We start from the raw sequence: 69840 nt of genomic DNA on the forward strand, positions 1-69840 counted from the left end.
CAATCCTACACAAACTTTTTTAGAAAATTATAGAGGAGGGAATACTTCCAATTCATCCTATGAGGCCAACATTACTCTGATACCCAAACTAGACAAAGATACTACAAGAAAAGAAAGCCATAGATCAGTATCTCTCATGAGAATTGATGCAAAAATTCTCAACAAAATATTTGGAAATTGAATCTCACTCTTTCCTGCCTTCTATGATAATACATCATGACTAAGTGGGATTTATCCTAGGAATGCAAGGTTAGCGCCATTAAAAAAATCAAGCAATATAATTCATCATATTTAAAAAGAAAACAAATGATCATCTTAATAGATGGAGGAAAAACATTTAACAAAATTCAATACGCATTCCCTCATAAAAGAATTTCAGCAAGTCAGGAATAGAAAGGATCTTCCACAACCTGATAATGAACCTCTGCAAAAGAAAACCTATGATGGTGAAAGATTGAATGTTTCCCCTCTAAGATCAGTAATAAGACAGGGTTGTCCACTCTTACTATGTCTTTTCAACATTGTACCAGAAATTCTAACCAGTACAGTAAGGCAAGAAAAAGAAATACAAGGTATTCGTATAGGAAAGGAAGAAGTAATACTGTCATTATTTGCTGATGACATGACCAACTGTGTAGAAAATCTGATGGAATATACAATGAAGCTACTAAAACTAAGAAATGGATTTAGTAAGGTTACAAGATACAAGATAGATATACAAAAATCAATTGTGTTCATATTAGTAGTGAACAATTTGACGCTAAAATTAAAAAATACTTTATTATTATTATTATTTTATTTTTTTGAGAGAAAGAGAGAGAGGTGCAGAGGGAGAGAGAGAGAATCTTAAGCAGGCTCCATGCCCAGTGCAGAGCCTGATGCAGGGCTCAATCCCACCACAACCCAGTCATGACCTGAGCCAAAATCAAGAGTTGGATGCTCAACTGACTGAGTCATCCAGGTGTCCCTAAAAACAATACTTTTAAAAGCGATTATCCATTGCCCTTGGATCTCAGTTCTTCAGTTCTGGGAAATTTTCTTATATTATGTCATTAATGATATCTTTCCCTTAGTTTTTCTGTTTCTTCTACTATTTGGATATTATTGCCTGAACTGGTCCTCTCATTTTATTGTATATTCATTCATATTTTTATTTTTTATTTTTATTTTTTTTACTTCTTTAAATTTAATTTTTAAAAAATTTACATCCAAATTAGTTAGCATATAGTACACCAATATGCTGTATTGAGGTCTGAAAAGCTGGCTGGGAGCTCTAAGTGTGTGTGTGTGTGTGTGTGTGTGTGTGTGTGTGTGTGTGTTTAGTTTGTCATCTGTGAGCCTCACACTAGGGTGATCTGACTGCATATTTCATTTTGAAGCCTCTTATGTTCGTATCTTGGGTCTTTTCTTCCTTTCAGGTTAGTCAGATTCCACAGAAATGCACCCTCCGGTTTCCTGCCTGGAAGACAAAGGCCAGTTTTCTGGTATTCCAGGGGGCCTGGGTCCCAGCATCCACCATGTGAACATTTTCAGTAAGATATATCTGCTCTCAGTGTCCTGGGGTTCCTTGTCCAAACACCTTCCATTTCCCCCTCACCAGAGAATAAACCTAGAGCCCTTTGCCTGGCTGTGTGAGGTAGGGAAAGAATCTGAGGAAAGAATCTGACTGCTTTTAAAAACACTTTGGAACAGTCCTCTTTATTTACTCAATTCAACTCCCACTTCCAGAGGTAACTGCCATCGCTATTTCCTGAGCCTTCTAGAAATTCTAGGGTGTAGACTAGGTGGTTATGGTATTCCCCACCACCTGCTTTCTAGCTTCCAAAATTTTGTTGCTGTTATCTTCTCTCCCATTCTTCCCGTCCCTGTGGGTGTATGCCTTAAAAAGCAAAATCAAATGAAAAGAAAAATGTAGAGAGGCTTTAACTTTGCTTTAGTGGCATCTCAGGAAAGAGCGAAGTGGACACAAGTGTTCAGGAGGCTATCTTTTCCTGAAAGTCCCTTAATCCATTATTAGAGGCTTTAATTATTGCCAATTCCATGTAACATACTAAAAGAACAGACCAGGTGTGCTCTGGTCAGGTGCTAACCTATACTTTCCAAGAGGGCAGGAACCGTGTGAGTTTGCTTTACTGTGGCGTTTCGTTCCCTTGAGCAGGGCCTGGTATGTAAGAAGACACCAATAAATATTTACCAAATTTATGAATCAACAAATAAACAAATGAGCTGCCTTCAGAACCTTTATTGCACTGAAAAATTTCCTCAATGATGTCAAGACTTCATCTTGGGGAACGGAATAGTATGTGGAAATAACCAAAAGTTGTTTAGTGCCAAGATGTGTGAACTAGGGGAGTGAGCAAAGTAAGCAGGTAATAACAACACCTTTTTTTGGGTCCAAAACAGGGTGTGGCACCAAGTTATGAGATTGATTTCCTTGTTTGGTGTACAATGAAATCTGAGGTCAATTCACTAAAGGAAGTAAATGTTACATGATTTTAGGGCAAGCCATTTGAGCTGCCAAAGATTCTGCCTTCCCTTTCAGAAGAAATAAAGTTGAACCAGATGAGCTATTACTACCTTCTTGGCCATGGGGTTTGATGATTCTACGTCTCTGGGGGCTGAAGTATGATTGGAGGGGCAAGAGAGTGCAGAATTCTGATTCTCTGGGACGTGCATCCTGGTAGGCAAGAGGGAAGGGGTGTTGGGAGACGCTGCTTCTCTGAAGCCAAAGTGGGGTTCAGAATCTGGCCCCCTCTACCCAGCTTGAAATGACAACACTAACAGCTCCAAATGTGTATCATGCACTCACTCCATGCCAGCCATTGAGCCCTACACATGTTGCCTCATTAGGTCCTTGCCATAGTCCTATGGGGTTGGTGGTCTTATTAAATCCCCATTTTCGGGGCACCTGGGTGGCACAGTCGGTTAAGCGTCCAACTTCAGCTCAGGTCATGAACTCATGGTTCGTGAGTTTGAGCCCAACATCGGGCTCTGTGCTGACAGCTCAGAGCCTGGAGCCTGCTTTGGATTCTGTCTCTCTCTCTCTCTGCCCCTCCCCTGCTCTCACTCTTTCTCTAAAATAAATAAACATTGGGGCGCCTGGGTGGCGCAGTCGGTTAAGCATCTGACTTCAGCCAGGTCACGATCTCGCGGTCCGGGAGTTCGAGCCCCGCGTCAGGCTCTGGGCTGATGGCTCAGAGCCTGGAGCCTGTTTCCGATTCTGTGTCTCCCTCTCTCTCTGCCCTTCGCCCGTTCATGCTCTGTCTCTCTCTGTCCCAAAAATAAATAAACGTTGAAAAAAAAAATTAAAAAATAAATAAATAAATAAAATAAACATTAAAATAAAAAAAAACACAAAAAACTGGGGATTGATGAAGCATATGTGAAAATCAGCTGGTGGGTGGTCTTCTGGTGGTTACTCCATGTTATCTTTGCTGACTGACCTGCAAGTATTGGTAATTAAATGTTGTCCATTTAATTATCAAAAAGATGCTTAGTTGTTGACCAACGAAGAGAAAAACAATAAAAGTTTCTCCTATAGACAGTTGAAATAGAGCTAGGATCAACCGGAACATTCTGGTGATTGATCAATCAATCAAGGTAAGTGATTTTTCTGACTCACTCTGGGATGAATATTGTTTTAACCCTATTGGTACCTCTTCCTTTGATGACTGAGGCTCTCTGGCCTCACTCTGAACAATGTGTGATGGGACGTGACCCCAGGGGACTCTGATTTGAAATCCTGAAAGCATTCGACTGAAGTTCTAGTACCACCTTGTTTTATTGTTATTTCCATCTTTGATCACAAAAAGGAAATTCTGGCTTTTGGTTCCTTCTTCTCTTTAAACCACAGTGGTTTAGAGTGTGGGCTCTGGAACCAGATAGATCTGAGTTTAAATCCCAGCTTTCTTGCAGTGTGGAGGTTCCTCAGAAAATTAAAAATAGACCTACCCTATGACCCAGCAATAGCACTGCTAGGAATTTATCCAAGGGATACAGGAGTGCTGATGCATAGGGGCACTTGTACCCCAATGTTTATAGCAGCACTCTCAACAATAGCCAAATTATGGAAAGAGCCTAAATGTCCATCAACTGATGAATGGGTAAAGAAATTGTGGTTTATATACACAATGGAATACTACGTGGCAATGAGAAAAAATGAAATATGGCCTTTTGTAGCAACGTGGATGGAACTGGAGAGTGTGATGCTAAGTGAAATAAGCCATACAGAGAAAGACAGATACCATATGGTTTCACTCTTATGTGGATCCTGAGAAACTTAACAGAAACCCATGGGGGAGGGGAAGGAAAAAAAAAAAAAAAGACGTTAGAGTGGGAGAGAGCCAAAGCATAAGAGACTGTTAAAAACTGAGAACAAACTGAGGGTTGATGGGGGGTGGGAGGGAGGGGAGGGTGGGTGATGGGTATTGAGGAGGGCACCTTTTGGGATGAGCACTGGGTGTTGTATGGAAACCAATTAGACAATAAATTTCATATATTAAAAAACAAACAAACAAAAAAACAAAAAAATAAATCCCAGCTTTCTTGTTTATTTGCTGGATGATTTTAGGCGAGTTACTTAAATTCTAAGCTGTAATTTTACAAGGTTCACATGGGGATTCACGAGAAAAAATATAAGGCACGTAGTAGGAATGCAATCAAAGGCAGCATTTACCATTATTACCATCATCATTCAGGGACTCTACGTATGGATGTCTACGCCTCCAGGTCTGTATTAGTCCTTAGGCTGAGGTGTGGGATGTACAGATCATGGAAAAATATAGTTCTTCCTATGTAAGGGTGCTTGGAGACACACATGCGTGTGCGCACGCACACACACACACACGCACGACTCCCTCACAAAATTAAATGATCAGCATTGATCCACAACATGAAGCTTGCGAGGGCTAGACAGCTAATGCTGTAGGAGTTTTGGGGAGACTACTGAGTGGAAATGTTCCAGAAAATCTTATTTTAAGAGGTGAGATTTCATGGCTGGTGAGACCGGGATGAAGAAATAAGCAACGTGTGTTTGGGGCTGTCAGAAGACCTGTCTGACTAGAGTGGGATGTGTGTGTGTGTGTGTGTGTGTGTGTGTGTGTGTGTGTGTAGGCAATGGGGAGAAGGTTGTAAAGTAAACTGGGGCTACACACTATTATATTACTAATAACACTGGGAATAGCTAGCAGCATTTATTTAGTGCAGACCAGATGCTTATGCTACACCCTTTGCATATATGACCTCATTTGATGCTCACTCCGACCTCGTTAGGTATTATGATAGGTGTAGGTACTATTATCACAAGTTTTCTTTTTTATTTTTATTTTTTAAATTTTTTTTTTCAACGTTTTTTATTTATTTTTGGGACAGAGAGAGAGAGAGCATGAACGGGGGAGGGGCAGAGAGAGAGGGAGACACAGAATCAGAAACAGGCTCCAGGCTCTGAGCCATCAGCCCAGAGCCCGACGCGGGGCTCGAACTCACGGACCGCGAGATCGTGACCTGGCTGAAGTCGGACGCTCAACCGACTGCGCCACCCAGGCGCCCCTATCACAAGTTTTCAAGAAAACTGAGGTTCAGAGAGGTTGGCTAACTTGCCCAAGGACACATAGCTAGAAATTGGCAGACCCACATGGGATCTGAATGCACAAATACACACAGACACTGACACAGACAGACCCACACAGGGGCCCAGGCTCAGGCAACAGACAGTTGTCTCTCTTTTCATTCTTTGCTCCCCTCCCCTCTAGCTGAGTTAAGGGCTAGTTCTTTCCTTTGAGGGGTTCTGTGTGACAAAGTAACCCCTCTGCTCGACTCTGCTACCTCTGCCTCAAATATTCCTGTGGTTTTAGTCCCCAGGACAGGCCGCTCAGAGGGCAGGGCTGGGACTGAGATGAGGGCGCGAGGTGACAGGGTGAAGTATTTAAGAAGGTGCCTGCTGTCAGGGCCAACATTGAACTTTGTGTCCTAGTTGCCTCGCTAGCCTTACCCTAGTTTTGACACTGCAAGGGGGTGGGGGGCTTTGCAGCTTTGCTGTGTGGGCCAAGAAGCCCCTCCTTATTCCAAGGGCAGGTGGGAATTCCCAGGGCCCAGGCCACTGCTCTCCTTTCTGTCCCCAAATGAGCAGCGGGATAATCTCAGATTGGTCTCAGATAACCTTTCCACTGTTCAAACCCATCCTTGTTCAGCGTGCCCCAGGCCCAGCTGGTTTCTGCATCCTCTAAGCATCAGCCCTCTCAGGCCTGGCCCATACTCTCCAATGCCAGGTTGCAGTCTCCAGCGGGGCACCGCCTTCCCCTGGGGCAAGTGGGTGAGGGGGCAGATGGTTGGTCCCAGGGGTCTGTTCAGAGAGCCACCATGGGTATGCCCCAGGGGCCGGGAGTCCAGCACTGCTCTCCCGCGCCCTCTAGAGGCTTGGGGTGGCACTGGGTGAGGTACCTAGGAGGGGTCCTGGTTGAGGAGGGGGCCCTGGGCCTCTAAGAACGTCTGGAAGGTGTCCACAATCAGACGCAGCTTCATTTGAAGCCCACTGCTGGAAGATGCCCAGCAAGTTTGTGCTCTCAGCTCAGGAGAAAGAGGTTCAAGGCCTCCCACCTCTGTCTGTGTGTGGAGGGTCCTTCCTCCTACACGCCAGAGAAGGAGCTCTCTAGCCTGTACCCAGCCAGCCCAGCAGGATGACCCCTCTCCATTTTCACCTTCCCCTTGCGCAGCCTTAAAGAGGCGGGAGGCTTCCCCCTGCCATCCCTGGGGAGGCGTGGAGACAACTCCTCAGATAGCCAGGGGTCCCCTGAGGAGCATTAGGCCAGGAGGGGCAGAGGGGTGAGGAGTGTGTCCAAGGTGGCTTGGTGAGGACAGAGTGTGGGAAGATGGGGGGAGAAACCTTCAACTCCTGGTCTGGTAGGACGGACAGAGAAGGAAGAGAGTGGTGATGTGGGGAGAGCCAGCCTGGCTGGCCTTTCCAGCCTGGAAGACTGGGTGCTGGGGACCCGGGCCTCCAGAGGGGACTGGGCAGGGCCGACCCAGCTTCCTTGTAATACACAGGCATAAATCATCGGCAGCTCAGCACATCTCCTTACATCAAGGTACCCCGGCCTCACCTCAAATTGTCCATTATTTGGTTGAGGTATCCGGGGGGGGCTTGGCCCTACCCTCTTGCTCATCCTTCTCCTTCCCCAGTCCTCACTGCAGTAAAGAGGAAGGGCCTTCCTTCCTGGGTGGTTTCTCAGCATCTGTTCCCTGAGATTCCTGGGTGCAGGACAGAGGAGGAGGCATGAGTCACAGAATTGTCCGATCTGCCCAAGTAAAGAGCAAGGGAAGACACTTTCATGGTCTACCAGCTGCCCCCAGGTGAGAGGTGGGATGACACCCAGAGAAAAAGCAGGTCTGGCCTGAGCACCCCAGCACTCTCGGGGGAAGGAAGGGCCCTTGTCCTCACAGTCTGTCCTGTGGACACGCCCCCAGCCTTATCTCCCCAATACCTGGTCCAGGCTCAGTGGGTGTCATCTCTACTTCTCAAACTGTGGCTCTTTGCTCCTCTACCTAAGCTGATGTCACAGTGGCAGTGCAGGACCTGCCCCAATGAGGATGTGTTGTGCCCGGAGTGGGGCTGGGGGTGCCCAGGGCACGGAGTCCTGGGCTGAGGCTCCCTCTCATCCCCTCCCACCAGGAAGGGTCTTTCTCTCCATTTCCCACAAACACTTGCTTTGCCACTCGACAGCCTTCTCATTCCATTCCCTTGCTGCCCTGCTCTCGGCCCCACCACACCCCTGACAAATTCCTTCCCCCACTTCAGCTCTCAGATTGGAGGCATGGGTACCCCACCCATCTCGCAAAGGGGGTGCCTGGGAGCTGACACCCTGTCTCGCCCTCTCTTGCTTCCTCTCCCACTCCCTGACAGTTCATCCAGGCCAGGAATGGGCCTAGAAGTCTCTAGATAAACATACCACGGCTATCATGCCATACATCCCCCAGAGAAGATGAGTTTGGTGGGCCTCTGCTTATATAACTGAAATCCTTCTTGTTGCAATCCCAGCTGTTGTGGTTGATGGCGATAGGCAAACCTGGGCTGTTGGTCAGACAACGGACCGAAGAGTTTGTTCTCTGTCTCCCTGTTCACCTCTGTTCCAGTAATCTTTATAAACATCTCTAAAAGGTGGTCCCAGACAGTGCTCTCTGGTCCTCCCTGGTCCTCTCTCTATACCTTTCAGTCCCAGAGGCCACAGGCCGAGTCCACAGCTCTCACTCAGCCTTACTGCTTCCTCCCCATCCCCTATGGCCATGGGCTGGGAGCCCGACAAGGGCTTCAGAAATCAGTCACCCCTTCACTCTAAAGAGAGGACTCTGAGGCCAGAGATGGGCAGTGCCTTCCTTCAGGTCACACGGCACGGCAGTGACACTTCCTGGTTTTGAACTCAGGTGCTGCGACCCCTGGCCACAGCCCCGAGCATGGATATATATCCAAGGAGATGCTCAAGGAGCAGCGGTGTTTAATGACAGGGCTTCAGAGACGCGATTTGTTATGAGGGGCTCTCAAGGTGACTCTTGTGGTGGTTTTGGGAGAGAGTTTTCAGGGGGCGCCCAGCCTCTGTAGCTCTGGGTGGGGAGGGCGCCATGACCCAGGTCAGCTTGCCTGGAACAGCTGGGTTTCTGGGAACTCTCCTCTCTTCTCTGTGGGGCCCTGTCTCGGGTGGTAGTAGCAGTAGTGGGGGTGGAGTTGGGGGTGGAGTTGGGGGTGGGGGTGGTGTGTGTGTGTGCGCGTGCGTGTGTGTGTGCGCGCATATGTGTGTGGTTTATTAGTTCTTGTGGCCTTCAGCTTGGAGAACTGAGGAGCTACAGAAAGGAAGAGGTTTTGGTGGATAAGTGGTGGGGACAAGGGTCACACAGTGGGGGAGGAGCAGCTTCCCCCTCCCCCCAAAGTAAGATTCACTGTACTTACCTCTGTCCTCTTTCAAGCCGCAGGTCATGCCCGGGGTGGGGGTGGGGGGGGGGGGCTTAGGGGAAGGGGTTTGGCGCCCCTCACTGTACTTGTGGCTCTCTCAAGTTGCTGCACCAGCTCCGCTGGCACCCGTGCCACCCAGATGGGTGTCCCATCTCCTCAGAAATCTCCCTTTTGCAGGCTCTCCCTTAGTCCCTGGAGGCCCAGTGGGAATTGGGGAGATGTGAAGACTGCCTATCTTCCTACCTTGTCCCCCATTGCCCAACCTGCCCCCCTCCCCCAGCAGTGGATGGGGGCTAGGGAGCAGTAACCTCGCAGGGGCCTCTGAGAAGCTGAGGCTTTAGACAGGCATACAGGAACACTCAACCAACAGGATGGTCCGGGATGTTCCGTGGGACAGTGGGGACAGGCAGAAAGGATGGAGGGAGGACAGGAGAGGAATGGAGATATCCAAAGAAAGAGAGGAAGAGGAAGAAAAGGAAAATGTTCTGAGTAATTATAGCTGTCGGTGATCTGGGCACTTGGGGTTGGGATTCCAGCCGAGGGCTAGGGGTGGCTGTGTCTGCCATTTTTTCAACAGTGGCTGGAACCCACGAGCGGTGACATCCCTGCTATGTTGGGTGTGGACTATATTTATGTACAGAAAGGTGGGGAGCCCTGGCCTGGTCTTCCCAGGAGCGGAGGAGACATGGAGGCAGGTAGACCAGGGCCCCAGACAGGCCTCGTGCTCGGCTGGGAACGGTACATTCCAGCCTAGAGTGGAGAGTGGACTGGGGCAGGACATTCGGCTGGTGTGCCCCAGTAAGGCCGTCTGGTCTAAATAGCTGCTGTTCCAGCAGCTGGTCCCCCCTACTCCCCACCTTCTGTGTGCCTCTCCGGTTACCCCAGTCCCTTCCCGGGTCCCCTGGACCTCCCCACAATCTAGAACCCTGGGGTGTTACATGTGGCCCGGCCTCTGCACCCAGCTTTATGTGAACTAGTGCCTGAGCCATAAATGGTGGTGACATATTTTGGCCACCACTCTCAGCTGGGGTGTGGGGACTGGTCCTCGTGGAGTTGAGCAGGGCCAGGTCCTGGGACTTGGGGAAGCTAGCAGCAGACACAGCAGCCTGGAGCGTGCCCTACCTCACCTCTGCTGACACTTCCAGCTGTGTTTCAGAAGGATATGGGTCTGAGTGGGTTGACATCCAGGGCGATGTAGGCAGGACCATCCCTCCAGGGGCCCCCCAGGGGAGCATGGTTCACACAAGCTGTGCCCTCTGCAGGGCGCTGCCTGGAATGAGGGAGCCCCTTCATGTGGGAAAGAGAAGCAAACAACCAAACCCTGGGCCGAGCAGCTGACCTGCTCCACACGCATAGGACCCCTCCCTGGCACTGCCTGGCTCCCCATTTAGCCGGTCAGCTCTTGGGGGGCTGAAGCCCCACTTCTCCTAGAGGTGCCTGGCTCAGGGCTTTGCCCTGATGAAGTGAGTGAGTAGCCCTTGGAGAAATAAAAAGCCCTTGACTCACCAAGCTGTGAGTCAAGAATTCCGAGCTCAGGTCTTGCCTCTCTGTAGCTGTATGGCTTTGGACCACTCTGGACCTCATTGTGCTCATCTGGTCGGCGAAGGGATTTTCAAACTTCTTCAGTAGTGGAGCCTTTTCTTCCAATGAAATCTCAAGTGAAACTCCAATAAATAAGGCAGATAAAACTGGGTGTGCTGTGTCTGCCCATTCCCGCAGCCTTCCCCCCCGCCCCGTCTCTTAGGACCTCCCGAGGCTCCCAGGAACCTGGTCTGATGTTCTCCTGACATGGATACCTCTTGACCAATTGTCTGCCTCACCGGTTATCTTGAGGATATTAGGCCAGGCTGCTACTGGAAGCTGAGGGGAGGTCTCCCCCACTCTCTGTGGCCTGCCCTGCACTTCTGGGTCTGGGAAGGCAGGCAGGAGGGTGGGAGTGCCTTCTCTCATGGGGCCAATCATTAACTGACTTTATCTTTGTGAACCATCCTGGGGGTGGCCTGGGTCATGGGCCAAGCTTCTGGCCCAGGCCCAAGGGGTCACTGGGAGAGGAGGGAAGGGACCCTTCCTGTTAAGAGGCGGGATACCTGCCTCTTTCCCCACCCCCCCTAGGATTTTCCTGAGGAACCCACAGTGTAGCCAATTCAGTGACAACCTGGTGACACAGTTGCTCTGAAGAGGTTGTGACACAGTTGCTCTGAAGAAAGGCTAAAGAAGGAACGAAGCCGACATATCCCTCACCCCTAGTCATCTCTGGCATCTTCCTTCCTGCCTTCCTTCCTTCCTCCTGTTCCTTCTTTCTTTCTTTCTTTCTTTCTTTCTTTCTTTCTTTCTTTCTTTCTTTCTCTTTTCCTTCCTTTTCTTCCTTCCTTCCTTTCTCTTTGTTCTTTTCCTTCTTTCTTTCTTTTCCTTCATTTCCTTCCTTCTTACCTTCCTTCCTTCCTTTTCTTTTCCTTCCTTCCTTCCTTCCTTCCTTCCTTCCTTCCTTCCTTCCTTCCTTCTTTCCTTCTCTCTCTGCCTCCTACTCCTCATTCTCCTCCTCCTTCTTTTTTTTTTTTTTAAGTTTATTTATTTATTTTTTTGAGACAGAGAAAGAGAGCACAAAGAGGAGTGGTAGAAAGAATCCCAAGCAGGCTCCACACTGTCAGCACAGAGCCCGATGCAGGACTTGAACCCATGAACCGTGAGATCATGATCGGAGCTGAAATCAAGAGTCAGATGCTTAACTGACTGAGCCACCCAGGCGCCCTTTCTTCTTTACAGGGAGATGGGATAAACCCATTTCCCTAACTTTTTCTGTTTGACTTTAGTCAGATGATAGTGAGTTTGTGTTCTCTGAGTTTGCTCACTCATGGGGGTAGGGACAGAGAAAGGGAAGGGAAGTAACATATATGTGATACTTGCTTTAGACCAGGAGCTTTGCTTATATTCACAGTCTCCATTTATTTTCTTACTACCCTGGGAGGTACAGCACCACAACTCCCATTTCACAGATGAGGAAACCAAGGCTCAGGCAGATGATGTGACTTGTTCAAAGTCTCCAGGCTTGGATGGGTGAACCAAGATTGAGTCCAGCCTGTGTGGCTTTTTCCATTACATGCCATGGGGGTGTAGGGGTGGGGCAGGGTAGCTGGTGGGGGCTTTTCACAGTGAGGATTCACCAAGCCAGTGTCTTTTAAGAAAGGACAGAGATTCTAGTGTCCCAGGTAGGAGAGGAAGCAGTTCCCTACCTGCTGGGATTGGAGACGTTCCCTGGAACCACATCTCCTCTCCACCACTTGGTACTGTGCCCCAGATTTCACCCATCTTTGAATTAAGCATTGTCCTCTCCAAGGGGAGCCTTTCAAAATACACAGCCCCCTGGAAGATGTGACATTTTATATAAGTGAGCTCAGTTGGAGTGTTTGATGGAGCTGTAACAGAGCCTTAAAGCTTAGGGAGTATAACCTCATGCTTTTACCTAGGAGGATCTTGAGGTCCAAAAAGGGACTGACTTGGCCAAGGTCACATGGCATGCAGCAGACTTGACTTCTCCTGGTGCTGTTTCCAGGTCTCTGCATGTCTGTGACAGGCAGACAGGAGACCTCTGGGCACCTGTTGGGGGGTAGGGAGGGGACAAAGCTGGAGAAAACCTCTTTCTGCTTTGTGCCCTGCCCCAGCTGAGTGGCCCTGTGCTTGTCATGGGCTGGTGTCCTCTGCCCTCTTCCTCTCACTCCTGGGCAAACAACAACAGTGCTAAATGTGCAAGCTGGACCTACCTCTAGTGTCTCCTTGTTTGTTTAAATTCTCTGGCAGAGACATCCTGTCCCAGAGGGCGGGGAAATCAGTGTGGGGCTCACCCCCTGAGGGAGCTGCATTGTCCCTGTGGGCTTTGGCTGGGAATGTTTCTGAAGAAACCCTAATCCCCTGCCCTACCTAGCCTCAAAGTCTCTATCACCCCCAGAGGAGTACTGGGAGAGCCTTGTGAGCCATCAGAATCCTCCAGACCTCACTTCCCCTGCCTGCTCTTTATCCCTGTCCACTCAGCGGGCCAAACGCTGCTCTTCTATCTACACTCAAGTGTCCCCTCCTCCAGGAAGCCTTCTCCTACTCCCAGCAGTTACAGTGGCCCCCTCAGAGAGTTTTTATTTTCAGTTTACCCTGTGGTTCTTCCAGACAGAAAGCCCCTTCCACGTTGTTGTAGCCCCAGGGCCCAGCCAACTCTGCCTTCATAGCACCTTGTGCCTCTCTCTTAGGGCCTCTTTCCTAATCCACCTGCCAGTGTAGCTGTGTGGATACCTGTGCGCATACAGCGACTCTCCAAGGCAGGCATTTGCCCTCCTGTCTTACAGACCAGGGGAACTGTGGGTCAGAGAGGCTGAGTAACTCGCCTAAGGTCACTCAGCTAAAGAATGGCAGCCAGGAGTGCCACTTGTGTCCATTTGGATCCAAAGGCCCTGCACTTTCCACTGCCTACTCCGGTGTCCCTGTATCTCCTATAGTCAGCGCGGTGTCTGATGCCTGGTCGGCCTTGGGAAAGAGCCACGATGGGACAAGGCTCCGCTCCCAGGCAGGGCCCAGGTCTCAAGGGAGAGTACAGCTTTAGGACCTTAGTGGCCACCTCTTGCCACCACTCTTCCCAGCAGAGGGGCCCCCTCCAAGACTGAGTGGGGGTGTATGAACAGGAGCTGCAATGGGCAGGATGGGGGCCAGATTTTGAGGGGTAGCAAAGATTGGGTGTCAGGAAGTGAACATGTCTGGGGCTGGCAGGGAGAAGCCATCCAGGGGCTGTGAAACTGAGGCCTGTAAAGGACAGGCATAGACTTGGCTGATAGGGACGAGGACTGGCGTGGGCCGGCGTGCTCCCCCCCCCCTCCCCCGGTGACCCTGCCCCGCGCCTCTGCCCCTTCTCCTGCTTGCTCGCCATCCCTCTTCCCTCCCCCTTTTCAGACTGACTTCTCTGGGGGAGTTACCCTCTTGGGCTTTCTCCGCTCCAATCTCGTTACCAGTCAGCATCCTTGCCTATCATGACCCCACGTCAAACCTCCAGCTCCAGATTGGGGTGCGAAGTTGGGAGAGAAAGGGGCCCTTCTTCCTTGCTTTTGCTTTGTCTTTCCATTGCTTTGTTGCCAAGACATAGTGGTAGAGAGAGGAGAGGGGTGGGGGGAGAAAGAGACAGAGACAGAGAGATTGACTTACCAACGGAGAGAGGGAATTGAAGGGAACCACTCCAATTCTCTCTCCTTCAATCCAACACGTTGGTATTCCTGCCCTTCCAGTGGATCCGATCTGTGTCCGGTTAGGTGTCTGGGAGTCAGGGGATGGTGTGAGGGAGGAGACCTTTCTTCCATCACAGCGGAACCACCTGGAGAAATGTTTGGGCAACAGCAAGAATCAGCAACTCTCTCCTCTCCTTGTTGCCTCACTTCGGAGGGGCTCTGTCCCTCCATCCGAGGGTTTGGAGGTTAATCGCCCACACCCACACAGGCAAGAGCTTCCCTGAACATCAGAGTAATAGGACGTTAGGACAAAGTACAACTATTGTGCCTTGGGCCTCATCACTACTTCTTTTGTCTGGGGCCACTGTTGGCTCCTGGCCACCTTTCACGCTCTTCTCTACCCCCACCCCCACCCCTCTCCTCACTTCCCCCTCACCTGGAACACCTTCCCCTTCCTCTTTGGCTCCTTTTGAACTGTCTCAGAGCCATAAGCTGAGACTGCCCTGGTCCTGAGGTGGGGCCCTCTGAGTGGGGCAGAGGATGCCCTTGGAGGGGACCCAGCACGACCTCTGTCTGGGCTGCTCTCTGCTCCGTGCCTCACCCCCCCCCCCATGTTGTTAGGTGACCTTGGGTCCTTCTGTGTGCTTGGGATTCTCTGGGGGTTCAGTGTGTCCTGGGACTCCCAGCCCTTCAGCGACCTGTGGAGGGAGCATGTTGGGGGGATTAAGTCTGCCAGAGGAGATGGTGCTGGAGGGACACGATGTGGTCTACCGATTGTTGATTTGCATTCCTGATTCTGTGTCCTTCGTCCCCTTTTTTGGCGACCCAGGTGTGTCGGGCTCTCAATGCGATGCTCACGTGGGCACTGGCTGGGTATTGTACATCATTACAGCGTATTGTCGGGAAAGCTGGTGACACCGCCCTGGGGGATAGCATCCAGAGCTGACCCTCCTCTGAGTCACCACCAGGCTGTGTCTCTGAAATGAAGGGCGGGGCTGGGAGACCCCTCCCCACCCCAATGAAGCCTGCTCAAAAGCTCCTCAGGTCAGGGTGCAGTTCGGCCCCCTCATTCCCTTGGTTCCCTGGGCCAAGCCCACAGAGGGAATCTCACATAGGTAGCTGAAACACACCTTGCTGAATACCACCAAGGGGGATGTTTGGGTCAGTTTGGGGAGAGCCCTGGGATTATTATGACAATGACGCCCACCTCCACCTTGGAACCCCTCCATTCTCCTCTCCAATTCAGGGTCTTTTACTATGACCCCTTCTTCTGGCCCCTGAGGGGCCAGGGAAGGCTGAGGTGAGAAGGATGCCGTGGAGGGGACCAGGGTGAGCCCCTGCTCGTGCTGCTGGGAGACTCTATCCTGGGCTCTGCCTGCTCCTTTGCTCTGCAGGGGTGAGGGAGGGGATCTCTGCCAAAGCCCCCACACATCTTGTGCTCTGGCTGCACTAGATGTAGACCAGGTTGGAAGGAGGATGTTTAAGGGCTTCGCTTCTATCTTCCACGCAGAGCTTGGAGCATGGAGCCTAGGTAAGGAGGGGGGCCCTGAGCCAGCAAATAAACATTTCCTAACTGGAAAGAGGCCTCGTCCCTGTGCTGGGGAGCCTGCCAGGTGGTTGAGGCAGGACTGGAGGCATGAATGATGGAAAGGGTAGGATGGGATGGGGGTGGGCAGCCCTTCTGCTCATAGGGGCATCAGGACACCAGTCGTGTGGAATTGGGCTACTAAAAAGGTAACCTAGCGCCATGTGCTGAGGCAGGGGGTTGGCTGAGTAACCTCCCTGGATCGTTTGGTCAATTTGGGGGATGCCGTCACAGTCCAGTTCTCAGCCCCGGCACTCACAGAGGCTACATCAGCCCTGGGCCTGGCACTGATCTGGATTCATAATGAGACTGGTTGGTCCCTCTCTTCCCTAAGGTATCAGAACCCCCTCTTTGTTCCCTGGGGGGATCCTGGGAGCTATTGGGTCAAAGCCCAACCAGGAATTTTTCCAGGCTGGTTCCTATATGTAAGGGTGGGGTGGGGGGCCTCGGGAGCACTCAGGGAAGACCGGGGGAGTTGGGGGAGAAGGGAGCTTTGAAGGAAGGGGGGGACTGGGGGAAAGAGGAGAGAGGCTGCCAGCTGGGAGAAGTAGGCAAGGGACCCTGGGGGTCTAGGGGTACCAAGGAGAAACCCCAATTCTGTTCAGAAGATGAGCTAAGAGCCTGGGCTGGGGCTGATAGAAGGCTTGGCCCCCAGCCTGGTGGGAGCTCCGGGCAGCTGGCCTACAGACGTTCCTTAGCGTTGGTGAGTAGGTTTGAATCATCACTTAGGCCCTGGCCTCCATCCGCCCCCACCAGCCCCCTGGCCTCAGTTCCCTGGCAACATCTGGGGTTGGGGGGGAGAGCAGGAACAAGGGCTTCTGTCTGCCCGGCTGCCTCTCCCTTTGGGCTCTGCCAGACTCCACAGTGCATACGTGGGCTCCAACAGGTCCTCTTTCCTCTGGGCCACTGACTAACTCCAGAACCACACGGCTTCCCATTTTCAGCCCCACAAACTTAGTGCCAAATAATTTTCCCCAGGAAAGTCTCCCTGGACACTTCCCAAAGGACCCCAGTCACCCCAGTCTGTTGGCTGTAGCTCACTCTGATGTCAGCAGGCCAGATGAGGTCTCCAGATGGGCACATTGTCCACATGGGTACATCATGTCTCCTGTGCCCAGCATTGGGCTCCCTGCACACGGGTCCATTCGAGTCCCAAACATGCCTCTGTTAGGGAGGGCAGAAACGAGGGAGTCAGGGGTAGTGTCCCTCCACCCTCTTCCTGAAGCCCATTCCCTCTTAAGCCAGAGCTGGGGTGTGCAGGCAGTAGTCACTAGGGGGCGCTCGGCCACCACAGGGAAGCTGGTGAACTTGGGAGAGCAGCGTCTGCGTGTGAGTGAGGACGCGTGTGTCAGTGTGAGTGTGTGTGTGTGGGGGGGGCGGGCTGAGAGTGCTGGAGTGGGAAGAAGGCCAGGGGTCACCCCAGGATTCCAATAGATCTGTATGTCCTTCTTCCCACCCGTCCCTATCCGACTCCCTGCCCGCCCCGACGCCCCTCCCTCCAATATTCCCAGCAAAGAAGGAATAGCTCTCGAGCCCTGTCCGCACATAACCTCACTTTCCTGTTCCCTTCCCCCCAATACCACGCGGGCGTGTGTGTGTCTGGGCAAAGGGGGGCGGATGGGTAATTTTCGGGCTGTGAACCTAGGTGGGGGTCGAGCTTCCCCTTTACGGGTAGGGGGGCAGGCTTTGCTACACGTCCCAGGGGAAGGCCCGAGGGGCACGCGGGGCAGCGGGAGAGGCGCCGAGACTGGGCCTGTCCCCGCCCCCAGGGCGTTCCAAGGGCGGGGTCCAGGCGGGGACAAGCCGGGTCTGATTTTTAAGCGGCCGCTAGTGGTGAGGAGCGCAGAGGCTTGGGGCAGCCGGGCTGCGAGGAGGCCGCGGCGCGGGGGGCGAGTGGAGCCGGCGGCAGCGGCGCTGGGTCGGGAGGCGCAGCGGCGAGGCGGACGAACCGGCGGGGTCACTAGCCAGAGGTCTCCGCACTGGAATTTGATATTCATTTATCCAGGGTTTACCCTCCTCTTTTTTTTTCTTAAGCAATTTTAAATATCCACATTTTTTCCCGTTTTAATTTATTTTTGCTTCCCATTCCCCGCTTAAATCGGGCCGACCGTTTGGGGAGATTGCTCCTTTACTTCTCCCAATCACTTCGGATTTTGGAAACCAGCAGAGAGAAGAAAGAGGTAGCAAGAGCTCCAGAGAGAAGTCGAGGAAGAGAGAGAGACGGGGTCAGAGAGCGCGCGCAGGCGAGCGAGCAACGACAGGGACAGGGGCAAAGTGAGTGACCTGCTTTTGGGGTGACCGCCAGAGCGCGGCGTGAGCCCTCCCCCTTGGGATCCTGCATCGGACCAGCAGCGCTGACGGACAGACAGACAGACACCGCCCCCCGCCCCAGCGCCCACCTCCTCCCCGGCCGGCGGCCGAGGGTGGACGCGGCGGCGAGCCGCGGGCAAGAGCCGGAGCCCGCGCCTGGAGGCGGGGTGGAGGGGGTCGGGGCTCGCGGCATTGCAGTGAAACTTTTCGTCCAACTTCTGGGTTGTTCTCGCTCCGGAGGAGCCGTGGTCCGCGCCGGGGCAGCCGAGCCGAGCGGAACCGGGAGAAGTGCTAGCCCGGGCCGGGAGGAGCCGCAGTCGGAGGAGGGGGAGGAGGAAGAAGAGAAGGAAGAGGAGAGGGGGCCGCGGTGGCGACTCGGAGCTCGGAAGCCGGGCTCATGGACGGGTGAGGCGGCTGTGTGCGCAGACAGTGCCCCAGCCGCGCGCGCGACCCAGGCCCTGGCCCGGGCCTCGGCTCCGGGAGGAAGAGGAGCCCGCCTAGGCGCCGAGGAGACCGGGCCGCCCCGCAGCCCGAGCCGGAGAGGGAGCGCTAGCCGCGCCGGCCCCGGCCGGGCCTCCGAAACCATGAACTTTCTGCTCTCTTGGGTGCATTGGAGCCTTGCCTTGCTGCTCTACCTCCACCATGCCAAGGTAAGCGGCCGTGCCCACCAGGCGTCGCGGGCCGCTTCGAGCGCCTCTCCCCGCTGGGGACGTGCGTGCGAGCGCGCGCGTGGGGGCTCCGTACCCCACGAGGGTCCTTGGGCACCGGGCGCGCGGCTACCCCCTCAATCCTCGTACGTGTAGGGGGAGGGGGCGCGCGCTAGGTGGGAGGGCACCAGGATAGAATCTCACCGCCCACGCGGGCCCTGCCCACCCACCAGAGTCACCGCACGTACGATCTGGGCCGACCAGCGGAGGGCGGGAGCCGGAGGAGGAGGCCGAGGGGGCTGGGCTTGCGCTGCCGCCGGCGGCTGAAGTTTGCTCCTGGCCGCTGGTCCCCGACGAACTGGAAGTCCAGGCAGCGGGGGCGGGAGCCGGAGCCCAACGGGCAGGGGGGTGCCCAGACCTTGGACCGAGGGAGGGCTGAGAGCGTGGAGGGGGCAGGGCGCGGGCGAGAGAGGGGGCTTGCTGTCACTGCAGCTCGATCTCTTCGGCCCTCGCCACGAGTTTGAGAAAAGTTTCGGGGTGGGTTGCCGAAGGGACCCCCGGTCTCCGCCGGGCCACCTGCGCCAAGGCACCCCCGCCCGTCCCCGCTCGCGTCCCGCTCGGTGCCCGCCCTCCCCCGCCCGGCCGGGCGCGCGCGGCGCGGAGCCGATTACATCAGCCCGGGCCTGGCCGGCCGCGTGTTCCCGGAGCCTCGGCGGCCCGAGCGGGGAGCCCCGGGCGGCGAGCGGCGCCCCTCCCCCCGCCGGCCCTCCACGGGAAGGTGACCTCTCGAGGTATCCCTAGCCAGAGGATCTGGAGAACCCCCCCCCCCCCCGTCCCCAGCCCCTAGCCCTCTCCTGTGCTAGGAGGAAATTTCTTGACACCCCTTCCTCATTTCTTCCCTAAAGTGGAGAGAAGCCCCTGCCACCTTTCTACTTTTCACTACCCTCTGATGAGAAGACCCGTGTAACCCGCCTCTGACCCCAGAAGCCAGGGAAAGGATGATCACTGTCAGAGGTCGGGGTGCAAAGGCCCACCCTGGTGCTTTGTCAGACTACCTAAAGTCCGGACTCGGTGACAGTCTGCTTTGCTCCCCTCCCCCACACTTCCGAGCTGTGCCTTTAGCTTTTATAGGGATGGGCTAAGGGAGGAATTAAATAGTGTCATTATTCCACTTCACTTTACACTTTTTGGAAAAATGGCTTAAATTTTGCTGTGATATGGCTAGTGTGGGACCAGCTTTCCCCGCACCTTTGGAAGGAGCTCCTGCCAGCCTTGCAAACACACTTTGTCCTGGTGAAATGGGGGGTGTTGGAGCAGGAGCAGGTGGTTTTTTGGAACTCCAAACTTGCCCACCCAACTTGCTTCTCAAAGTCACCGAAGGGGTCCTTTTATGCTCTTCTCTTGTACCTTCCCTCAGCCAGAGTCCCCTTGGAGAGAGGCAGAAGGAAGGAAATGGGCTGGGGTCCCTGCTGCCACTCTGAGTTCCTCAGACCCTGGCACAAAGGCCTTGGCTCCAGGCCTCCAAGGAGGGGGGGAGGAGGGGGAGGAATGGCAGCCTGGCCACACTGTGACCTTCAGAGGCCCCCAGAGAAGGGCACCTGGCCTCTCCCTGCCTAGAGCCACCCCTCCCAGTGCCCCCTGGCCTTGGAGGGGGTTAAGAAGTTTCTGTCCCCTTTCCTCATTGGGGCCCAAGAGGAGCGGAGGACATAGAGAGAACATTGGCAGAAGGAAACCGGAGGGTATCGTTGGGATGGGTGAGAGGCAAAGTGGAGACTCCAGGGGGTCCCTGAGGGAGAGCTGCAATGGAAGTCTATCCAGCTGGGATCCTGGAAACTGTTACCTGACCTTGGCCCTAGGGACAAGGCTGGGGGATCTGGGGTGCCCTGGAGATGTGTGGGAAGGAGACAGACAGACAGACAGACAGTGAGACTCTGTCAGGGGGGTCTGCAGTTCCGTGGGCTGGAGTACAGTTCTGCTGCTGGGGATCTGCCCCGAAAGAAGGGCAAGTGAGGTGGCCAGCTGGTGAGAACCAAAGGCCTCCTTGAAGGGCTGGGAGAAGCCTTTGCCTGCTCCTAGCTGTCAGGTCCACATGGTTGGGCTTGTTGACCTTCACAGCTTGTGGGGAGGGGAGGAATGATCTTGGGGGGGTGGGGAGGGATGGGGAGGATAGGGGAAGCCTCAGGCCTAGGAGGTGCAGGGGGCCCCCTAGGGGCTGGGTAGTGCTAAGGCATAGAAGGCTTTCCTGGTTGCCTTTGAGGAGAGGGCACAGCTAGGTGAGAGGGGCTTGAGACCCCCCTCAGTCTGGGAGGGAGAAGAAACCAGAGAGTGAGGTGGGAGTGTGAGGCTTGGGGCTCTGGAGATACATTCAGGCTCTGGGGAGATTTGTGTGCTGGGAGCAATGGGCTCTCCCCTCCTGCAGGGTTTCCTCCCTGGTTTTACCATCTAGACAACCTGTGGGTTTGCTGAATATACCTGAGGATATCTGCTGAATGTTCCCGAGGAAGGAGGAGTTTGGATGGGGGAGGGTGGTTGGCGCCCTTCGTTCCTCTGCACCCCCCCTCCCTCCCCAGCACCAGCTCACCCTGGTATTTGTCATGTCAGCAAGAGAAGGTCACCATGTTGTTTTTCTCGCCCCCAGTCTTTCCTTCCTGCCTCAGTCCAAATTTGTCCTCCTATTTGACCTTAATACTTACTGTGGCTTTGGACCAGGGAATCAGGGGTCTGAGAAAATTAACTTAACTCAGCAATGGACCGTTGTGGCCAGGGGTGTGTGTGGGCGGGGGATGGGGAGTGGGGGGGAGCTGGGAGGGAGGTAATGTGGGGAAGGGGCGGGGACCTGGACAGCACAGCATTCTGGTGTTTTTCTCCTGTATTTTTAGTTTCCCACCCCCCAATATCTGCTTAGTTTCTTTCTTCCTTCAGAATTAGAGCAGCGCAGGGGTGGAGGGCATGCTCTGTGCTGTGGGGAGCCCTGCAGGTGCCTTGTTCCACTCAGCAGCTTTGGAGAAGCCAGAGGCTGCTGCCTGGGCGGGTGGCTGGGCCTTTGCATCCTGCTCATGCCCGTGTCTTGCTCTTTGTTTTGTCCTCAGTGGTCCCAGGCTGCACCCATGGCAGATGGAGAGCACAAACCCCACGAAGGTGAGTCCCCCTGGCTCTTGGGTGGGGCACCTGTCTCCCCAGGGGATGGGTGGGGAAGACCAATTCCTTTCTTTCAGGGCTATGGGGGCAGGAAGGGGTGCAGGGATGGGGATCAAGAAGGGAAGAGGGGAGCACCATGAGAGTAACCCTTTGTTCTGGAGGACTCTCTTTCCTAGTCAGGCCTCTGCTACAAATAGGACGTGTTGCTTTTTCCTTCTGCTCTTTCCAGTAAAATTTTACTTGGAGAGGCAGCCGTGAGCACAGACCAGGAAGGCAGTGTTCAAAGATCCCCGGTGTCAAGGGAGGTGTCCCTTGTCCCACCTGCCCTCAGAGGAGGATGGGTCTTCTCTGTCACATCCAACCCAGCTGCATCACACCTGTGGGGCCTCTGTGGAGGGGGCTGTGACCCTTGCTGTCCAGGAAACTAGCTGTGTGTGAGCTGGAGGTGCAGGGGGGCCCCACCTCGTGGGACCCCTCCCCACAGTCTGCATTCCTTAGCGGGTGGAGAGAAGGCCCTACAATCTCCTCTGCCCTCTGGGTGGGATAGGTTTAGGTGCTGTGAACTTCCCTCCTGGGCCAGCAGAGGGCTGGCTGTAGCTCCCAGGTGCCCCGCCCCCTGCCCAACTAGAGTCCGCCTGCCTTTTGTTCCTCTGTGGTTTGGAGCAGGGACCCTCCCATTTCTCCAGGGAAGCCCTGGCTCTCCCCCAACACTCAATGCGGCCTCTGCTTCAGCCTGGGGGAGGAATGCCTGATGCCACTCCCCCAGCTCCCCACCCCTGAGAAGAGAAGGCCCTGGGGTCTTCCTTGGGGCGCGTTTTCTGACCCAAATCCAGCGTGGCCCAGAGTAGTGGCCAGGGGCGGTGTTTGCACTCCCTGGGCCGGTGGTGATGCCCAGCCTGTTCTGCCTCCTTCCCTCAGGAGCTCTTTCCTTGGCCCGGGGCCTGGCTTCCCAGCCACTCCACAGCTTGTGCCACTCACAGCTCCTGGCTCCCAGTGTGTGCCCACCCGCCATCGGTCTCTCGGTGGTCTCTGTGGTCTGGGAGAGGCAAGCAAATGGTCTTTGTTTGCTTGGGGAAAAGATTGTCTTCAAGAAATAAGGAAAAGCAAGACAGCTTGATGTTGGAGTAGACGTATGTTTATGGCCTGTGCAGAAGTGGGACGGTTTTCCTTAGAGGCAGTGGCTGGGGCGTGAAGGGTTTGGGTGAGGTTCTCCCCTCTACCTTCCTCCGCCGCACGGCCCTTAGGGATTCCAGGGAGCTTTTCCAAGGAATTCCTCGCCTGTGTCTTTTTAGCTTCAGCAACCCACGGCCATGGCCCAGGCCAGACCTTTCTGCTTTCCTGTCTTGGGTGGGGCCCCAAACCTGGCCACCTGTGTCCCCAGCCATAACACAGTGTCAGGTCAAGAATTCTTCAGTCATCTTCGATATAGACTTGGATTAGAAAAGGGCTTCTTCAGATCCCTGGGGTTCATTCTTTTTGAAGGTGCTTTGCCTTAACCCCTCTGAGGGTGGAGGAGAGAATTCTATGCCTGTTGTCTGCATAGGGGAAGGAGATCTCAGGCAAGGCCAGGGACTATCCTGCTGTTGTCACAACTGTGGCCTTCCCCTCAGCTCCCAAATTTCGACCCACCTATTGTGTATATGCCCCCCAACCCTGCTCCCTGGGGCTCATCTTCCTTTACCCTCTGGAGGGAGGAGGAGGCTCAGCTTGTTTCTGGGAGAGGCAGGCTAGGGGGTGGCCCTTCACATGCCTTGGTGAGGTTCCAGACTGTTACCTGGGCTGAGAAAGAGTGCTTATTCACAGGGCTGGAAAGGGAAGACAAAACCCCACATTTCAGCCTCGCTCTCAGTGTCTTTAAACATGCCCCCCCCCCCCCCGCCAACCCATTTACACAGATGTGCAGTCTGAGGCCCAGAGAGGGAGGAACTGGCCCAAGGTTACACCAAGTCATGGCCTGAGCTTGGACTACTTCGTGGCCTGGGTGCTGCTCCTTCTTCCTGTGCGGGGGAAATACATTTCAGGGACAGGATTACTGTGGTGTGTGTGTGTGTGTGTGCGTGTGTGTGTGTGTGTGTGTGTCAGAGAGAAAGGGAGAGAGGGAGAGTGGCAGTCTGGGCCACAATTTGGAGTCCTCAGTCCAGGTCCTGATTGCATCTATTCTCAAGGACCCCGCCCCTGTGGCCTAGAATTACCCCTTCATGCTCCAGTGCACCCCAGGCTCCACGGCCGGCCTGGGAAGCTGTCTTTACCCTGCTCTCCCTCCAGATCAGCTTCTAGAAACGCTCCGTGGCTGCAATGGCAGCACCGTTTTTTCCATGATGCAAGCAGTTTGCCCTCTTGGGCGGGGTTATCGGTGGCTGGCAGGGCCTGCATAGTGTGCCCACCCACTGCCACCTGCTGATTCCCGGCCGGCCCAGGCTCTGTGCTGATGCTTACCGCTTTCCCAGCCTGCGTCTGGGGAGGGGTCTGGCAGGTGGCACAGCGCCCCCTTCGGTGCTTCCCCTCTGCTTTCACACGATGTCGCTTGCCTTGGGAAGGGTTCCATGGCAGAACTGATTTGAACTCTAACACTTAAGTGAAGTGTGGCCTTGGGGCAAGTTACTCAGCCTCTCTGAACCTCCAGTTCCCTCTTGGTAAAATGGGCCTCCTACTGGAACCTGATGGTGTTGTGCGGGGAGAATTGTTGGCCATGAAAACTATGGGCTACTGCACACCTTGCTCAGCATATAATAAGTGCTCATTAATTGGCTGTTGGGGTGGAGGGTGGTGTGGCAGAGGTTGTAGGAAAACGGGGAGTAGGTTTGCCAAGCTGGCTGTTGCTCCTTTCACGGGCAACTTAGATCACCCCTCAACAAGTAAACTCGTGCTCGAACTATGTCCTGGCATCGAGGCTGACCCAAGAATGCGCTCGGCTGTCATGGCGAGGCAGCGGGATCACATGTGGCAGGTTATCTCTGGCAAAACCTGACAGCCTGGTGTGATCTTTGGAATAAAACCAGGCCTTCATCAGTGCTGATGGTGGAAAGCTTAGGGAAGGATGCCAACCACAGCCGGAGGGACTTAGGTTAGAGTTTTGGAAGGACCGGCCCGAAAGTGGGTACCTCTCACAGGCACTCTGAGGGGCGGCCTTCCCAAGCTGGGCGGAGTTAGGAGCCGGCCATCTCTCGTGTGACCTGCTGGGCTCACGTGTCACCCCATCCCACGCAGTGGTGAAGTTCATGGATGTCTACCAGCGCAGCTACTGCCGTCCCATCGAGACCCTGGTGGACATCTTCCAGGAGTACCCTGATGAGATCGAGTATATCTTCAAGCCATCCTGCGTGCCCCTGATGCGATGTGGGGGCTGTTGCAATGACGAGGGCCTGGAGTGTGTGCCCACGGAGGAGTTCAACATCACCATGCAGGTGGGCATCGGCAGGGAGTGGGGGTGGGAGGGGGGGTTAGACTTGGGGAACAGGTGGTCCCAGGCCCTTTGCTGGGCAGCTCTTGAGAGGAGGAGCCAGACGTGACTTGCTCCGCTCCTGCCCCTGAGTCCGTCGCAGGGACGTGTGGGGGAGTCTTGCTTTCTTTGGAGAAAAAGATGCCTACCTTCCCCAGTCCCACAGGGGCTGACGCCTGTGACAGGAGGCCTTCTCTTCCTCTCTTGGAGGAAGAGGGCCCTTCCTCTTTGGGGGCTCTATCTGGGAAGCTGGATGAGCCTGGTCCATGGAGAGGTTTAAAAGCCAGTTGTTTGGTGCTTCGCCGCGACAGGGCACATCTCAGCTTGAACAGGGTGGGAGGGAGCTCTGAGACCCCAGGGAGGGTGGCTCTTGGGTAGCTACCAGGGATGAGGGTAAAGCCTAGAGGAAATAAAAGGAGGGGAGGGATTGGGACCGGTGAGAACGCAGGACCTGAATTCCCAGCCTGGCCAACCCGTGCAGCCATGTCTGCCCTCAAGAAGAACAGGGGCTCCTTGAGATCAGCAGGGTTGGGGACGTTGGGGTGGGCCCGAGGCTCTTTCTGGCGGAGCCCCTGGTCCCTCCTACCTCTGTCCCCCACCCCTGCTCTGTAGAACCCCTGGGTGCTGAGTGGCAAGAGCCATGGGGTGTCCCATCTGGGTATGGCTGGCTGGGTCACTAACCTCTGTGATCTGCTTCCTTTCCCTCTAGATTATGCGGATCAAACCTCATCAAGGCCAGCACATAGGGGAGATGAGCTTCCTACAGCATAGCAAATGTGAATGCAGGTGAGGATGGGGTCACGGGCTCATTCGTTCAGCACGTGGAGGCGGGGTTGAGCATGTGCCACGTGTTGGCCCATGTCCACCTTCCCACTGTGGCACCTTGGGCGACTTTAATTTTACCTCACTGTGCCTCAGTGTCTACATCTGGAAACGGGCATAATAACGCTAGGTACCCCATAGCATCGTTAGAAAGACTAAATGCGTTAGTTTGCGTCAAGAGATTAAAAGTGCGTTGATATGTCATAGTAGTGTGTGACTCTTCTTGTTGGTCTCATCACCATCTCAACCCTTCTCTGTTTTGTTCTTCTCTTTTTCTCTACCCGCTGCAGACCAAAGAAAGATAGAGCGAAAGAAAAGTAAGTAGCCATGACTTTAGCTCCTCTCCCTCTCCTTGGCCCGTTATCTTGGTTTGGGGTTCTTGGCTTCCTCTGTTGGGCGGGGGGCGGTGTGTGGGGGGGTCTGATGGCTTCACTGAGTCAGGGAGTTGGTCTCCTGAGGACTTGTGGTGGTAGTAGTGGGATTGAGCAGACTCGAGGATTATGTCTCTAGAATTAGGGACAAAACCCAGCCTGGAGCCTGAAGCTTCCTTTGGAAGAGACAATGCATTCCAGGTCTCCGGGTCATTCCTGGCCGGGACTTGAAGTTTTGGTGTGTCAGGGGGCAGTGTGGACACTGGCTCCCTGGCTTGCTCTAGTCTCCCATCACCCACCGCAGGGAGAGGGAGTAGGTGACAGAGAGACCTTTCGTGTGCCAGGGGAAACGGCCTCTTACGGCGGCTGCTGTGATGGCGCAGTTGGACTTGGGTCCGGCTGAGATGTTTCCTTGGTGATGCCCTCCTGTAGCAGTGAGGCAGGCCAGAGACACTCAGCCCTCCTGGCCAGGGAGAAGTGAGTTGAATGTTGGTCATTTTCTGAGGCTTCCAGTTGCTCAGTGTGGAGGGTTGGGTCAGGATGGAGCAGGGGGGCATAGTCTGGGGGCAGTGAGGCTTCAAAACTGGGTGAGCAACTGGCAAGGGGGCAGGCCTGCAGGGAAAGAGAATGAGAGAGAGCACCTGTGCCCTTCCCTCCCCCACCTCACCATCCTGTCTGCCCCCAAAGCTCTAGGGACATAGAAACTCCTAGGCCCCAGCCCCTTACCTCTTCCCTAAGTCCCCAACTTCCAGAATTGCTGTGGCTACCAGAACAGTGGTTTGGGAGAGCAGGCTCAGAGAGAGAGAGCGAGAGAGAGTGAGTTTGTGTGTGTGTGTGTGTGTAGACCTTCCCCTTTCCCAGTGCTTTCTCCTGGAGGGAATAGTCTGGCCCTTCTTCTCAGTGCCTTCCCCTCATTGCTTCCCCATGTGGCAGACATTCTGGGCATCCTCTGGCCTGGCAGGTGTGGAGAGTGCCGGTTCCCTTGAGGGGGACAGGCTTCAGCCTGCCCCCCTTGCCGGTTTCCCAAATGCCTGCTTTGCCCACAGGGAGAGTGGGGGGCTCGCCTGGGCTCGGAAGAGAGTCTGGTGAGATGGTGTAGCAGGCTTTGACAGGCTGGGGAGAGAACTCCCTGCCAAGTAACGCCCAGGCTCCTCCTCCCATGCCTCCCTAACTCCCACCCCACCCTACTGCCTGCCTGGGGCTCTGAGGGCACCCGTCCCCGCCTCTCGGCCCAGGGTATGGCTGGGCAGGCTGGCGCCTTTCATGTGCCGCCCTTGGTCTTGTGCCAGCTCCCAATGTAGCTCCCCCCCACCCCGTCCCACGCTGGGATTTGCAGAGGCGGGGCCCCTGGAGGGACCCCTTTGCCGTTGCACTGGGAAATGAAGGCAGGTGTCTGAAGCACAGCCTGCCACCCCCCACCCCTGCTCCCATCGCATCAAGTCTCTGCCCTCCCCAAACTCTGGCCTACCTTTTACAGTCCCCGACCTTCAGGGTCACACTTGCACAGGGTTCTGGACAAAGATCCTGCCCAGGGGGCTTTGTCCCCTGCCGGGAGCTGCCAGGAGCATGCAGGCCTGTGGGTCCTGTGCCCTCCACCCAGCCTCTGCTTCCCATCCAAGCATTGCCGGAGGCTGGGTTGGCCACCCTAGGGTGGCCAAAACGAGAAGAAGGAGCCATTGAGTGTCTGCTACCCCAGCCTGTGCATGCGTGTTCGTGTGCAAGCTCTTTCCTGGAGTTCCCTAGCCTCCCGATGCCTCGTTCCGGGAAGTGTGCCCTCCTCACTGCTTCTTTTCCTCTCCCCTTCCCCCTCGCTCTCTCTTTGTCTGTCTCTGTTTTTTTATTTTCCAGAAAATCAGTTCGAGGAAAGGGAAAGGGGCAAAAAAGAAAGCGCAAGAAATCCCGGTATAAATCCTGGAGCGTGTACGTGGTGCCTCCGCTGTCTCATTGCCTGGAGCCTCCCTGGCCCCCAATCAAAGTCCCGCCTGCAGGACCCCCTAACCCTGCCCCTGCCTTCCTCTCCCAGCTTTCCTTCTCTTCTCCCCCCAGTGTCTCTCTCTCACTCTCGCTCCACTAATTGGCACCAGTGGCTAGACCTGGTGGTGGTGGTGCTGGTCCGGGGTCGGGGTGGGCAGGTGGGCAGAGCGGGCCTGGGGGATTCAAGGAGGGGACACCGGCTTGGCTGGGCACCACCTTTCTCTCACCCACTGGGCACTGGTGGCGGGCCCACGTTGGCACGGGTGCCAGGCACTGGTGCCTGCTCACCCAACTGGTTTCCACTGCTCCAGGCTTCTGCACTTGTCTGGAAGCTGAGGGTGGTGGGGAGGGCAGACGTGGCACGAGGAAGGGGCGTGAATGACGTGAGGCAGTGTATTGTCATCTGAGGGTGGGGTCAGGCACCATATGGCAGCCCCTTCTCGTGGATTTGGGGCCTCTGGAGGGGAGCCCCATATTCTGGTCGAACCCACGGCACCCAAAGAAACCTCCCTGTCGGTTTGGAGCCTCTTCCTCTGGGTCGGAGGCTGTGGTGGGCCCTTTGGTCACCAGTGGCCTGGCCGTGGGCGCTGCCTCCGGGCTTGGCCTGCCGACATATCCCACTTCGGCCCACCTTTGGTGGAGGGGCCTGGGTGTGAGTCCTTGCACGGGGAGAAGGCGGCTCAGATTGCTGTCGCCAGCAGGTGGAGAGTCAATGTGTGCTCCTTCTGGGGTGGTGGCTGTTGGGGGCCCTGTGGCTCAAGGCTTGTACTTGTCCCCAGGGGACAGCAGTCCCCTTATGGTGGCCCTCTCCTTGCACTCTCTGCCCATCTATGTCTGCCTCTTCCTGCAGGCAGGCTTCCTAGCCAGTGCTGCCTCTTTCCGCCGCTCTCTCTGTCTTCTGCTGCAGCACTTGGATCCTTCCAGGGCATGGAAGGGTATGGGGGCCAACAAGCTGGGTGGGGGCGTAGCTGCAGACTGTTAGGGGGTGTTGCATGGTTTTTTTTTTTTTTTTTTCTCTCTCTCTCTGCTGATGCTCTAGCTTAGATGTCTTTCCTTTTGCCTTTTTGCAGTCCCTGTGGGCCTTGCTCAGAGCGGAGAAAGCATTTGTTTGTACAAGATCCGCAGACGTGTAAATGTTCCTGCAAAAACACAGACTCGCGTTGCAAGGCGAGGCAGCTTGAGTTAAACGAACGTACTTGCAGGTTGGTTCCCAGAGGGGGAGCGAGTCAGAGAGGGGCTTCACACAGAGACCGGGAGAGAAAGGAAGAGAGAGAGAGTGCGCACGGGCGCATCTGAGAGGGGCCAGCTGCTTGCTCGGCTTCTAGCTGCCTGCCTGGTGACTGACCTCTGCCTTCTCTGCTCGCAAGGCCCCTGTGGTGGGCAGCAGGTGCTGGCCTGGCCTGGGAGGGCCTGTTCAGAGGTGGCCCTGGTTGCCTGAGGGGGCAGGCTGGTGTAGCTTAATGTGATGGTGTGGACGCAGGCTGAGTGTTGTGTCCTGTGGTCCTGAGGTGTCCTGTGGTGGCTGTTGGTCCTGACGTCGTTAGTACTACCTTTGCTGCTAGTATCGAGGGCCCTTCCTGGTGCGGGGGACGCTGCCGTCTACCAAGTGCAAACACTCTCGGGGGCTTTGCCACCACCCTCTGGAGTCTGCACCGCTGGGCATCTCATCCCCTCGGTGTCTCTCATAGGGGCAGGTCTGAGTCCCTCCTAGACTGGGGTCCCAGAGGGCACAGGCTCTGGCTGTTGGTTTAGGGTGGTTAAGATATTTAACATTTGGGGACACTAGATACCTTTAATACTCCAGTAGTCATGGTGACAGCCTCAAACAACCCACATATTTCCAGATGCCCCCAGGATGGGGTGGGGGGTGGGACGTGCCCACTTTCCTTTTTTTTTTTTTTATGTTTTTTTATTTATTTCTGAGAAAGAGAGAGTGCAAGCGGGGGAGGGGCAGAGAGAGAGGGAGACGCAGAATCGGAAGCAGGCTCCAGGCTCCGAGCTGTCAGCACAGAGCCCGAGGCAGGGCTCGAACTGGTGAGCCATGAGATCATGACCTGAGCCAAAGTTGGACGCTTTAACCGACTGAGCCACCCAGGCGCCCTGGCGTGCCCACTTTCCTGACATTAGATTGTGAACTCCTCATGGCAGGGCCTGGCTTTTATTCACCTGTGTAACCCTCCAGGCCTCTGTACCACTGTCCTTTGACCACAGTGAGGACCTAGAAAGTGGCAAGTGTGCAAGTGAATATATGACTGAGTTCAGGGGGGAAGGTCAGGAGCGCAGAGCCCTGACAGTTTGGCTGGCAATCTTGATGCCTTGAATGGAGCTTGTACCAGTCCGGCCTGGGCACAAAGGCTGGGAGCCCTCTGGGCCAGTGTAAACTTCACCTAGTGGGGAGCTTACGGGGACTCCTGGACAGGGTCAGGGTACCCCCAGCTAGTCCAGATGTTCCATTATCAAAGTTCTTAGAATGTGCTTGCCTCCCCCACCCCCATGTTCGTGTGGCTTGTGGATGTTCTGGGGGCGCTGGGGATGAGGCCCTGGGGTGTTTGTGCAGACTTCTGTCTGCCTTGGTAGTGGGTGAAGACAGGAAGTGTATATGAGTGCTGGGCTTGGACTCTGCCCACCTCCAGGGTTTGATGAGGGGTCTCCACATGCTCCAGGGACCTCAGGGTAGATAAGGGACTTGTCATTTTAGGATTTCTGTGGTGATGATTCTGCAGAGATGTCTGGGATGGGGTGTCTGAAGTGACCTGGGGGCTGACAGAAGTCACCCCAACCTCTAGAGCCCTCCCCTGTAAGGGGGAAGCTTCAGTACCCCAAATTGGAGGCTTAGGATCCTCATTCCCAGGCTCTCAGAAGGGCAGGGCCAGTTGTGATCTCTCATAGTAGAGAAGGTAAAAGATAATCAGCCCCGGAGCCCGGGGCATGACGAGAAAGTTCTTGGCGTCCCCTCTGCTTAGACAGGAGCTTTCACAGTCGATGATCGTCTCTCCCCCACCATCAATTACACAGCACATGGGAAAGGAGGGGCACCCCGGTACCTGAGGCCTGCTGCTGCCAACATGCTCAAGAAAGATGGGGCCTGCAGCCGGAGCCTGGAGGGGAGGGCGTGGTGATGGGAGATGTGTCCCTCCCCACCTCTCTGGCTCCCGCTCCCGTGGGAGCCTCACTTTCCTGGGGGCAGCCCCACCCCTTGCTTGGGGTCCTCTCCCCACTCTGTTGTCCAAACCAGCCCCATAGAGGCAGAGCTGAAACCCCTCTCTCTGCGGGGACTCTTCGTTGACTAACTCGGTCCAACTTTGGTCACCACTAGCTCTGAAATGTCAAGTAGGGACTGTTCTTTAGTTCGTGCTCATTTGTTGCCTGTGATGAAATGTCCCCTCGTCCTTGTCTTGTCTCGACTAAACTGTAAGCTCTGGAGGGCAGATGGGAGTCTGGACGTAGCTACTGCTCCAGCGGGGCCTCCGTGGGCAGGGGCTGGCTCTCCCCTCAACGCTGGGCTCCTCCGGGCAGAACGATGCTTTCACCTTCCTCTCTGCTGCAGGGACTCAGGCTCCCAGGAAGGGGAGGCTGCCTGCCTCACCGCCGCGTCCCCTCACCTGGCCCTAACCCCCGGCCTCTGTTTCCCATCTCCCGCAGATGTGACAAGCCCAGGCGGTGAGCCGGGCTGGAAGAAGGAGCCTCCCTCAGGGTTTCGGGAACCAGACCTCTCACCAGGAAAGACTGATACAGAACGACTGACACAGAAACCACGCCGCCGCCACGACCACCACCACACCGCCATCATCGTCAACAGAACAATCCTTAATCCAGAAACCTGAAATGAAGGAAGAGGAGACTCTGCGCAGAGCACTTTGGGTCCGGAGGCCGAGACTCCGGCAGAAGCATTCCCGGGCAGGTGACCAAGCACGGTCCCTCTTGGAATTGGATCGCCATTTTTTTTTCTTGCTGCTAAATCACCAAGCCCGGAAGATTAGAGAGTTTTATTTCTGGGATTCCTGTAGACACACCCACCCACATACATACATTTATATATATATATATTATATATATAAAAATAAATATATATATTTTATATATATATAAAATATATATATTCTTTTTTTAAATTAACATTGCTAATGTTATTGGTGTCTTCACTGGATGTATTTGACTGCTGTGGACTTGAGTTGGGAGGAGAATGTCCCCACCCAGATCCCAACAGGGAAGAGGATGGGAGGAGAGACTCTGGCATGATCTTTTGGTCCCTCTCGGGCAGGCCAGGGTCCCCTCCCCTGCCCAGAAGCGTGCATGGCCAGGGCATGGGGGCAAATTTGGCCTGCTTTTGGGAACACCGACAAACCCAGCCCTGGCCCTAAGCCTCTACCCCGAGTCACATGGACAGACGACAGGTACAGGGACGAGGACGCTGGCTCTGACCAGGAGTTTGGGGAGCCTCAGGACACTGCTGTACTTTGGGGATCCTCTCCACATGCTGCACGGGCATCTTGCCCCCAGGGGCACTGCCTGCAAGATTCAGGAGACTGGGCAGCCTTCACCTCGTCTTCACTTGCTCTGAGATGCCCAGGAGGCTGCTGACAGATGTCTTGGCGAAGAGAAGAGAGACATTGATGGAGGAAGGGCCGCCTGGTGACAGCTTGTCCTCCAAGGGAAGGGCCTCCTGCCCTTCCCGGGTGCAGCCCAGGAGGGCCTGATGTCCTCAGACCATTGAAACCACTAGTTCTGTCCCCCCCCAGGAGACCTGGCTGTGTGTGTGTGAGTGGTTAACCTTCCTCTGTCCCCAGACCCGACCCTTCCCGCGGCACAGAGAGACAGGGCAGGATCCACGTGCCCACCGTGGAGGCAGAGAAAAGAGAAAGTGTTTTATATATGATACTTATTTAATACCCCTTTTTAATTAGAAATTAAAACAGTTAATTTAATTAAAGAGTAGGGTTTTTTTCAGTATTCTTGGTTAATATTTAATTTCAACTATTTATGAGATGTATCTCTTCTTGCTGTCTCTTGCACTCTTATTTGTACTGGTCTTTGTGTATAAAATTCATGTTTCCAATCTCTCTTTCCCTGATCGGGGACAGTCACTAGCTTGTCCTGAACAGATATTTAATTTTGCTAACACTCAGCTCTGCCCTCCCCTTTTCCCTGGTTCCCCACCACACATTCCTTTGAAATAAGGTTTCAATATACATCTACATACTATATATATATTTGGCAACTTGCGTTTTTGTGTATATATATATATATATATATATGTTTATGTATATATGTGATTCTGATAAAATAGACATGGCTATTCTGTTTTTTATATGTAAAAACAAAACAAGAAAAAATAGAGAATTCTACATACTAAATCTCTCTCCTTTTTTAATTTTAATATTTGTTATCATTTATTTATTGGTGCTACTGTTTATCCGTAATAATTGTGGGAAAAAGATATTAACATCACATCTTTGTCTCTAGTACAGTTTTTCGAGATATTCCGTAGTACATATTTATTTTTAAACAACAACAAAGAAATACAGATATATCTTAAAAAAAGCATTTTGTATTAAAGAATTTAATTCTGATCTCAAAGCTCCTCCTGGTTTCTCCTTCTCCATTGGGTCCTTGTTCTGGACTCCCTCCTGCCCCCTTTCCCTCCTCCCTTGGGGAAAGTGGCATTTTGTCTTAGGTCTGGGAAAAGGGTCCCAGGTAGGTAGGCGATGGCGTGGCCCATCTTGTGCTGGGGGCCAGGGTGCTTCCATTCTGGCTGAGCTGGTCCTGGGGGACCCCGTTCACCCTCTGCCATGATGTGGGGGGGATGGGCTCTGAAATGGGGGACAGAGAGACAGCACCTTAGACAGGAGCAAGGGCCTACCGGGAGCAGTGCTGCCTTCAGGAATCACATGATCCAGGCCCGGTCCTTTGGTTGAGGGAGGAACCGGCCATGAGTCTGAGCTTACTGCCCCGGGGGACAGGAGAGGGCTGAGTTTGGCTATGTGGCCTTGGCTGCAGTAGGCTAGGGAGTGGTAAGGGGGTGCTCACGGGGGCCTGTGACTCCACGGTGTTGTTAAGTTTTACATAGAGGGTCCGGGAGTTCCTTAAGCCCTTGGGAAATGGACTAACAGCCCTGGTTGTTCCTGAGAGGACTCCCCACCCCGTCTTGCTGCATAGGCCTTTCTCTCCTGCGGTCCTGGCCAGGGCAGAAGCTGTCTGGGTCTTTGGCATTTATGAGCAATGCTACCAAATCCATTTCCTCCTGCCTCTCTTTTATTCCTTCAAATCGTATTTACTGGGCCAGCTACCACGCTAGGGGCACGGATGCTGTTACAAATAAGATGATTCTGCTCCTCAACGATCTGGTGAGGGTGGGTGGGCGAGGAGTCACAGAAACAGTCTATAAATCTGTCAGTAGAAAGATACGTAAAACGTGAGGGGGCATCTGATCCAGCTTGGCTGAATCTGGGGTCTTCTCTTGACCTGACCTCTTGGTAGCCCCATAAAGAATGGGCAGGAGAAGACAGAACAGGGAGGGGGGAGGTTGAAGTAGATGGTCCAGGCGGAAGGGATGGTATGAGCAAAGGTATGAGAGGGGACTCAGGTGCATAGGGGTGAGGGATATTGACAGGAGAGGGGCAGGGTTAGCTTACAGGGAGTCTGCGATGCCAAGAGGCTCTGGCTTGTCGGGGATGAGCAGCATTTGAGGGGTTTTAAAAGGAGCACCCCAGCAGTGGGTCAGGCAGGAGGCAGGGAGGCCCAAAGGAGGCTGTTGCACCCCTCTAGGGGGAGGTGCTGAGGGGGTGGTGGTGACTTCTGCCTCTCCTGGCTACATTGTGAGGAAGACAGAAGGCAGGCAAGGCCCCTGACCCACAGAGCTTTTGGTCTAGCAGCCACGCATCACACCTGCCGGCTTTTCCATTGGTTAACACAGAATCCACACCATAGCCCCGTGAGATAGAGGCTCTTGTCATCCCAAGTGAATATTTGCTGGAGCCTTCTAAACTGGCCTCCCAATTCTCCTCTCGCCACCGCCCCCCCCCCCCCCTTAAGTTGATCCTCACACAACAGCCAAAGTGAGCCTGTTAAACTGTGAGCCAAATCATGTCACCATTTGGCTCAAAACTCTGCAGAGACTCTATTTTACTCAGAGGAAAAAACAAAAGTTTACACAACAGCCTGAAAAGGCCCTGTACTCTCCGGGCAGCCTCTACCTCCCTGCCTCTATGACTTCTGATCTGCCTTGGTCACTCAGCTCAACTACACTGGCCTCTCTGTTCCTCAGACTGCAGGCCCTCTCCCACCTCAGGGTCTTTGCACAGGCTGTCCCCTTTTCTTGGAGCACTCTTCTAGATGGGGCAACGTGTGGCTCTCTTACTTTCAGTCTTGTTACCTTTTCAGTGAGGCTGCCTTGACCACTGCGTTTACAATCAACACCCCTTCCTCACTCTGCACTTGGATGCTCCTTTTCACCATCCCTTCTTTTTTCTTACAGCGTGTGCCATCTTCTCGCTTACTCTAGAATTGAGAGGTCTAGTAGAACTGTAACCTGAGCCACATGTGTAATTTGAAATTTTCTAGGAGCCAGATTTAAAAAGTTAAAAAGAAACAGGTGAAATTAATTAAAAAAAAAACAAACCCTTTTTTTAGGGCATTTATTTTTTGAGAGAGAGAGAGAGAGAGAGAGAGAGAGAGCAGGGGAGGGGCAGAGAGAATCCTAAGCAGGCTCTGCACTGGCAGCTTAGAGCCCGATGTGGGGCTCGAACCCACGAGGACATGTCCTGAGCTGAAATCAAGAGTCAGACACTCAACTGACTGAGCCACAGGCACCCCCAGGAGAAATTAATTTTAATAATATATTTTACTTAACCCCAACATATCTAAAAATACCATTCCAACATTTAATCAATATAAAAATTATTAAGGAGAGATTTCACTTTTGTGTGGTACAAAATCTCTGAATCTGCTGTGTATTTTGTTCTTATCACACACCGCAGTTGGGAACAGCCGCATTTCAAGGGCTCAATATACACATGTGGCTAGTGGCTGCCATTTTGGACCACGTGGCTCTAAAATTTACTTTCTCTTTTGTCTGCCTCCCCCCTGACCCCCCGCCACTCCCACTGGAATGCAGGCCACTCGAGGGCAGAGACTTTTGTCTGTTTTGTTCATCATTGTACCTCCAGCACCTAGAACAGTGCCTGGAACATAATTCATCCTCAGTTCACGTTTTTCAAGTGACTGCAAAACTGAGGCCTGGTGACTGAGGGTTTCATACCAAGGCTGTGGAGGTGAGTGAGGCCAGCAATGGTGGGGGTGGTTGGTGGAGGAGCTGACAGGTAGAGACGTGAACAGGGCTGGGCAAGGAGGGGACTCAGAGTAGGTGGTAGGGATTAGGGACAAAGGCCTGTTGGTCAATGCCAGGCACTGTTTCCTCCTTTTAGCCACCCTGGAGATGGGGCTCATTATTTCTGCTTGGCAGATGGGAAGTAGGAGGCTCAGAGAAGGTAAATAACATGCCCGAATTTATGCACAGCCAGTAAATGGTCAAGCCAGAATTTAAACCAGCTTTCCTGACTCCAATTCTAGTGCTCTTTCCACCACACCATGGTTGCCCCAGGCTAAGGCAGAGCATCAACAAATAAAAATGAATCGTCTAGACTGAATACAAACAGCCAGAAGAAAAGTGGGACAGGGGGAGGATGTGGTGGTGGCCAAACCCAGGCTGAAATCCAGAGTTCCCCAAGTGTGGTAAGGCAAGGCAAGGCAAGAGATGTCTCTAGGGGCTGGGGCTTGTCATTGGAAGATCCGAAACCTAAGCACGAAAGAAATTGCAACATGCAGCCTTGGAGGAGAGAAGCAGTCTTTAAATAGACTATGGGGAAAAGAAGGATAAAATGAAAATACTGCATCCCTGGTTGTATAAGACCTGCTCATCCCCCACCCCAGAGGAAGGCCCAGTGCCAAGCTATCCCTGCTCATCTCCCCCTCGGGATTCACACCCTCCCCTCTGGCCTGACCACTTTTTTCCCTGGACATATACACTGCTCCTTCTCAACTCTGATCTGCCCAGCCTGAGTCCCTTTTCCTTTTTCCTAAGCAGTGACAGACCCTGGCCATAGCCCCAAAGGCCTTTGGAGTACTTGCTTCTCCAAGGAACCTCCAGCCTACCCACTTCCCTCCTGCAAGGAAGCTGGGTAGATTTATACAGACCTTGGTGATTCTGCATCAGTTTCATGTTAAGACCATTATGGTGGCCTGTGTGCAAACATGGCTGCCAACTGTTCTTCCCATCCCTGTGCACACGTTTCGCTCCTCCCATCAAGAAGTAGAGTCTATTTTCCTCCTTTGAATCTGGGCTGGCCGTATGACTTGCTTTGACTAGGAGGATGTGCCGAAAGAGCTGTTCTTGGACTTTTAGCCCTAGACTTTCAGGGACATTACAGTTTCCATTTTGTCCCCTTGGAAGGCAGCCGCCATGTTGTAAGGAAGCCCAACTACCATATTGGAGAAAAAGGCCATGCAGAGAGACAGAGAGAGGCCGAGGCAGGAATGCTTCCCAGCTATTCCAACCACCCCAGGCTGAGGCACCAGACATATGAGCGAGGTCATTTTGGATTCTCTAGGCTTAAGGGAGCTGCTCTTGCCAACAACCATCTGTTGCCCAAATGTACACAGTTGTGAACAAATACATGGACTGTTGCTGTTTCAAGCTGTGAAGTTTTGGGATGGGTGTTACCTAGCGATTATAAATCATCCAACTAAACCATCACATCCTAGTGCTTGGACCTTTGTCCGTTCCTATCCATAGGGTTTTATTGGTATGTGTGATGGTCTCAGGGGGTAGAGCAAGGTTCAAGAAAGGAGGGATGTAGATATAACAGAATCAGAGACCAGGGGTCTGCCCTGGTAGGAAGTCTGGTGGGAAGAGTCAGGACAAGTGCTGCCCCAGGCAGGACAAAGTATTGTCCAATTTTGGGGGTGAGGAGAGCAAGTCAGTTCTAATGAGATCTCACCGGGAGAAAGTGGGCCTCATCTACAGCATGAGGGGAGAGGCTAGAGGATAAGAACAGGCTGAGAGAGAAGCATGAGGAATTTGAAGGAAAAACCTGTGGCATCTTTTCCTTCCCTTCCCTCCTTTCTCCCTCCCATCCTCAAGCATTTATGGAATACCAGGCATATGTGCTGTGCCTGGTATAGAATTACCTCTCTTTCACTAGGGGTGGCTTTAGCATAACACCAGCCTAGAGATGGGGGGTGGAGGAGGTGATCCTTGAGAGGCCCTGCAGGGCTGGACTCAGAATTGTTGGGAGAGAGACAACTCAGCCACATCCACGGGACATCATCCATCAGGACTCGGGAAATAGGGGAGGGGAGGGAAGGAATCAGTAAATATTTATAATATTTATAATCTGCCTGGAAAGGGAAAATGCAAGGCAAAGATAGGACCTGGCTGAGCATCTGCAGAAGAAGGGATGGAAGCCAATCGGAAGGGGGAAGAGCTCGAATGGCGGGGAGCAGTCGTTCAACGGCAAAGGAACCATCAGGCCTTGGAGCCTATGGAAGGAGGGCGGGGCCTGGGTCTCCTCAGGACAAGAGGGCTGAGATCTGAAACAGATTTTAAAAGGTTGTTTTTGCCTTTTTTTTTTGAAAGTTTATTTATTTATTTTGAGACAGAGAGGAAGGGAGGGAGGGAGATCACAAATGGGCAGGGAGAGAGAGAGAGAGAGAGAGAGAGAGAGAGAGAGAATCCCAAGCAGGCTCCATGCTGTCAGTGCAGAACCCGACCCGGGCTCAAACTCACGAGACTGTGAGATCATGACCTGAGGTAAAATCAAGAGTTGGACACTCAACCGACTGAGCCATCCCGGTGCCCCAGTTGTATTTGCCTTTGATGGTGGCGGGGTGGAAGGGGGGTAGCCTATTAATGAAAGAAGTAAAGTACTGCCTTGAGGTAGCTCCCAGTCTGAGGGGGTGACATGGCCCTTGCCCTCAGGTTGCGCCCTGTCTTCACAGAGCTTCCGGTCTGAGGGAGGAGACAGAAGCCCTTCCAGCAGATGTTTCGTTGTCGATTAAGATGGAAACCACTCTCAAGAAGGCACTCCCTTGCCTTCATCTGGCCTGGTAGATGTTTGGAATCACCAGGTATCCGTGTCTGAGGAGCTCTTTTCAGGGTCTGCACCCTTCTCCTTCTCTCTTCTCCCAACACACATTTACAGTCCCGCAAGGCTTCTCTTCCCATTTGTTAAGAGGCGAGCATAGCTCACCAGCCTGGGCCCTGACACACATCCCCTGTCAGCCTCTGGGTCTGGCTCCAAGTGGGACAGAAGCCAGCATGTGTCCTCCTCCTGGGGCCCTGCTTGTCTCCTCTGCTGGGGAGGTCTGAGAACCCCATTCACCACCTCCTCAGGCTGCAGGGAGACAGTGTCCCTGTTCCCCACCCTGTTTACAGCTATGCCATCATCGTAGGACTGGAAGTCTCTTGAGGCAACGGAGTGATGGTCTGTGAGGCCCTGCCTGGTGCCTCTGCAGAGCCCATCTGGGTTGCCCTGAGCCCCACCAAGACTTTGGACAGATCTAGGTTAGAATCCTGTGTCTGCCACTGGCTAAATTTCTTCTCTGGGCCTTAACTTTCTCTTCTCTAAGATGGGGACAATCACACCAGCATTGTGAGGTGGTGTCGATGTGTGAAAGCTAATATAGTGCTCAAGGTTGTGCTCAAAGCCGGTCTTTCTAATTATGCTGTTATGTCTAGTCCCCACGTCAATGCCCTTTTCTTCTCTGAGTTCCTACTTTGGTATAATTTGGTTGTTTTTCTCACTCCTCACTTTTAAAATTTTAAACTGAAATCCCATAGCTGGGGTTTATACCGATCTTTGTTAAGTTTAGGGCCTTCCTCTCTCACTGAGGAGTGAGGCAAGCCAGGGCAGATTCAGCCCAGAGCCCAGGAGTGGAGAAGCTGGGTTGTCCTGAGGGGAGGGAGGGTGTGGAGAGAGACCTTCTGGCCAGGGATGATGCCCTGTGGCTCCGAAACCAGGGCCAGGCACAAGGTGGGCATGCCATCAGTATTTGAGAAGTTAATGAGCCAATGAACAGGACCAGAGCACAAGGCCATTCTCGCCCTGTCCCCCCAAACACACCAAGAGCCTCCAGTCTGAAAGAGGACGCCTTGTGTCCACCCTTCTCTACACAGCTGGGCTTTGGGTAGAAAACCTGGAGGCCTGAGGGCAGGGCTGCCTGGGCCGGCTTCTCTCAAACCGTTCCCAGCTTACATCTGAGGGGTCCACAGTGGAGGAGGCTCTCGGGGGTCCATCTCAGAAGCACCCCAAGATTACAGTCCTGTTGTTCCAGGATCTTTGGGGGACAAGGTTTGTGGTACAGGTATGGGGAAAGATCTCTGGGATTGGGGCAGGGAGAGGAAGGCTTTCCCTGGGACTCTCAGAGCTGGAAGCTTCCATTTCCCAAGGAGGCCGCAGGAGGATGTCTTCTGGGGAAATATTCAGGGAGAGGGTTCGAGGCTCTTTTTGCCTCTGACAAGGAACCTGCATCCCCACTCTAGTTCCCTCTGCTCCCTTCCCTTAGGCTTCCCTCTCAGCGAATCCACCCTTACTCCCCTTCAGAAAGGGAGAGGGTGGCTGGGCCTGCCTTTAGGGCGTGCTGAGGCTAGGATCGGTGGGGGAAGGCCTTCCGCTGGCAGGACACCCTCGAGGCATCCTCTCACCCAGGGCTAGACAGGTCTTCCTCCACACAAGCACATCCACAGGCTCGCACACATGCAAGTGTGACAGGGGTCACCCCTCCCAGTCACGGGGCGGCCGCCTGGTTGGGTAAGGGCTCCCAGGGCAGGGGCTGTGAGGCCCAGCTGAGGGATCTGGCTTCTCAGGATGAGCCCCTGTGGGGCTGGGGGGTGGAGGGGGGGGGTGCTGACCTGGCTCTAATTCTGTGACCCAGAGCTGTCCTGTGGGAGCGACTGACTATTCTGCAATAGTCACCTCATGGATATTAATAACCCTCTATCTGGCAGCCACAGAATTGATAACGCCTGGTCACTTCTGGTCCTGCCTGGCCTGACCGCCTGGGTTCAAATCCCAGCTGCTAATTCTGGGTCCCCGCTGTCCAAAACCCAAACCTAAAACATAGCTCCAACCCTGACAGCCTCTAAATCGTGTCACAGGGCAAAATTACCTTTTTGAGCCTTAGTCGTTGTCTGTTAAACAGGTACCATGACTTGGGGCTCCTGGGTGGCTCAGTCGGTTGGGCTTCCGACTTCGGCCCAGGTCATGATCTTGCGGTTCGTGAGTTCGAGCCCCATGTCGGGCTCTGTGCTGACAGCTCAGAGCCTGGAGCCTGCTTTGGATTCTGTGTCTCCTCTCTCTGTGACCCTCCCCCATTCATGCTCTGTCTCAAAAATAAATAAACATTAAATAAAAATTAAAAAACAAAAACCGGTACCATTACACCTAAGGATCAGAGAACTGTGATCCCTGGGGGAAGGGTGAGTGACTGGCATGTTGTGAGTGCCCAGAAAAGGTCGCCAGTTGTCACTATCGTGACTGGGCACAGGGTGGTGGGAAGAGAGCATTGGGATCCAACAGAGCCTGGCTCCGCTTTTCCCATCAGTAGCATTTTCTGGCTATCTGACCCCGGGCAAGTCACTCACCTCTCTGGGCCTCATTGTCTCTACCTGTGAAATGGGCACGATACTACCTTTCTCCCAGCTGTTAATGTGGATTAAGTTAGATAAGGGAATATAAAGTGATTACCACTTAAGGGGGGGCTCAATAAATATAGTACTTGTTGAATGAAAGAATGAACATGAATCACACCGCTCTGTCAGGGTCCCAAAGGGGTGGGACAGATTCTCCGTCATCAGCCCGGGTGCTCCCTGAGGAAGGGGGTGCAACTTCTGGGCTTGCTTCCTTGAGGCTCATCTACAGAACCCAACGAGGCTCAGCATTTCAGATGATTTATTCCCTTGGTCCGTATGGAATGCGGAAACAGCCCGTGTAGAAACCCACAAGGGAAGACAGAAACAGCTTTTCCTTTCCTCTTAGTAACGGGGGACAAGCAGGGCCTGGGACCCAGCCCTTAGCTCTGCTCCCGGGCCTGGGAGAGGGGATGTTTGTGCCCGCAGAGGTTATGAGAGCATCAGGGCATGCCTTCCTGGTGAGGCCAGTGGGCTCACCCCCTTTCCTTCTGGCTGTGGCTGCTTCAGCCACACCCTTGGCACTGCCCAACTCTAGCGGCCATACTAAAAGCCCAAACTGTGGGGGAGGGAGGCGTGTTGGGGGCTGCAGGGAGGAAGGAGGGCAGAAGAGACATGGCGGGGGGGGGAAGAGCTCAGCTTGATGCTGGTAAAACCCTCCCCCAGGCCCCATGACTTCAGAGAAACTGCCCACAGATGCCGGTGGTGTGCCTGGCCCAGCCGTTGGTTTGTGCCTAAAAGGAAGTTTCCCCGAAGACTCTCTTATCTCAACCGGCCTGGTGCAGCTGCCGAGAAGGAACGAAGGAAACAATTTGCTCCCTGGCCCATCACCACATGCCCACTCCAAAGGCTCTTCCTGGCTGTCTGTGTCCCCACCACACTTCTGAGGGAGGGAGGGAAGGCGGCTACTCAAGCTGGGGGTGTTTACGGGTCTGAGGGCTGCTGGGTCTGAGGGCTGCCTGCTGGCGGCTGAGAAGGTTCTAAGGGACTCTCGGTTCTGCCCCACCCCCACCCCCCCTCCCGCCGAACAGTACCGGGTACCTGGAGACCTCAGCTTCTCCTGCTGTCCGTTAGTCCTACATGGGCCTCCTGGTCAGCCTGGCCCTTTCATGCCACGTCAGTCCCGGATGTGGGGTTGCCCGACACAGCAAATAAAAACACAGGACGCTCAGTTAAATCTTCATTGTCTGAAATTCAAATCCAACTGAGCATCCTGTACTTAGTCTGGCAACCCTACCTGAAAGGAGTGGCTGGAAACTTCCCCCTAGGTGATTCCTTCAGGTGCTTTGATGTTTCTCTCCTTCCTCCTCATCCTTCTTGTGGCTTTACCAGTGAGGTTCCCGGTGTAGACACTGCATTTGGGTCCCTGTTCTGGAGATGTCCATAATTTCTACCTGCAGAAAGCCATGTGAAACAAATCAGGAGCTGTCTGAGGGCAGAGGCAGGGCCCTCCTCAGACTAGGGGCTCCCTGAGAGGGAGGGGCTTTGTGTCACCACTCCCCGCCCCCCCGCCCCCCAGCCCCATCAGACTGGGAGCCTCTGTTTCTCCTCCCCATCATGATTGGGACCATTCTCTGGAGGAACTGAAACTGACCCCCAGGCCTGACCCTTTCCGTAGGCTCAACAGAGTCTTGAGTGCTGGGGCCTAGGGGAGTCCTAGCAGAGCCCGTTACTCAGCAAACCTCCATCTCCTCTCTTCTGATGGTCCGCCAGTGGTAATCCTCTCCCCCGGCCTTGTTTTTGCAGGCAGTGGTCTCAAGAAATCCCCAGGATCTGGAAGCTTACAGTGGAAATTCTGCTGTGGGAGCCTACTGAGCTCTGGCTGGGGCCAGGTCACAGAGCAGCCCTGCGACCTTGGGCAGGCTCTGGTTCCTCTTAGGGCCTCAATGTCTCTACAGGTACAATGGCAAGGTATTGCATACAGGGATCTAGCCTGCTGACCTTGGAGTAGTGTTTTCCAAACTGCAAACTGTGATCTGTCGGTGGGACATGAGGTCATTTTAGTGGTTTGCAACCAGTATTATGCTTTTTCTTAAATCTGAAAGAGAACAGAGGGGCACCTGTGTGGCTCAGTAGGTTAAGCATCTGGCTCTTGATTTCGGCTCAGGTCATGATTTTGAGTTTCATGAGACTGAGCCCCACATTGGGCTCTGTGTTGACAGCACAGAATTTGCTTGGGATTCTCTCTCTCTCCCTCTCTCCCTGCCCCTCCCCCGTGCTCCCCCCCCCCCACCTCTCTCTTTCAAAATAAATAAATTTAAGAAAAAAGAATTAAAAAAATGCAGACAGGCTTGCACGCAGTAAGGGTAGATATTGTTTGTTGAAACTCTTGAAATATGTGTGTTCGTATGTGTTCAGGGGTCGCAGTGTAGGATGTATTTTTTCCCGTGGGTTATGGTAAAACAAAATGTCGGGAAGACAGTACCTTAGAAGGTATTGTGACAGAAGGTGGCAAGGGCAGTTGGAGACCCTGAAGTGGGTGTCTGCTACTTTTCTACCTCCTGGGTGCCAGATTGGCTGGCCACCCCCTCTCTGGGCTCTCTTTCACTCTCCTGGGCGGCCGTCGTCCTGCTGGCGTCTGTGGGCCCAGACCCATGCTCCCCAGAGACCAGGTCATCTCCCGGCTGAGAGCCCTCAGGGGCCTGATCTGGTCCCCTGGCCAATGCCACAGAAGAAGGTACTGGGATCCTCAGCCTGCCCAGCTGCCTGTCTCTGCCCAACAGTAATACTGTATTGGGAAACCGAAGCTCTGGCCAAATGGAGAAACACTGCTCCCTCCCTAGCTTTCCCAACTTCCCTCCACCCTACCAGGCCTAACACTCATTAACCCCTTCCTGGGGACTGGGGGAGGGGCCTTCTTCAGGGGTGGTGGGGTCTGGGTGGGTGGACAGGACACAGAGGGTGAGGGCCTGGGGACCCTCTGCTGTGCTGACAAATCTCTGGCTTTCTGAAACTCACGGCTCTGTCTTTCCTCTGGGGAATAATATCCAGGTGTGACCCATATTCTGGGGGAGAATTTGAGGATGAAACAGGAGGAAGTTGGGAAAGACCTGGCAGATTGCTAGGATGTTATATCCCTGTTTGCCTCTATCTCTGCGGGTGCTGTCATCCTGGGGGCCAACGCACCTAGGGTAAAACAGGCAGAACGGGAATAGAGCCTGGAGTTGGGTCAGGCTCAGTCAAGGAGGGGAAGATTTGGTTTGGGGGGGAAAAAAAAAAAGGTAAAACCAAAAGCTCTTAACCTGTGGGCTTTCAGTTTGAGGGAAAGAACCATCTTGTCTCAGGTCACCGGTCTGAGGGAGGGGATACAGTCCTTCCCTCAGGGAGCCCCAGTCTGAGGGGGAGACACATCCCTGCCCTCAGGGGGGCGCCAGCCTGAGGGAGGAGACACAGCCCTGCCCTCAAGGAGCCCCAGTTTGAGGGGGAGACCTAGCCCTGCCCTCAGGGAAGCCCATTTTGAGGGGGAGGCCTGTGGAAGTCTATCTTCTTGATCCTTCTCCTTAGGATGGTGGCGACAGCAGGGCCCTGGAGGCTCTGAGCTGGCTGGTTTGACAAAGAGTATGGCAGGGCATTACTACCCTTTTCCCTGCAGTGTTTGCCTGTAGCCTCAGGAGCGGTATGGTCTGGAGAATGCCAGGGAAGAGTCCTTTCCCTCGGCCATACCCACCATCACCCTGCTAGCTCTCCCCATCACTGGCTGACTACAGGTCTGAAATCACTTCATTAAATCCCTCCTTAGATTTAGGGCTAGAAGGGATGTTGGAGGTCTGTGAGTCCCAGATCAGAGGAGGAAACTGAGGCCTAAAAAAGGGAATGAATGCTTCCTGAGGTCATACAAGGAAGTAACTGCAGACCCTAACTCCCAGGCATGTGCTCTGGGTTAGATGGAGACTCTGGGGGATGTGGGTCCACTCAGCACATGCGTGAGTGGGAAGGCACTGTGACCCGTGTGTGTATGTGTGCGTGTGAAGGTGGAAGGGGTCCAGTACAAGCTGCTCTGGGTCCTCTGTGAGCAGATGGGGGTCCTCCGTGAGGGGTCTGGCTATCTCTGTCTCGGGGCAGGGAGGGCAGGGACAGGCCTGTACCAGCGACACTGGACAGGTCTTATACATACCATCCCCATGCCAAGGCCACCCGGCCCAACCCTCTTGGGACCGAGGGCAGAGGCCGATGAGTCACAGATGACTCAGGTGCTGGAGGCCACAGCCACGCGTGGCACATGATAGCTGAGAAGAGCTGGGCCTGTTCCTGGACAGATTGGTGACCTGGGAGGCTGACACTGTGAGTCTCCTTTCCTAGAGGACACCCAGTCAGAGCTTTGAGGCTGGGCCCCTGTGGTGGGGCTCTCCTTTCCGCCTGCATCTTTGATCCACTGGCCGCCCAAGCGGTCCTCTAGGGGGACAGAGGCGGAACTGTACCGAGCTGTCTCTGCTCCCCCCGAGGTATAGGGTTAGGGTTGCTCTTAATGGGAGAGAGTTTTCCCCGCCCCTGTGGAACCAGCACTCAGCGGCGCCCTGCCCTGCCCTGCCCCTGCCCTTAGATGGTCGGTGTCAGAAACTCCACAGCCTTGACCCGCCGCTTGATCCTAAGGCCTGGGCCACAGGATGAGACAGTGTGGGGCATAGACAGCATCCCGGGTTTGGGGAGGAGCAGACTGGGGATGGGAAGTCTCGGCCTGGCAGGGCATGCCCCAGGGTCTCCGTCCACCTGAGACACCCTCCTGATTACAGGGTGAGCAGCCACGACCAGACACTGTAATCTGCTATCCTCCCTCCCGCCAAGGGCCTGTGGCAGCCTTTCCGAATGCTTTTTTCCAACTGTTTCTTAAGAACTCTGGGAAGGGGGAAGCCCTCATCCCCATGGGGTAAGGCCAAAGATAAAAAGAGGTGAGGAGAAGAAGGAGGGAGATGAGGAGAGAGGGAGGGTCAGCGAGGGGGCGGGGGAGGAAAGAGGGAGGGAGGGAGAGAGGATGAGGAGCAGAAAGGAGGGGTGAAGGGAGAAGAGAGAGGTGCAGTTCGACAGCAGAAGGCTTTCTCGGGTTGACAGACTGAGGAAGGGGGGGAAGGGAGGATGTCCATTCTCTGTCCCTCAGACCCCGGCTTAGATGCTCTTCCTTGGAGAGACCCACTCACCTCATGGCCTCAAGCAGCAGCCTCCTCCGCCATCACTTTCTACAATTACACCCTTTAGCGAGGAAAGGGTGGCTCAGATCTTGTCACTTTGGAGCTCAAATCCCTGCGGCAGCTCCTCATTTCCCTCAGGGTAAAGCCCTCACGTGGCCCTCAAGCACCTCCATGATCCCTTCCGGGACTGGCTGCCTCTCTGATTTCCATTTCCAGCTCCTCCCCTTCCATTGCTTTAACCCCACTGGCCTCCTTACTGTCCTTCAATCAGATCTCGCCTGCTCCTGCACCAGGACCTCTGCACGATCTTTCTCCTCTACCTGGAATGTTTTTCTCCAGATATCTACAGGACTTACTCCCTCACCATCTTTCAGGGTTTTGCTCAAGCAGCACCTTCAAAATGAATCCTCTCCTGAGCCACCTGTTTAAAATGGCAACATTACCCACCCCACCCCCCATCTCTTACCTTACCCTTTTGCCTAAACTTTGATCCCTTCCTAATGCCCTCACATTATAAAACGCACTTACTTGTTATGTGCACTATGTGTTGTCGGTCTCCCCGCAGCCAACTAGAATTTAAGTTCCACGAGGGCAAGCATCTCCGTCTGTTTCGTTCACTGATGTATCTCTTAAGTCCCTGGAACAGCACCCAACACATAGTAGGTGCTCATTTTATGGAGGGAGTGACTAGCACTTACCCTGTTGGAGGGACCTGTTCTCTCTGCCTCTATCACTTATCCCCACTCACCCATCAATGTCTCTGTTTATAATCTGTCCCCCCACCTGGAATAACAGTTCCACGAGAGCTGGGGCCTCGTCTACCTTCTTCCCTGGTGTGATCCTGGCACCTCTTGGGCACAGAGTAGGCACTCAGTAAATATTTGATGGAAGGGACCTGAGGTGGAGACCAGGGAGAGTAGGAAGGCAGGACAGTGACCAGGAACAGACCCCTATGGGGGGTGGGGGTGGGGGTGGGGGGGTATTCCTGCAGAAGAGGATACAGGGGTATCCATCGGTCACTCGGAGGCCCCTTAAGAATCCCCCATTCTGAGTGGGGGACATACTCATCCAGGCCTGTACACACACACACACACTCCAGGATGACCACACATCTGTGTACACAGCAGAGAGGGGGAAAAAAGGCCAGAAACTGTACGGCCAGGTTGATGATGGCATCAGCCTTAACCCCTGGGGGCTTTCTGGAGGAGGTGGCCTGGTGCTAGAGTGGCACATGAGGAAGACCATCTGACAACGCCAGTCAGAAGTAGACAAGGACCATGTGGAGGAACTGGGGTGGGGTAGAAAGAGGAAGGATGTGGCCGGGGTCAGCAGAGGCCTCAGGCAGAGCTGAGGCAGGGCTGAGATGGGCTGGTCCAGACCCCAAGGGCTTAGGTTTGGGGTCCAATGGGGCCTTACAAGATACAGAGGCGGAGGAAGAGGCTGGGTTTCCCAACCAGAATCCCTAGAGGAGGAATCTGTCGCCTTTCTCTGGGGTCTGCACGAACAAGCACAGGGGAGACGGTCAGCGTCACCCTGCAACGCAGGAGGCTCCCAAGGGGAGCTCTGGTCGCAGGGTCTAAAGCCCGTGTCTCCCTCAGAAGGTGGCACCGAGAGTGTGGTTTCGTATTTGATCCCAGCTGGTAGTTTTTTTCCAGTAAAAAGAAACTCTTGGCTTATAAAAAAGAACCGTGCTCAAATCCAAATAATTGCACTTGTGTAACATGAAAATGGGCTGAGAGGGCGAGCAAGAGTTAAAGAACCACAAACACCAGGCATGAGGCTGTCCTGCCAGCCCCACTGCCCCTCTCCTTTGGCCCGAGGGGGAGGCCTGGCCGCCTGCCGCACGGTGTGGAAAACCCAGAAGGAAAACAATTTTGAAATTCTACTTGTGATGGATACACTTCTGGCCATTTTGGCCATTTTCAGAGCCAGGCCTCTTCTTCCCCATCCTCAGTCACAACCTCCTTTGAATTCTTTAAAAGGCTCTACCTTTTGTTGTCATGTGGGCTCACTGTTATATAGCACATTAAATGGAACAGGTTTGCGAGCAAAGGACATTGGGCTTTTTTCCTGAAATATGACTGGTAACCCTTGGCTTCCCTTGTAACCTGTGACTTTCCTATACCTGTAAATGGTCCTGCCGCCCCCATGTCGCTCAGGCCCAAAGCCTGGCTTTCGTATTTGATCTCCGCTTTTGCTTTATCCCCACATCCAAATCCATCAGCAATCCTGGGGCCTGTTTGACTTCAAAAATATTTCTGTCACTTGTCCACTCTTCCCACCATCTCTCCTGGGTTTTATGGCTTCCTTGTTCCTCTCCGGTGCCTCCAATTCTGGCTGCTCCCGGCAGCCAGGATATGCTTTGACACAACACGTGGGATCATGCTGTCTCTCTGCCTAAACCCTCCACACTCAAGCCTGCCTTCCTCACCTGCCTCCTGACCACCCCTTCCTCCTCGAGGCCCTTCTCGCCTCCTGTACACACTGATCCCTCTGTTCCTTGGACGTATCAGTTTCATGTCTGCCTTAGGGACTTTGCACTTGCTGTTCCCTCCTTCCGGAACATTCTGGCTCCACCCCTTTGCATGGATGCCTCCTCCTCACCTTTAGGACTTGGCTCAAATATCACCTCCTCCAAGAGGCTTCCCCTGAGCACCTCCTCTTGACAATATCACTTACATCCACAATTATGTCACTTTTTAGTTTCTCTGGCTAAGTTAATTTTATTTGTTTACTTGTTTCTGTCTTTCTCCCTCTCTAGGATTCCAGGAGAGCAGGGACCTCATCTGGGTGATTTACCACTACATGCTCATGTCTAGCGTTTCGGGTTCAATACGTATTTGTTAAATGAATGAATGAACGAACGAATGTTCCGACTCTGCCTTTGCTAAACTTGTAGGGATTTTGCAACTTCTCTTACATAGTCAGGAGCTTGGTAATCTGTGTGAGCTCTCATTCCAAGGATTTTAGGCTTGCCCGGCCAATCAAGTCACAGCTCATCAACTCTTGGTGGTCCCACCCCTGCCAGCAGGGCAGAGAGCACACGGTAGGTTCTCGGGGCACACTTGTGGGACTGAGCTGGTTACCTCAGCCTGGCTCCTGTGTTGATTTTCCTGGTGACTTCCAGTAAGTCAGTATATCTTTTGTTGTTTATATTCCACGTCTGGAAAGATAAAGAGGTTTGCACAGATAGTCTCTAAGATTCTGTTTGACTTTCAAGGACCAGGATGAATTGACTAGCTTAGGGAGGTTTTGTGCATTGGGAATGGGTGAGGGCAGGGAGAGGATGTGAGCAGTTTGGAGGAGGGCTCAGACAGGACTTCCTTCCCAGGGCCTTGAGGCCTGGCTTTGGGGGACCCTTTGGCTGAGATTTGCTCCCCCAAGTTTAGGATTTGCCCTTTGTAGCTTCCTGCTTCCTTGGGGCCGTGACCATGGAAGCATGGCTTCAGGACCGTGACAGTTTCTTTTTCTAGTCTGTCACAGAGCAAACATCTCCAACCTGAGGCAAATGAACGTCTGAAATTACTCACACGGGCTTGGGGATGTGCCAATGAATGTATCTGGGGGAGGGAAAGTTATTTGCTTTTGCCTTCTCCGAGGGATCTATGCCCCCTAAAGTTTAGGAGCCCATATTTGGAAAGCGAGGTTGACTAAGATGCGTAATAGAAGGAGGAGGAGGAAGAAGAGAGAGTACCCTACTTCCTAACCTTTTCATGTCTCTTTTGGACCCGTTTCCTGCTCAGTAAGTTAGACATTTGGGAGATACTAGAGTAGCATCCAGCTTTTAGAATCATGATGCCTACTTCTATTTCGTGTACGTTATCTCATTTATTCTCTCCAAAAGCCCTGTGAAAGTGTTCCCTGTCAGCATCCCTGTTTTCCAGATGACAAGGTTTGGTGAGGTTCGGTGACTGGCCTGAGGTCACAGAGCTTGTGGGTGGCAGATCAGGCGTGGAACCCAGCTTCTGGCTCTGGGGGGTCTCCTACTGGCAGTCTGGGCCAAGGAGAGTAAGGAGAAGGGAGAAGATGAGGAGGTGGAGTAGGGAGAGGTCACTCCCAGGTGGAAATCCTTGGTTCCTTCCGTTGAATCCAGTAGGCCTCCCGGAGAAAGGGGTGTTTGGGGAGCACAGGAGCTGGGCTGTGGAGTTGGGGAGGGGAGCAACTCCCAGGCGGCTGGAAGCATCCTTTCTGGTGGGTTCTCAGGTATTTATGGCTCTTCAGATGGCTGGAATGCAGATGTGGGTTCGCTATCGGACTTTGGGCTCCTGCTGCCGGCCTCGGGCTGGGGAGACTTTTCGGAATGTGCCCCTTGCCTTCCAAAGCCACCTTTGGCCTCACCTGCTGTTTACCCTCCTCTTCCTCCCCCTCTACCCCCACCCCCTTGGCAGCCTGAGCCGGTGCCAGGAAATTGTTGGTCAAAGGTGAGGTCACCAAGAACCCGGAGAAACAACAGGTCCTCAATAACTTTGTTTATCTGCCTTATAAGGTTCCTGCTGTCTTGTGTCTCTTGCCCCCTTAGAAGCTCAGATTCTACTAGCAGAGTTTGGTGGGTATTTCTTCCAGACTGAGTCTTCTGAGACGTTCCCCACTCTTCCGGTTTGTGGCATGTGGTCTATATATCTGTCAGGTCAGATCTCAGACTATGTGGTCACCTGAGTTTAGAGGCCAGCTTCCTAGTGAGGCTGTAAGCTACTGGTGGGAAGGGCAGTGTTTTGCTTGTTTGTTTGTTTTACCATTGTATCCTCAAAGCCCGGCTTGTGCCCATGTCTGTTTGAACCAATATGGGTGAATGGAGGAATGAGACTAGTGTTCTGGGTCTACCATTCAGAGCTCACCTCCTCTAGGAAACCTCCTGGGATTACTTCCACCCTGATCTTATCATCCTCTCGTTCCTACCTTTGGTCTGCCTGTCTATCCTGTCCTGACTTCTACTCACTGTTGCTATTATTTCAGATGTATGTTCAACCACGAGCGAGCTCTGTGAAGGCAGAGACCGTGTCTTCTAATTCTCTCACGTGGCCCCCTGACCACCCCCCCAACCCCAGTGCCACTCACACAGCAGACCACCAACCGATGCTTACTAACTAACTGGCCTGTGGGATCTGTGCCAAAAGGGGGGCCAGGAAGGTCAGATTATTTCTCAAGGTCACCCAGCTTTTGAATGAAAGAGCTTGGGCCTGTCTTGGCCCAACCTGCATATCACGACTCAGATCTGGGGCTCCTTTTGTGTGTGGCGCTGATGTTTAAAAACCATTGATATTTATTCATTTTTCACTCAAAAGATGTTTGGCCAGAGCCTTCGATGGTAGGCTCCGGTTCTCAGAGATGGAGGTGATACAGTTCCTAACCTCAAGGAGGTGAGATATTTATCAGAGCAGTCCTCGGCGCTGGAACCAAATGTTGGGGCGGTCCGAGAAAGCTTCCCCGAGGAGGCGGCACGTAGGCCCTTAAGAGATTCTTACATAACCATTCATTTGGTGTAAGCTGTTTGAGAGAGTTCTTGCCCATCTCCGTTAGCCTGTGACCCGACTGGGGGCCTGGTTCATGGAGAGGAGGAGAATGGAGGTCATATCCTGTATCAGCAACCCCTGCTCCGTCTGGAGCCACACACACAAGCTAGCAATGAGAGGGCCCGTCCCCTGCAGGCAGACATGCTGGCTCAGAGATGGGCAGAGATACTCCTGAGGCCCGGCAGTGACTCAGGGTAGAACCGGGTCCAGAATCCAAGTGTTCCGACTCCCACCGGTGCTCTCTCCCAGAGATCGCCCAGCTCCCTTTGTCTTCACTAGGCCAGTGCCTTCACTGGGCTGCACGCAGGCTCTGGGCTGGGTGCTGGGCCCAGATAGGGTGGTCCTTACCAGGGTCCCCTCCTCGCACAGTGGTCAATGGTCATCGAAAGGACGGCTCAGGCTGAGATACCTGTTGGAAGGAGGTGGGGGTACGAACGAAGCCTAGTGATTGGGGCAGAGAGGATGCCCATCAGAGAGAAGACGCCTCTCGGAGACCTGCGTGCACAGCAGAGTCCCCATGTCTCAAGAGCAGAGGGCAAACCTGTCAGAGGAAGGGAGAGGGGAAGGGACTTCCTGGCTGTGGGCCTGCCTGAGCAGGCTGCATGCAGCTCCCAGGCCGTGTTTTCCCCAGCAGCCTCAGGGCACAAAGTCCAGTGGGGTGATTTTGTCATTTCTTCCCAGGGCAGCCTTAAAGGGCCAGGACCTTCTCTTGGGGTTAATGGTTACCTGTCCAGTCACCGATAGCCCCAGATGTCAGTGTTTATGAGGATGGGTGGGAGGTGGTGACAAAGGGGTGGCCTGGGGTGACACCCGAAGAAGAGGATGGTGGTGCTTTTGAACACATCCTCTCAGGGGCTTCCTCCTCTCCTGGCTGGCCTTGGGCCATGTGTGCCTTTAAGGGCAGATGGCCCGGGGAACTTGTGAGCCCAAAAGGGAGGGTAAAGTCCAGGGTGCTGTTCCCCCCAGCTCTGGCAGAAGAGAAGTTTGGGAGAGGAAAAACCTGCTGGGCTTAGGACTCCCACTGTAGGGGTGGGGGGTCTTCTAGCCAAATGAGAAGGAAGAACACGTCTTGGAACCTTAGGAGGTCAGGCCTTGGCTAGGCAGTTCCCGGCCCCTCACCCCCAACCACCAGACGTACTCGTGTCCCACACACTCGGAAGGTACCCCAACATCACTCCATCCTGACCTGGCAACACCCCAGTCCTTCCATTCTCCATCCCTGTCCCACCCCCCAGCCTTGAGAAGCAGAATCATGAGTAATAATATTGATGATAAGGGCCACCCTTTGTTGGGCCCTGGGGATATACGTAGATTCGTTTGTCATCCTTCCAACAGCCCTGGGAGAAGGGGACAAATCTCACCCCCCACGTTAACCGGAGTGGATAAGGGAGAGCTTATGTAACGGCTTGGGATCACACAAAGAGCCAGGGGCAGAGCAGGACTCGACCCCTGGTCTGTGTTGCATCAAAGTGTTGTACTTTTTGCCACTGTGGGTGATGGGCTGCGGCCCTGCTGTTTCTCCAGCAGGCTGGCTCAGCCAAGCCTCCAGAAGACTTTCATGATTTGCCCCATCCAGCCTGGAAATGGATGGACGAATAAGCAAAACACGGTCTATACTTGCAATGGAGTATTATTCAGCCCTCCAAAGGAAGGAAGTTCTAACATACCCTACGACGTGAATAAAACTTGAGGATATTTTGCTAAGTGCACTAAGCCAGTCACAAAAAGACAAAGCCACAGGAAGAGAAGGATTGGGTCACAATAACCCCAGTTGTTAGTGCTTGCGAGGATGGGTGGGAAGTGACGGGAATCCAGTGGCCCTGAGCTCAGCTATGTTGGGTTGTCTGTCACTGCCTTGGGCTCCGTGGTTGCATGTGGCTGTGTCCTCCCTGCAGCCTGGGGGCTCCCCAGGGGCAGAGGCAGGGGCTCTGAGGGGCTGTCCCGTAGCACAAGCCTAGAGGAGGCAGGGGGATGGACAAGAAGATGACCCTCACAGGAAAGCCTGGGGCCGACAGGGCTGTCTCTACTTCTGAGAAGCCTTCACCTCAAGCTCGCTCTTTCCTACTCACGGTTCCCAGAGCTCTTCATGAACCCTTTTGTCTTTTCTCAGGCATTGAAATCTAATGACTTCCACCAGATTCCTGCCTGTGGCTTTTAACCGTTAGCGTCTGGCTCAGAGACCGCAGGCCGGCAGGCAGCCTGTCCTTTCTCAAGCCCTTTGCACCCGCAGTATGGGCACGGCAGAGCAAGTTCCATTAACCCCACTAGACAGATGAGGACACTGAGCCCCGGAGCGAGGAAGTGACGCGGCCGGAGCCTCTCCGGGGCCTGGTGGCAGAGACCAGGCCTTGCCTCACTCAGCTTCCCCCCTGTGTGGCCTCTCGCTGCCTCGGCACCGGCCCTGCCTCAGGGAACTTTCTCATCTTAGCCTCGCCAGCTTTGGAGTTACACTTGGCCTCGGATTCTTTTCCTTAATTTTTGTTTATTGTGGGAAAGTACACTTAACATAAAATTGACTGTCTTGACCACTCTAAAGCGTACGATTCGGTGACACGAAGTACATTCGTATCGTTGCACCACCATCACCACCGTCCTTCTCGGGAGCTCTTTCGTCTTTTCCAACTGCAGTTGGGCGCCCATGAAACACCAGCGCCCCTTGTCCCCTGCCCCCGCTGCCCCCAGCCCCTGGCAACCGCCATTCTACTTCCTGTCTCTATGAATTGGACTACTGTAGGTACCTCAGGGAAGTGGAATCATACGGTATTTGTCATTAAAATTTTTTTATTTGAGAGAGAGAGAGAGAGAGAGAGCAGGGGGGAGGGGGAGAGATAGAGGAAGAAAGAACTAAAAATTTTTTTTTTAACGTTTATTCATTTTTTTGGAGAGAGAGAGTGAGAGTGAGTGGGGGAGGGGAAGAGAGAGGGGGAGAATCTCTTCTTTAAATTTTTTTTTTAACGTTTATTCATTTTTTTTTTTTTTTTGAGAGAGACAGAGCATGAGTAGGGGAGGGGCAGAGAGAGAGGGAGACCCAGAATCTGAAGCAGGCTCCAGGCTCTGAGCTGTCAGTACAGAACCCGACTTGGGGCTTAAACTCATGGACCGTGAAATCATGACCTGAGCTGAAGAAGTCTGATGCTTAACCGACTGAGCCACCCAGGCACCCCTCATTTTTTTTTTTTTTTTATTGATAGCTGTTATCCTGATGGGTGTGAGGAGGTACCTCACTGTAGTTTTGATGAGCATTTCCCTGAGGATGACTGATGTTGAGCATCTTTTCATGTGCTTATTGACCATCTGGATGTCTTCTTTGGGGAAATGTCTCTTCAAGTCCTTTACCCATTTTTGAATTGGGTTATTTTGTTGTTGTTGTTGTTGTTGTTGTTGTTGTTGTTGTTGTTGTTGAGTTTGGGGAGTTCTCTATATATTCCAGATATCAATCCCTTATCAGATATCAGATATGTGACTTACAAATATTTTCTCCCATTCTGTCGGTGGCCATTTTACTCTGTTGACAGTGTCTTTTGAGGCACCAAAGATTTTTTTTTTAAGTTTATTTATTTAACCAATCTCTACACCCAAAGTGGGGCTTGAACTCACAACCCCAAGGTCAAGAGCTACATGCTCTAACGACTGAGCCCACCAGGCACCCTGATGCACAAAAGATTGTAAGTTTCACAAGTGACCCTTGTTCTTGAGGCTGTCATGCTTGGTGCTGGCTCCTTCGTTTGGGGTTCCAGAGTGTTCCATACCTATTTCTCCCTGCGTTGACGGCCACACTACCTGGCTGACCTCACCCACCAACCAGAGAGCTCCCTAGGGGTCAGGCCCCAGCCTGGCTGAGGTCGGCCTGGCCAGCACCAGCAGAGGGCCTACCCACAGCAAGTGCTCTGCGTGTGTCTGGTGAAAGGGTGAGGATAATCTGTCGTGACACATGATTTGGGATGGAGGTGGCATGGTGGCAGATGAGGGGCTCCCGGGGCCATGGAGAATGGCTGTGAGGTGGCTATCCAGGAGGGGGGGAGCAAGATGGCAGTGAGCACAGACTCTGGGCCTCGTTCAAATCCTCCTCTTGGCCGCGCAGCCTTGGGCAGGTTACTTAACCCTTCTAGGCCTCGATTTCTTTGCCGTCTTTGAAATGGGAGTCATAACAGTATCTAGCTTAGAAGGTTGGTTATGAGAATCAGATGACTCATAAAACACTTAGAATAGGGCTTAACATATCATAAACATGATACAGGTACTGGGTCTTATTATTACTTTATTATAGTCTCAGGTCTTTGAGGTCAGAGAACACATTCCCTACGTCTCTGTGGCTCTAGCACCTAGCACCGTATCCAGTGCAGAACTGGTACTCGGTCGCTATTTGTTAATTGAATGAATTTAAGTGTCTTTTGTCGACCAGGCAGTCCTTCCTTACTCTACCCTTGTTTTCTCTTGCTGCGGTTCCCCCGCATGTTTAGTCCTGTTCTCCATCGTTCTGCTTCACAGTTGGGGCTTAGTCTCCTCCCACCCTGCCACAAGAGGTAAAAAAGCTGGTTCCCGACCCTTAATAAAGGGATCCTGAGGCTGGGCTAGGACAGGGCCTGGGCGGGCTGGGGTGGCCGGTCAAGAGGGGCTGCGGCTAGAGGAAGGTTCCCACTCTCCGTTTTCTTCCACCTCCATATCCCCTTGCCCCAAGTCACAGAATCATGGATTCTCAATTCTGTTTTTCTCCCACAGAAGGGCCTGGACCATTCTGCACCTGCTCTTATGGTCCTGTTGGCTGCCTGGTTCTCTGGAACCAGGGGACCAGGGAGAAGACTCTTAGGCATTCTGAATGGGTGTTGGCCGTGTCTCCTTCCAGACATTCTCTGATATGACTCTTTTGATGATCTCCTAGGCATTTTTTTTTAAGTTTATTTATTTATTTTGAGACAGAGAGAGAGAGAGAGAGAGAATGAGGGAAGGGCAGAGAGAGGGGGAGAGAGAGAATCCCAAGCAGGCTCCATACTGGGTGGAGCCAATATCAAGGGTTGGACACTCAACTGGCTGAGCCAGCAGGTGCCTCTCCTCGGCATCGATGTTACTCCCAGAGGCCCCCTGAAGCCAAGCCTTGGAGGGAGGGTGGAGAACCATCCCTGATACCTGGGACCCATCCCTCAGTCCAGTGGCCATGAGGCAGGCTCCTCTGTGGCCTGTCCCACTGCCCTCCATTCATAGGCACCGATGCCATGGTCAGCTGTGCCCGAGGGGTGCCAGGCCCCCATGGACCCGAGCAGTCAGCTGTGCGCTCGGCCCAGGGTTCAATCCTCCCTGGGTTCCTGATGTCTCAAGTCCCCTGATGTCACTTCAGATCCTGTGACTTGCCCCGCCTCGCTCAAGAGGGACCTTGTCCCTGAAGACTTTGGCCTTTCTTTGGATGTCGATGGGCAGTGTGGCAGGTAGGTCAGGTGCCAGTGGACAACAGTGGGGAGACTTGGAGGCTGGCTTGGGGCCGGGGCGCCCTGCACAGCTGGCTCTGGTTGTAAGAGCAGTGAGTCACATCTTTCAGGCAGTGGTGAGGAAAGAGAGCAGAGAGTGGTGAAGAGGGTGGGGAGCCCGGGTTATTCCCGTCTCTCACGATGCCTGGTAGCTGCACTGCATCTCTACGTGTATGAGATGGGCTTGTGTAAGAGAGTGTGGTTCGCGAGTGTGAGTGCAGGGAGGGGAGGAGGGGGATTACACGAGGCGTGTGTTCAGCATGTAGCGTGTGTACGCGCGAGTGTGGTGGGTGAGGCGGGCTGTGTTGGTGATGGGGTGGGTACGGAGCGGGCTGCTGGGCCTGGGGGCTGCATGGAGGCCAGAGCGGAGAGTGACCACAAAATTACAATGTACCTTGATCTCTCTTTATTTTAATTTAACCTCAGCCTCTGCCAGGGGTCAGGTTGCTGGGTAACTGTCAGGAGTGGGGGGAGAACTTAGGGCCTCCTGTTGCCACCCCAGCTGCTGCTTATCATCTGAATGATGATGTCTTAGGAGAAGAGAGATTTGCCCCCCTTGGCGACCATACCTCGGGCAGGGAGGGCCAGCCTTTTTTGGGGAATGCTCACACCCTGGCCCCTGGCCTCTGTGTGTTTGTGGCTGCGTGTGTGTGAGGTTTTAAGTCTGGCGTACCTTTCTGTGGCCTGTGGCCTATGATGGGCTCTGCATTTCTGTTTTGAGGGATGTGCGTTCACATGTGTATACCCACGAGCAGTGCCATTGTATTTGATTTTACTTAAAAAAATTTTTTTTAATGTTGATTTATTTTTGAGAGACAGAGCATGAGCAAGGGAGGGGCAAAGAGAGAGAGGGAGACACAGAATCTGAAGTAGGTTCCAGGCTCTGAGCTGTCAGCACAGAGCCTGATGCGGGGCTCGAACCCACGGACCGTGAGATCATGACCTGAGCTGAAGACGCTTAACCGACTGAGCCACCCAAGTGCCCCTGATTTTACTTTTTGATTGGGGGAACACAGCAGTCACATTTTCACAATTACACGAACAGAAACAACATTCTAGAACTAAATTTTGACAGTCATTGTGACATTACTACATGCACATGTATGTGTGCATATTTTTATACCGTGTATTTGACAGATATCAAAATAAATGCCTTTGATATATTGTTGAAACTTAATTTTCTTAAACAAATAAAAATATCAATCATCTTTTCTTTTTCTTTTTTTTTAATGTTTATTATTTATTTTTAAGAGAGAGAGAGAGATAGGGCTCAAGCAGGGGAGGGTCAGAGAGAGAGGGAGGCACAGAATCTGAAGCAGGCTCCAGGCTCTGAGCTGTCAGCACAGAGCCCGACGCGGGGCTCGAACCCACGAACCATGAAATCATGACCTGACCCAAAGTCGGGTGTTTAACTGACTGAGCCACCCACGTGCCCCAAATATAAATCATTTTTTCTAATAATTTATTCTTCTGATGATAAAATGAATCCTATTTTGAACAGATGCTTTTATTACCACTGTCTGAAAAATATTATTTATTTAATTGTTTATTATCTTTCTTTCTCACTAGAAAATAATCTTTATGAGGGCGGGGATTTTGTCTGTCTTGCATATGTTATATTTCCAATGGCTAGAATAGTGCCCGGCATGTAGAAGGTGCTGAATAAACATTTTTTTTTTTTTTTTTGTAGTATAACTGAAAGAGAAACTATTCCTGAGAAAATGGCATTTAAGTAGAGGCCCGGAGGATGAGGAGGCATTTACCAGGTCAAGAGGGGTAAGGACTGTTCTAGGTGGCAGGCAGTATGTACAAAGGTCCTGAGGCAGGAGGGGGCAGAGTGCATTTTTGAGGCGTCGACAGGTGACTGGTGCAGCTGGAGTGCTCTGTGTGTGCTTGAGTGCGTGTGTACATGCAGGCATCCATATAGGGCTTTCTCAGCTATTTTAAGGAGTTTGGAAAATTGCTAGAGAGGTTTTTTTTTTTATTTTTCATTTTTTTAATGTTTTATTTATTTTTGAGACAGAGAGACAGAGCATGAGTGGGGGAGGGGCAGAGAGAGAGGGTGACATAGAATCTGAAGTAGGATCCGGGCTCTGAGCTGTCAGCACAGAGCCCGACACAGGGCTCGAACCCACAGACCACGAGATCATGACCTGAGCCGAAGTGGGACGTTTAATCAATTGAGCCACCCAGGTGCCCCTGGAGAGTTTTACATAAAGGAGTGACATGATCAGATTTGTGGGTTTTTTTTTTTTTAATTCTATTTTGAAAGAGAGAGAGAAAGAGAGGGAATCTCACGTGGGCTCCATCTCAAGCACTCAGCGTGGAGCCTGATGCGGGGCTCGAACTCACAACCGTGAAATCATGACCGGAGCTGAAATCAAGAGTCATACGCTTAACCACCTGAGCCACCCAGGCATCCCAGATTTGTGTTTTTTTTTTTTTTTTTAAATTTTTTTTTTCAATGTTTATTTATTTTTGGGACAGAGAGAGACAGAGCATGAACGGGGGAGGGGCAGAGAGAGAGGGAGACACAGAATCGGAAACAGGCTCCAGGCTCTGAGCCATCAGCCCAGAGCCTGACGCGGGGCTGGAACTCGCGGACCTCGAGATCGTGACCTGGCTGAAGTCGGACGCTTAACCGACTGCGCCACCCAGGCATCCCAGATTTGTGTTTTAAAAACATCCCTCTTGTTGCTGGAGGAGGCTGGACTCTGAGGTGGGGAGAATGAAAGCAGCAGGACTAGGTGGGGAGCTGGTGCTGTCTACCAAGAGAAAGATGGTGAGGACGTGGCGTAGGTAGCTGTTGTGGGGATGGAGCCCCTAGGACAGAGTCAGGGGGTTTTCAGGAGCAGACGGGGCGGGCTCTCCGGGGCTCAGCTGGGTGGCATTGGGAGGTGTCGGAGAGGGAGCTGCCTGGAGTGGTTCCGAGATTTCTCACTTGCTTCATTGGTTGGCATTGAGTGCTTACTATGTGCTGGGTGCTTGGCTAACCACATCACTCTCCTAGTTAATCTTCACAGCCGTCTGAGGCAGGTCGGATGTCATCCATGAGGAAACAGAGGCTCAGAGTGCTAAGTCCTGTGCTGTAGGATTTACACTTGGCACAGTGAAGCCCTCCTAACACCTAATACCATCAAGGCTTGTAGTTGGCTTGTGAGAACGGGGATCATAGTGGGGTGCCTGGGTGGCTCAGTCTGACTCTGGCTCCGGTCGTGTTCTCGCAGTCAGTCCGTGAGTTCGAGCCCCACGTTGGGCTCTGTGCTGACAGCTTAGAACCTGGATCCTACTTCGGATCCTGTGTCTCCCTCTCTCTCTACCTCTCCTCTGCTCCTGCTCTGTCTCTCTCTCTCTCAAAAATAAATAAAAATAAAATTTTAAAGAAGAACAGGGATCATAGACATGTACAGGGTAAATATTTCATTTTAACTGGAGACTTACGGATGTGCTAACATTTGCTAGCCTTTGGATGTGTGGCTGAGGCCTCCCCTGGGCACAGGCCTTCCTGAGCCTTGAATGTTCTTTCTGTATAAACCACCTGGTGACACTCTGTCTTCTTTGGGTTCCAGTTTTGATCTAAAATAGTGCAAGAACTTCACACCTTAAGAACCGATCAAGGGCAGGATTCTTCCAGATTTTCAGCACCCCCAACCGCTTGGCCTGCCAGCCCCACTCTTTATGGCCTGACTTTCTCACGTCTGACTCGATGGTAATGTTTTCAGCGGTTCGTGTTAGCAGACTTTTCCAAAGCGTTCAACTTGGATTTCTGAGAAAGCAAGAAAGTTCTTTCTTTTCACAGTCCTCTTTCATTGTTTTGTGTTGTATTTAAACCAAATTATGTAATTACAGTAACAAGAGCAACTGGCAAACAGGTTTGGGGACAAACACAGTGGCTCTTGGGACACACATGGCTTGGCTGTGGGAACAGAAGTGGACAGGCACGCTGGCGATCCCCTGGGCGGGAAAGGTAGAGAGCTGTCCTGGGTGACATTCTCTGCTATGTTTTACCAGAAGACGAAGTCCGTGTTTAGTATTTAGTACACGTATTTGGAGCCCTCGGAAATCAATGTGAAATGCTATCAGTGTTTTAAATGCTCGGCGTCGATTAGTTTAATTTTTTTTTTTTTTACATTTATGTATTTTTGAGAGACAGAGAGAGAGCACAAGTGGGGAAGGGGCAGAGAGAGAGGGAGACACAGAATCCGAAGCAGGCTCCAGGCTCTGAGCTGTCAGCACAGAGCCCGATGCGGGGCTCGAATCCACAAACCACAAGATCGTGACCTGAGCTGAAGTTGGACGCTTCACCAACTGAGCCACTCAGGCATCCCCAATTGGTTTTAAAAACTATGCTTGGGGCACCTGCATGGCTCAGTTGATTAAGTATCTGGCTTTGGTTCATGATCTTAAGGTTCGTGGGTTCAAGCCCCAAATCGGGCTCTGTGCTGACAGCTGGGAGGCTGGAGCTTGCTTTGGATTCTGTGTTTCCCTCTCTCTCTCTCTCTGCCCCTCCCCCACTTGCACTCTCTCTCTCTCTCTCTGTCTCTCTCTGTCTCTCAAAAATAAAAATAAAATGTTTAAAAAAACCAATCTATGCTTTGTGGGGCACCTGGGTAGTTCAGTCAGTTGAGCATCCAACTCTTGATTTTGGTTCAGATCATGATCTCATGATCATGAGATTGAGCCCCATGGAGGGCTCCACACTGGGTGTGGAGCCTGCTTGGGATTCTCTCTCTCCCCCTCTGCCCCTCCCCCCAGCTTGCACACACATACACACACGCACATGCACACACTCTCTCTCTTTAAAATTAAAAAAAAAATTAAAAACTATGCTTTATACCTTAAATAATTGATTCCATTGATAACGAGCCAGACTGAGTCACGGGGCTGGGAGTTCATTCTGGAACTTCACATTTTCCTGAGCCAAACACAGTGAGAGGCAGAGTAGTAGGTAGTGTAGTTGGGGGTGGCTGAGGCAGTGCCCTCTTTGTTACTTAGGGGTCTGCAACTGGGTAGGCTGGGGTCCATCCTGAAAGCCAGGTTTCTGCCTTCAAAGAACTTCTGTTCCTAAAGAGAGTGAAGATGAGCTTCCCTGAAGCCGTCTGGATCGGGTCCAGACTCCAGAAAGGAGTGACCTTCTGGTCAGTGCTGACGGGGTGCCCTGTCCCCTACCTGTAGGGACAGCAGAAGGACAGGGATTGGTGCTTTCTTGCTACACAGTGCCCACCTGGCCCAGGGCAGGACACGGTAGGTGGGCACCTTATCTGTGAAGCCTTGCCAGGCATCTGACTAGGTTTTGACTGGTGCTGGGGACCACTTCATCTCTCAGAGGATTGAGGGAAGTGAGTGAAGGAAAAAGGATTGCATTGGCAGAGTGGCAGTGATTGAGGAAACGTGGGATAAAAGTGTACCTGCCCCTTATTCAGAATAGTCAAGGAAGAGAATTTGGTCCAGTTCAGTTGGACCATCATTTTTTGAGTCATTGTGTTAGTTTCTGGGAACACCAAGAGGAATAAGACACCGTTCTTGACCTCCAGAACCTATCATATAGCCATGGAGACAGACTCCGACTAGAGCATCCCCCATAACATGCTGTGGCTCCAGGTTTGGTGAAAGGACTCAGTGATGTTATCAAAAGCTCAGGCTTTTTCTAGCTTTCTGCTCTGCTCTCCTCAACACATTTATTGTCCACATGCTTGTTGCCTCACAGTCGCAAGATGGCGGTCACGGAAACTCCTACAGTTATGTTCAAGGGAGAAAAGAAAAAGGCCAAGGAGAAAGGGCTGTATTTTCATCCGGGAAGAAAAGTGCTTCCCAGAACCCCCCTCAGAAAATGACCTCTTATGTCTCATTGGCCAGGACTAAAAGGAAACGCTGCAAAGGGGATGGGGAAGGGGAGGGTCAGGTGGGGGTTGGGGAACAGGGTGCTCGCGATAGCTTAGATGAGCCTTGATTCACCCCTGGGGCCTGGATACATTGCCACCTGAAAGGTGGGGTTTCTGGAGGAAGGGGTGGAGTGGAATGACAGTTGGCTAAAATACAGTTCATTTTAGTAAGAGCTAAGATCGGGCCTGGGATGCAACAAGCCACAGGAGGAGCAGAGTTAGCCCTACCTGAGGGGTCAGAGAAGTTTCCTGGAAAAGGTGATCCCTGAACGAGGTCTTGAACACCCCGATCAAGATCCGTTGGAAGGTCAACCTCGGTAGAAGGAACAGCAGGAACAGAAGCACAGAGATGTGAATAGTATAGCGTGTCCAGGGAAGTGTGCACAGGTAGATATTTAGTTAAAGGATGAAGTTAGGGAGGTAGAGGTGGGTGCAGGTGGAGACGTGGTAAGAGACCAGACCATGGTGGGCTTTGCAAGTCCGGCCGCAGACTTGGATTCTACCCTGTAGAGTCTTGAGTGGCTCTCAGCCGTGGAGGAGCATGGTTAGCTGTGATTTTAGAAAGGTTCTGGTGTGGAAAATGGATGGGAGAGGCTGAGAGATGCTCAGACTGAAGCCGGGAGGTTTTTGCACCATCCAGACGGGCCCGTAGTAAGATTTTCCAAACCGGTCTGCCAATATTTCAGCGACAAGATAGGAAGGATTCCATGGCATGAATCTCTGGAGGGACAGATGTCTCAAGAGGGCTGGGAAGCTCCCCAAAATGTACATCAGATTGTGCAATCACACACAGGGTTGTCTGTGTCCCAGGGATGAAGAAAGAGGGGAGGTGGCTAAGGAGATCAGTGGGCGGCATGGCGGCTTTTTGCTGGGCTGCTGTTTTAAGAAGGTCCGAACAGAGAGAAGGGAAGGCCAAATACGAGACAGGGCTGTGAGCCTATAAACGTGGTGCCTGGTAGACAAAGATAGGCAAAACTTTGTGAAAGATATTAGGGGCAACCCAAGCTTGTTTGGCCAAGATCAGAGCCCATGGAGACCAGGGCAGGAAGGGGCTGTGGCTGGGCCTACATAATGGTGCTCGCGGGGCTGTATTGTTAGTCTGTCAGAGACCAGAGGTGGGGCCACACTGGGAGAGGAAAGAGAAGCCCAGGGGCCCCTGGAGGTGGGAGGAGCCCCTCCCCACCAGCTGCTCCTGGGGTGTGTAGGGAGCCTCTCCCCATAAAACCACATTTCAGGTACAGGAGAAGCTTCTGGACAAGACCACTGGGTCTTCTGAGGATTCTCAGAGCACAGGGCTGGGTGCAGGGAAATGTGCCTCTGAGTTTCACAGAGAGGAGGAGTTTGGAATCTGTAACCACACAGCTGAGGGCAGTCCTGGGCCAGGATCCTTGCAGACTGGGAAAGGAATGGTTCATGAGCTTAGAAAAGGAGGGGGTGCCCAGGGGTCAGCACGGGCTCACCAGAACTAGTATGTCAGGCCAATTAAAGACAAGAGTGTTGTGAAATAGATGAGAAATATCCGTAGAATAAAATTCAAAAAGTACCGAAGAGTATACAGTGAAAAGTCCCCCTCTCACCCCTGCCTTCTAGTCCCCTAGATGCCCTCTTCAAAGGCAACCAGTGTAGGGGTGCCCGGGTGGCTCAGTCGGTTAAGCATCCGACTCTTGGTTTCGGCTCAGGTCATGATCTCATGGTTTCGTGAGTTCGAGCCCTGCATCCGGCTTCGCGCTGACAGTGGAGAGCCAGCTTGGGATTCTCTTTCTCCCTCTCTCTCCTCCTCCCCCACTCATGCGGTCTCTGTCTCTCTCAAAATAAATAAATAAGCCTAAAAAAAAAAAAAAGGCAACCAGTGTTACCATTGCTTATATATATTATCCACCTATCTACCTACCCTTTAAAAAAGGCAAATTGTGGCATATTTCACTTGCCAGGTTTTATCTAACTTTCTTTTCCTCTAACAGTAGATTGTGGAGACTTTTACACAACAGTGCATGTGCGTCGTTCTCTCAACACTGTGGGAGTACTGTGGTATGGCCCAATGTCATTGATTCAACCAGCCCCCCATACGTTTTGTTGATTTTTGTCCCCATCCTAGTACGCGAGAGGGTCTGCTTCCCCATATTTTTCGGCTAACCGTGCGTGTTCAAACTTTCAGGTCTTACTGCTGCTTGGTGGTCAGAGAGAAGGAAGCTCTAGTTTTAACGGGTGTTTCTCTTAAGATTTCTGACTAATGGATTTTCTGACTCTCAAGAAGATTGGAGACTGGCAGATGCAGAAATTGTGGGCAGTGTGGGAACTCCACAAAGGCCTTGATAAAGTCTCTCCGGTACTTTGACGGGCAAGATGGAGAACTATAGCTGTGATCCTGAAGTAGTTTTATGGATCAGTAGCTGGAAAAATGGTCATCCATTCATTTAGCAAACATTCACGGAGCTTACGTTCTACAGAAGGAGACAGATGATGAATGAAAACCGGAATAAATAAGTAAATTGTGTGGTGTATTAGAAGGCCATACGCCAAGGGTATTGCTTAATAAATCCACATTGGTCTAGAAAAGGACAATAGATGCCGTGGGGGCCAGGGCTCTGTCATTAGTCCCGTCTTGTAGTGATTCAATATCTACTATGTGCCAGGTGCTACTTTAGGAACTAGGGATACAGCTGTGAACAAGTCAGACAGAAATCCCTGCCCTCCTGGAGCTCATACTCCGGGGGTAGGAGACGGACAATAAGAAAATGCGTAAGAAAAGTAATATGGGGTGTTAGAGAGGGAAGAAAAAGTGCTACGGAGAAAAAGGAAGTGGGAAAGGATGATAGAGAGTGGCAGAGAGTGGGTTGCAGTTTCTTTTTTTTTTTTAATTTTTTTTTCAACGTTTATTTATTTTTGGGACAGAGAGAGACAGAGCATGAATGGGGGAGGGGCAGAGAGAGAGGGAGACACAGAATCGGAAACAGGCTCCAGGCTCTGAGCCATCAGCCCAGAGCCCGACGCGGGGCTCGAACTCCCGGACCACGAGATCGCGAGATCCCGTGAGATCGCGAGATCGTGACCTGGCTGAAGTCGGACGCTGAACCGACTGCGCCACCCAGGCGCCCCAAAGTGGGTTGCAGTTTCAAACGACGGGTCAGGAAAGGCCTCACTCAGAAGGTGGCGTTTGAGAAGAGACCTGAAGGAGAAGGGGAACCGGGAGGCTTTCTGGAGAGAGAAGGCAGCTGTAAAGCCCTGGAGACTGAAGCAATGCTTGGGGTACTGGAGGAGCAGAGAGCAAGGGGGAGCATGGAGGAGATGGGATGGAGAGGGAAAGTGGGGAGCTGGATCTTGTGGGGCATGGGGGCCTCCGGCAGCTTCTACCGTGTGTGAGGTGGGACCCACTGGAGAGGCTGCGCAGAGGAGAGTTAGCGTCTGAACTGGCTTTTACTAGGACGGTTCTGGCTGCTGTGCTGAGACCAGACTGAGGGCAGAACAGGGAAACTGTGGTGATCCAAAGGGCAAGGGCAAAAGTCAGGAGGCTCTTGCAAAAATCCAAGCGAGAAATGACAGTGGCTTGAATCTGACTGGAAGTGATGGAAAAATGGTTGGATTTTGATACGTTTTGGAGATGGAGCCAACAGGAATTGCTGACACGTTACCTATGACAAAGATGAGTGAGGTATTTGGTTTGAGCAAAGGTGTTTGGTTTAAGCGGCCAGAAGGATGGAGTGGAGTGGACCTGACCGGAGATCCCGAGACGGTGGGGCCTGTAGGTGAACGGGGTGCCTGGGATGGGGCAGGCTGGGAGGCTAGGTTTGGAAGGCTGAGTAGGAGATGCAGGAGACACCCGGGTGTCAATGAGAGGGGAGCACGGGACACATCAGTCTGGGAATCAGAGGAGAGCGTTGGGCTGGAGATTGAAGTCTGGGAGCCAGCAATTTATAAATCATATCGAAAGCCTCTCATCTGGATGAGATCGCCCAGGGAGTGAGTGAAGACAAGGACGAGAAGAGGTCCAAGCACCAGCCCTGGGGCCTTCCAGTGTCACAGAGTTGGGGAACCAAGAAGTACCAGCACTGGAGGCTGAGAAGGAGTGGCCGGGAGGTGGGAGGGAGACCAGGAGAGTGTGACAGAGCATGACTTGAAAATCAAGGGAAAAAACAGTTCCCATGAGAGGCGTGACCAACCTTTCCAGATGGGGAGAACCGGGACGAAGACTGGGGATAGACCCTGGGAGGGACCGGAACACCGTGTGTGCGAGTGGCCGGGGTGAAATCTGGCCAGCCACTAGCTGGGACTTGGAGGAGGGCCTGTGCCTTACGCCGATCCCATTGGGAGGGAAAGTGAACCATCAGGGAGGGAATTGGGACCCAGAAGGGCCGTGACAGGTGGCCGTGAGGGATGCAGTGATACACGATGGCATTTGCCAGGCTCTGCCCTGAGGTCTCCAATGCCAACTGTCTCAGTACAAAAGACCTGGAGTCTTGCTGACAGCTCGTGGAGTGTCAGCAGTGACGTGTAATGATCCGAAGAACAAGGCAATCACAAGCTGGGTTAATGGACATATCATATCCAGAACGAGGGAGGTGACTGAACTGCTGGGCTCAGCAGGGGAACTGGGTTCCTCTGGGGGAGGGGAGGGGGGAAGTAGGCACAGCCAGTCTGTGCAGGGAGCGCACAGAGGGCTAAGTGCCTGGAAAAGAGTGGACTTTGTCAGGGTTGGGGGGGGGGGGGCGGGTCTACTATTCCAAGAAAAGCTCTCCTATGAAGGTCTGTGTGTCTCAAAGTGGTGGGCACAAGGCTGAGTGCATGGAAGTTGGCAGGTGACAGGCTTTGTGCTGTGACGTTTCCTATATTGATTGTGGATTTTCTGTGAAAAACTTTGTAATCTGTGAACATTTCAAACCATTTCTGACCCAGGCGTGACCCACCACTTGATGAATGCCTGAATCTCAAGTCTTGGGAAAACAATGCCTCCTCTTAAGAGCAGCGGAATGAAATGAACAACTTCTAATCTGATCATCAGTCAAAGCAGAGGAGGTTTATGATGGTAGGCCACAGGGCGGGGGGCTTGGCCTTCTCTGGAACATGCCCTCACTGACTTGGCAGAGGGCGTGGACAGCCAGCTTCCACACGGCCGCCTCTGTCCCTTCCCAGATGTCTGGGGACCGCGGTGAAATTAGGAGACAGCAGAGAACTGGCTCCCATCCTCAGAGGGCCCCCAGTCTGATAGGGGGAGGTACAACAGGCTCCAGGGCCTGGAGGAAATGGTGTGACCATACCCCAGGTCTGGCAGGAGGGGGAGGTTACAGCCTCCGAGGTATAATTCCTATAACCTTCCCGGTCAGTGCTGTCCCACAGACCTATAATGTGAGCCACATCTGTATTTAAAGATTTTCTAGTTAAAAAAAAAAAAAAAAAGATTTCTGGGGCACCTGGGTGGCTCAGTCAGATAAGCATCCGACTTCGGCTCAGGTCATGATCTCACGGTTCCTGGGGTTTGAGCCCCGTGTCGGGCTCCGTGCTGACAGCTCGGAGCCTGGAGCCTGCTTTGGATTCTGTGTCTCCCTCTCTTTCTCTCTCTGCCCCTCCCCTGCTCATGTTCTGTCTCTCTCTCTCTCTCAAAAATAAATAAACATTAAAAAAAAATTCTTTTTAAGAAGATTTTCTAGTAAGCCACATTCAAAGGGTAAAATGAACAGGTGAGATACATTTTCATACATTTTCTGTATTTAATACACATGTAACCAAAATATCCAAAAAATATGATCATTTCAACAGGTAATCGAT

At 52.9% G+C, this 69840-nt stretch overlaps 1 protein-coding gene and 2 long non-coding RNA genes across 3 annotated transcripts; 1 reads left to right on the forward strand and 2 right to left on the reverse strand.

Moving 5' to 3' along the window:
* Positions 1-18003: 18003 nt before the first annotated feature.
* On the forward strand, positions 18004-33999 carry VEGFA (vascular endothelial growth factor A; the record flags this gene model as incomplete). Its single annotated transcript, XM_040473637.1, has 8 exons — positions 18004-18681; positions 21768-21816; positions 25024-25220; positions 25965-26041; positions 26368-26394; positions 28297-28368; positions 29493-29624; positions 32065-33999. Coding segments are annotated over 8 exons (1254 nt in total), but the record flags the coding sequence as incomplete, so codon positions are not given.
* Positions 34000-42351: 8352 nt separating this feature from the next.
* On the reverse strand, positions 42352-47368 carry LOC121029100 (uncharacterized). The gene is made up of 4 exons (XR_005789585.1): positions 47239-47368; positions 44048-44144; positions 43148-43500; positions 42352-42891 (listed from the first exon to the last, which is right to left on the reverse strand). It is a non-coding gene; the product is annotated as an uncharacterized LOC121029100 (long non-coding RNA).
* Positions 47369-51037: 3669 nt separating this feature from the next.
* Positions 51038-53310, reverse strand: LOC121029101 (uncharacterized). The gene is made up of 2 exons (XR_005789586.1): positions 53088-53310; positions 51038-51223 (listed from the first exon to the last, which is right to left on the reverse strand). It is a non-coding gene; the product is annotated as an uncharacterized LOC121029101 (long non-coding RNA).
* Between the last annotated feature and the right edge of the window lie 16530 nt (positions 53311-69840).

This window comes from Herpailurus yagouaroundi, unplaced genomic scaffold, assembly GCF_014898765.1.
Source record: "Herpailurus yagouaroundi ecotype Mexico unplaced genomic scaffold, PumYag 139, whole genome shotgun sequence".
Lineage (NCBI taxonomy): Eukaryota > Metazoa > Chordata > Mammalia > Carnivora > Felidae > Herpailurus > Herpailurus yagouaroundi.